General features: G+C 39.2%; 1 protein-coding gene and 1 long non-coding RNA gene across 2 annotated transcripts; both read right to left on the minus strand.

Annotated features, from left to right (window-relative positions):
• Window positions 1–16481: 16481 nt before the first annotated feature.
• Window positions 16482–59922, minus strand: TES (testin LIM domain protein). The gene is made up of 7 exons (XM_019743229.2): window positions 59720–59922; window positions 37665–37750; window positions 25845–26097; window positions 24647–24979; window positions 23542–23757; window positions 22978–23136; window positions 16482–17744 (listed from the first exon to the last, which is right to left on the minus strand). The coding sequence occupies exons 1-7, from the start codon at window positions 59744–59746 to the stop codon at window positions 17556–17558; spliced, it is 1263 nt and encodes a 420-aa protein (XP_019598788.2). The 5' UTR covers window positions 59747–59922; the 3' UTR covers window positions 16482–17555.
• On the minus strand, window positions 49753–59713 carry LOC141567630 (uncharacterized). Its single transcript, XR_012490470.1, has 2 exons — window positions 59233–59713; window positions 49753–50129 (listed from the first exon to the last, which is right to left on the minus strand). It is a non-coding gene; the product is annotated as an uncharacterized LOC141567630 (long non-coding RNA).
• Window positions 59923–65000: the final 5078 nt, after the last annotated feature.

Consider the following 65000-nt stretch of genomic DNA (forward strand, 5'->3'; position numbering starts at 1 on the left):
GAAATGGACACTTTTTGCTGACAAATATATAAAGCCCTTGATTTGTTGTTGTCGTTTTACTTGAGAGCGTTGGTATGGCAGTCTATGGCAAGATGTAACATTTCCAACAAAATCAGAAGGAAACAACAGAAGACACGTAGGAGAGGCATTTATTTTATAATTTATTCTTCTGTTGATAGAATAAAAGTCACACATAAAAGAATGTACGTGTCATTAGTGTGGAGTTCAATGAATTTTCACAAACTGACCATACCTGTCCTGGGGCTGGCCACACAAAAGATTGCTACTGGCATTTAACTCATTCTTTAATTGTGATGTGGTTTCCTCTCACTCTCATTACTCATAATGTATGGTGGAAAGACCAATTATTTTCTATAAAAAATATCCATAGTTTTGGTAGGAAAAGTGTAGTTTCCTGGTGAGTCAGTACTAGGAAAATGACCCATCAGAAAATATTTCCAACTTTCGTTTTGATTTTCATTAAAGCATTCTGTAAGCATAATACAAAAGACCCTGGAGAGGTGGTAAATGGTAGTAGAAACTGCTTTACTGCCTTCTGTAGTTGAGTTTAGAATTATCCTAAATTCATGTGCTAGTCTGTTCGAGCTTCATTTTTATTAACTCTCTGACACATTCGTTTTTGAGAGGTAACAAAAGTTTTGAGTAATTTTCTTCAACCCCCATCAAGTCACAGTTTGCTTTTCTCATTTCCTTTTCACCAACTTTTGTCTGCTCACTATATGCTTTTCCTCATTTAAAACTCCCCCTGCCTCTTCTAACCGCCTTTGTCCCAACTTTCCCCAACATTGTATTGGGATGAAGATATTTTCCCCAAGATGGTCTATGGGTACAGTTTACAGAATAATTTTACAAAGAAAATACCAAAATAGACTACTTGATAATTTAAAATGCGTGACTGGTTAGCTTTTGGTGTTGTTGAACTGCACTGACCGGCTTATAGGTTCCAGAATTCTTAAAGCAGAGGAATAAAGTGGAAAGGTGGATTGCTTTCTTCTCGGCCAGGGCATGGTAATGCCAAACAAACACAGGCAGAGCATGAAGAACGGTCGCAGTCACTTCTAGAAGCTTCCTAGGGTGATAGTAGTGACAGTGGTCACAGCAAGCACAGAAGGCATCCGTTTCTGAAATTGCCGGGTTATGAACAGCGCTGGGGGGATCCTCTCATCCCAAGAAATACTATCTGCATTGTAGTTAGAAGTAATAGAACGCACCCTTAGGATAAAAGTAAGCACCCCAGCAGCTTCCTGATGATGATGAGGATGGGCCCCCAGAGGAAGCTGGACCCTCTATGCATCTAGGCAGGTGGGATTCTTTTTACTAATTGGCTAACCGATATAGCACGCTCTGTGTCATTGCTCCATTGTATAAATGGGAAAAGAAGGCGCAAAGAGATTCAACACCTCGTGCAAGGTCACCGATAATAAGGGCAGTCAGAACCACACACAGGCAGTGTAGCTAGACACTCTGATATGATTTGATTAGCATTTAAATCCAGTAAAGAGAGTGGAAGGATGACTCTGTTGCTATTCAAATAATTGGGCCAAGAAATGGAAACGGAAAGAAATTGTGCATGAATATTTACACATTAGTGTGAGTTGATGGGAGGGTATCTCTGGCATTTAACATGAGACAAAAGTCCTGCAAGAATATCTTGCATTTGTGTTGGAAAACTTGAAACTGCCTTGCGGACACAGACTGAGATATTTATTTCAGCAAAATATTTTGAGTCTGTTCATTTTTATACTCCAAGGTTTGGAAAACCTGACATTTTCTTAGCCTCGCTAGTATAATCTATTTTAGCATTAGTGTTCTCCATTTTCCAATGAAATTCGAGTTTTAGGTTAAAGGGAAGTATGTATTCAACCAAATGTTGTTTTTACTGTAGTGTTGTTTAATTTAACCAAACCGGTTAATCCAAGTTGCCCCTGGAATGCAAGCTCTACAGATCGTGAAGTTAGGAAGCTTAAAACATACAACTGAGTGTGTTCTCGAGGAATCTTAAAATCTCAACTAATGTGTTATCATTTTCAATCACCTTTTGCGAACATATGCAAAATCCATTTCACTGCCGTTAAAGTCCAGGAAGCCAGGTCATAGCTCCTGACCCCCAATATCCACTGACTCAGTTATTTAATATGAGACCCAAACTTCTCTTCTAAACTTACTTGTACGGCATTTATGTCGGTGATCTTTTGGGGAGTATCTAGCTCATCAAAAAAGTGGTAACATTTCATGTACTATATTTAGAGATTAAAGATAAAGCCAAGACTAAAGTTACACGTTCGGTCTGGCTCAACTGAAGTTGTCTGGCTAGAGAGAGAAGCTCTCATTTAATTAAAAACACCAGCAGGTGGAGACTCTCACATACAGATGCCTTCAAATCACAGACTCCAGGGTCCCCTATTTCCAGAACTGCAGGCCCATCTTATCAGGCATGTGCCCCTGGATATGGTATTAACATTTTACAGAAACATGCCCCCAACAGGCCTCACCATTTCTTTCTGTCAAGCCCGCTCCTCCTCAGCCTGTGGCTGGATCCATCCCTGAAGCTACAACTGCAGAAATAGCGCTGACTTCTGTTTTGCACCTGTTGGATTTGCAAGTGGAATTGCTGTTATTTTTTTAATGTGTTATTTTGAAATAATTTCAAATGTACAGAAAAATAGTAAAACAGTACTAAGAATTTCCCTTTGTCTCTACCTAGATTGGTCATCAATGGTCATCAATTTTAAATTTTACCATTGTCTCATATTTGCTTTATTGTTCATTTTTTCCCTCTCTCCATATATATATATGTATATGTATATGTATATGTATATATATATATATATATATATATATATATATGTATATGTATATGTATATACATATACACATGTATATATACATATATTTATGTAATTTCTTTCCATTCTGTTTGAGAGAAAGTTATGGACCTCATGTTCCTTCCCCCTTAACTATTTCAATGTTATTTTCTAAGAATAAGAGCATTCTCCTACATATAAACAGCAAAATTTTTGAATCATAAAAATTAACATTGACACAATGCATTATCTAATCCATAAGACCTACTCAAATTATTCCAATTATCTCTTTAATATCTTTTAGAGCATATTTTTTGCTGGTCCAGGATGGAATTCAGAATCACACTTGCACTTAGTTTTCATATCTCTTGATCTGGAATACTTACTTCTTCAGCCTTTATATGTCTTTTAGTGACATTGATATTTTTGGGGAGTACAGTCCATTGATTTTCTGTCTATCGATTTGGGTTTATCTGATGTTTTTCAAGATTAGTTTCAGTTTATGCATTGTTGTCAGGAACCTAATGTAACTGATACTGTGTGCTTCTCGGTACATCACATCAGGAGGCCCAGGGCATCCATCTATCTCTATATTGAAAATCTTACGCTTTTTTTACTTTACTTGGTTAAGTCATTATTTACTTTTTCCTTCTCAATCACTTCTTCACTCATATCCAGCTAGCCCTGTGAGGCTGGCAACTCTGAAAATCTCCCCAGTTAAGACTTTCTCCTCCATTCCAATAGCCTTTTCTTGGACTGTTGTATTAGCTTCCCAACTCATCTCCTAACTCTGTCTCTCTTCCAATCCCTCTTCCTTCCCTGATCTTGTCAAAGTTGCATTTCTGAAATACAAATTTGGACATGAACCTTCAACAATTAAGACCTTAATTCCACTCTACTGCTTATAGTAGCATTTCTAGTCCAACAGTGTTTCTTCAAAGTAACCTGTTCAAAACAGGGTTCTACGGTCAGTAAGTGTGGGAAATCCTATCTTAGTTACCTGGTCTTGTCTAACCATATAGAATAACATATTGAAGACTCTGAGAAGTTCTGCAGAAATAGGTCCAACATTTCTCAAACTTACTTGAACAAGAAACCATTCGTTTGCCCCAGTTCACTCCATATAACCCAAGAAACAAGTGGTCTATGGAGTTAATATTATATAAATGCCTTTGGGAAGATATTGTTGTATAGTCTATGCTCCTTAGCAAGCCTTACAATGAAACTTACACCTTGGCTGTCTTCACCAGCCCAAAGTTTATCACTTTCCCCATCAATAGTCCTTCCGTTTCATCAGTCGAAACTACTACTATGACCTCATTACACCCCATACTCACATGCCTTGCAACTACACAAACAATGCCTTCTATCTAGAATGCCTTTTACTGCTCCATCTGTCTTATGGAAAAACCACACTCCTTCTGTGTGTCTCTTACTACTCATAGAACCCATCTGTGGTAGCAGCAGATGTTTCCTTACTCGCGCACTGCATTACTTCTCTTCTGGCATTTCTGATCACCAAATGTGTGATAGTTATTCCCAGACCAAACAACTCTGTATCCTACAATTTTTCTCAATTCCAACACTATCTTCTATGTGAAGATAGATTTAGATGCCACAGGTTAAGGGCTCAGTCTTACAAGACTACCTTCTCACCACTTCAGAAGCCAGTCACAAGTCTGGGCTGTTACCTGCGCTTCTGACAGACTGTCTATAAATCTGAGGTACCCACAACTCTTGTATTGAATTAATTTGCTAATGCTGCTCATGGAACTCAGAAAAACAGTTTATTTACTAGATGACCAGTTTATTATAATAGGATATAACTCAGGAACAGCTGGATGAAAGAGATGCGTAGGGCAAGGTGTGGAGAAGGAGTGAGGAGTTTCCATTCCCTCTCCAAGCACCCCATCTTCATGTGCTCACCACCCCGTACATTCCCTCTGACCCTGTCCTTTTGGGGTTTTATGGAGGCATTATTACCTCGGCGTGATTGATGAAACCATTGGCCATTGATGACTGACCGCAGTCTCAGCCCCTCACCCCTCTCCAGGTCAGGGAGGGGTGTTGAGAGTTCCAACCCTCTAATCACATGGGGGTTCCTCTGGCAAACCCAAGTATGGATGAAAGGCGCTTGTGATGAATAACCAAAGACACCTTTGTCTCTCTCATCACTGAGGCAATTCCAAGAGTTTTGCAGCTCTGTGCTGTGAACACTCACTGGAGCGTGTCACACTCCGGTCAATGGCCCAGTTCAAACGCTGCCCCCTCCTGGATGTGTTCTGCTCTCATCTCCACCCCCTCTACTGAGGCTCCACACGTCCGCAGGTCAGTAGTTGTCTGCGTGTCTGCCTCTCTCCCCACATGGACAGCTTCATGAGCTCATGGCTTCTTGTACACTTTGTAAACATCAGTGTTGGGTAAACTCTGAGTGATTGATTATTAAATAAATGAATGAACACAGCTTGATGTTTTCTACATGCTGATGAGGCTATTATCTGGTGAATTTGCCAACATCAGCTGTACTTAGTGACCGTATCAGATTATTGATACTGAAGTGACTTGTATCAAGCCAAAATTTTAAGTATCCAAAATAAATTACTTAATTTTCGTTCCCCTTTTCTCACTTCACTCACCTATATTTGGAAATATATGTTATAAAGTATGTGAAGTAATTAACTTGACTTGTTTGTTTGAATATTAATCAAAATCAGCAAGTGTCAATTCATTTTGCCAGATAAGTGCATATTACTGGTCTGAAAACCCATTTTCTTCAACTTAGTGAAAAACCGTGGTGGGAAACAGTGTTCGCACATCTGTTCTGACCTATCTTGTAATATTTTTTAGCCTTCTTCTTGTCATTAAAGGTGTGATTCATCAGATTTTACATTTACTCAACAAAATTGATAAGAGCCTTTGTCTGCGGCAACCGTGTGTTCTCAACCATTCCTGTTTCCACCCCGACTCACCAAGGAAGGGCTACTTTTATTACCCCGACAGGAAAGCTAGGTCATCTGCAAGGGTCATGAAACTGACTCTTTTCTGATCCGAGACCTCGGAGCCCGAATGTGTGCAACTTGGTCCGTATCCCTTTGAAGACAATCGTATGTTTCTCAATTTTTCCATAGCAGGAGAGACACCGCGGTTTTCCATGCTGCGCTCCGATTTCCTGAGAATGTGCTTGAAGTCAGATGTTGAACTAAACTTCAGATTTTTGTCTTCTCTTTAAAATGCATTCCATACAGATTATGGCACAAGTGCAGGGTACACCACTTAGCCTTCCCACGCACCGTGATTCATAAGGAAACCCCTTTTACTGGCTGCCAACCAATCAGGAGCTCAGGACTGCACGGTTCCAGAGCACGTCCTCAGAGTGGGCTCGGGCTGTGCAGGAATGCGGCGTGCATTCCAGGTTGGCAAAGTGCACGGTTTGCAATTGCCAGGCAAGGCAGACCTGCCCATGCTGAAAAAAAGTCAAGGAGGCTGTAAATACTTAGGAATTGAGGCCAAGAAGTAAATGAGATCGTAATTCTGATTTCTCTCTCTCTCTCTCTCTCTCTCTCTCATTTCTCTAATGTAGTTTCAGAGCTGAGACGTTAAATGTAAATTTTCCACAGGCCCTTATTCATCGTGTCACTGGCACCACCGTATTGACGTTGCTGTTTGTGAAGCTACACACTGATCCATTTCTGAACTCAGCACTAAACTAACGCTGGAGGAAGCGTGTGCTTGTCTGAAGCGGCATTACCATACAAGGCAGCTTTGAATTCCTCATGCTAACCTTTTATTACTCTTTTCCAGCTTCCCTAGCACTGCCAAAAGTCTTGAACTTTCTGGAGCGATTATAAACTTTATAAACATAAACCTCTGATTCCACTTGGTGACCTGTGAGAGAGTGCCAAAGCTACATTAACAGTGCCCATTTCAGAATCAAAGACCTGGTGTATCGTTTTGATTACTTTGACCTGAGAAAACATTTGTTGGTATCTCTGGACGATTGATAAACGGGCATTGCAACAGCTGTGCTGGTTTTCAAGAAGATTATACAACCCAGAAACAGTGCTTGGGCTGCAAAGCTGGCCTGTGTGTCTGGGTTGTTTGCAAATGCCTCAGATATTTAGAAATCTGTCCCTTTAAAATCTCCAAAACATTTGTTAGAAACACTTCATAATATAAGTATGTTTCCTTTGGCACCTCAGTAGGGCAGTTCTATGTTCTTCTCAAAATATGAGCGATCTGGTTGAGAAACAGAATGGGTTTTGTCTCTCGCGGCTGACACGGTGGCTGCTGGCTGCATGGCCCCGAGTCACTGCCACGTGGACCAACTCCTGCGAGGCAGGACCTTAGTTCCAGGACAGGCTAACGGTGTGGAAGATGCAAAGGTGTGTGCAAGAAATCTCTGTGGAGGGCAAACAAGCAAATGAGAACTATTTTACGTGGTCCTGACATAGTTTATCTGAAAGGGAAGAGATGTGCTCAGTGAGACAGTGTGTGAGGTAGATAAGAATTCAGACTTTGGGGCCAACTGCCTGGGTTTGAATTCCAGTCCTTACGGCTCCTAGCTTAGTGGCTTTGATCACATTACATAATCCCACTGTCCTTAGTTTGCTTACCTAGGAAATGATATAATAAAACTGCCTACCTCCAATGGTGATCTTAAGGATTAAGTGAGTGTATATGTATGAAGCATTTAAAGCAATGATTAGCTCCACTGTTCAAAAGAATGTTAAGGCAATTCCAAAATGGAGAGTGACTAAAAATGAACGTTGTTTAAAAAAATGTTTCAGCCAAAATTTGCTCTCATATGATAACTCTTGACCCAAGACATACACACATAAGAAAGGTGATTCTGAAGCTATTAACTCTTGCTTTGGTAAAATCCATATTAAGTACTCCCCAAAAGGCTCTACGGCTATCTCCCAAAGACCTTTTGGTTGGAGATAAGTAATGTAAATTCCCATGTTTGTTTTATAAGTAAAGGAGCCAGAAGGATTCTCAGCTTTCGATGGGAATACCGAGCCCTCCCTCTGGGGTGCAGCTGCTTGGGGCCCCCTGTTGCTCTGTCTTATGCTGCCATGGAAGTGGGCAGGGGAATCCTTAATAAACACTCAGTGCTGATGATGCTTTCACAGTAGTGCCTAAGTCACCTCACAGATTTTGCAAAGCCGTAAGGCGTATTTATCCTGATATTGGAAAATACTAGGTGCGGTGCCATGTGGTGGAAAATCAACTCAGAGTGAAAGGACTGCTTGTTGCTGTGGTCCTGTGTGTCCTCCAGCTTCTCTCTTCCCTGCTTTCCTAGCCCCCATTTCACCACCATTAGCAAACTTCACTGGGGACAAGGAGAGAGAAAATGTGTGGAGAAAAAATAGTGCACTGTATGCCTTTGTCGGGTAGGACGGCCAGAACTCTCACGTGCCCCCTTGTTAGTCACTCTTTCATATGGGTAAATGCTTTCACAGTGTGATCCCTAAATTTTATAAATTACAATTCAAAGGAAATAATTCATTTCTAAATTACAGAAAAAAAATTGTAAGAAATCAGGTAAGTAACTGATTATGAAAGTATCTCACGCCATTATTCTTTGGTAAACTACAAGTATTGACACACTTCTGGGCCAATCTCCAGATTTTCTCTCTTCTATTTGGTTTATCACAGTGGATTGTTACTGTGTTTAAACACCTGTCTCCTTTATGAGACATATAGTTTTATACGTACATTACTGGGGAGCTTGTGGGTAATGAATTAATCCCCTCTTAGTTTTCCTTCAATAAACGTTTACTTCATAGAAGTTGGAGAATAAATAAGGCCCTGTGTTCTAAATTCTTTCCCACTAAATCTTTAGCGGCACCAAAGGTGTTTTTCAACTTGGCAGCTGGTGTGCTGAGGATTCCATTTGTCCAGCAAACAGATTAAAAACCTGAAGACTCTCCAGGGCATAGAAGTCCTCTGCCTGCCCCCAGACCAGGCTCCGAATCTGTGGAATGTACTGAGTCTAGATGATTATAAATGTTCCTGATGTTTATAAATTCTACAGGTAGAGTTTATGGACTTAGGTTTACTAAGACTGCACAACCTTATAACTCCTGAAGCAAAGGGAGAGGAAAGATGGATAGAAGGATAAAGGTTAATATCCTAAGTAGTGCATTTGTATAAATAACACTTTGTAGCATGCTGGGTATTCACATGTTTTCCAGGCATTCCCCTTTACATATCAAATAATTCTGCTCAATAGGTGCGACAGATACCATTGCTACGTAATAAATTACCCCCAAACTTTGTGGCATAAAACACCATTCATTTAAATTCATGGGATCTCTGGTTTGGGAATTTGGACAGGACACAGTAAGTTCAGTGCGTCTCTGCAGATGTCAGGGTCTCCAGCTGGAAGACTCAAGGCTGGGATGGGGCAGGGGTGAACTCATTTGGAGAATCACTCATTTGGAGAAGCATTCACTCATGTGTCTGGCAGCTGAGGCTTGAGCCTCAGTTCGTCTTCACACTGACCTTCTAAGTGGGCTTTTGGGCTTCCTCGCAGTGTAGTAACTGGGTAGTAATTCACAGTGTTACTACCCTGAGACAGAGCTTGGAGAGGTCATGTCCCTTGTTATGACCTAGCTGAGGAAGGCATACGTGCCACAGTCTGCTCATCCAGGTAGTCACTAAGTCCCCCTCAGGTCCAGGGCAGGGAAGAGCCTCGCAATGGTGAGTGGCAAGTTTCCGGAAGAGCATGTGGGAGCAGAGCTATTACTTACGGCTATGTTTGAAAATGTAATCTGCCACATGGGGATTGGCATTCCCATTTTATAGATGACAAATTGAGACACAGAGAGGTTAAGTGATTGTTCAGAACTTTCAATGTCTATTGTGGAAATGTTAAAACTGCTAGAATAATTTTTATTTCTTCAGAAAAGAGAAAATACACTGAACTTGTCTTAATTTTATGCTGGAGAAAAACAGAGTAACAAAAATCATCTCAAAAGTATCATTGATATAACGTCACATTTCATAAGGAGAATACGTTTTATGTATGTTAATATGAAATGCTAACATAACTTTTATCCATTGACTTCTTTATCTACATCTCTAATCAGAGGGTTTTTCTTTCTTTTCTTTTTTTTTTTTTTGAGATTTAGATTTCAGGTCCCAAACTTTACCCCTCCACCTGCCTCAAGCTCCACATATTCCAAAGCAAACTTTCATTTTCTTTCCACCTTGTGGATTTCCTGTTTCTGTTGATATCACCTCCATGTTTCCAGTTGGCAGGGCTGGAGCTTTGGGATTGTCCTTACTCCTCCCTGTCCATCAATCCCACTGTGACTAGGCATTTTAAGCTCTGTTTTTGCCTGATTTCTATTTATCCATCCACTCAGCTAGGAAAACCATGAAAATAATAATCTCTGTTATTAGAGAAGACATTTCAATATTACAATCACTTTCGGATCATTTCCATTGTCTCCTTTCAGGGAGAAGTCTTCATTACTTTAATTTCCTGTTTACCCATGTGTCTCCTTCATGAGACCATGAGTAACTGACAGCAGAAGTCTTAACCTCACTCACCTCCAGTTTCCCAGCATCCTAATGCAACACTTGACCTCATCAAGGGATGTCTGTAGAATGAATAAATGGTCTGCTTTATTTATCTGTACTAGTTGGGAAAGGCTAATTCCTATGACAAACAACCCTAATCTCAGTGACTTAACACAATAAATGCTTCCTTCTTCCTCACAACATGTTCCAGTGCGCAACAGTGTGGAGAGGAGTGCCTCCTTCATCTCTTGGCTCTACCATCTTCTAGGGAATCCTGACTTTTACTGTTCAAGTCTAGAGGGGGATTACATTACATCTGCTCATGTTCTGTTGTACAAAACTCAATTACAAAGCCCCACACAACTGCAGTGAATGCTGGGAAATATAATCCCACTGGAAAAGAGTTTGGTGATCATCTAGCCAATCTCTGTTACATTATCCTTCTATCTGTCCACTTATTTGCAATTACAATAGTCATCTTGTAGATGGCCCTCTAAATTGCTGACCCTAAATTTCTTTACTCCCATTCTGTTCCCCCTAAAGCCTCATTTGGGGAGAGTTTTAACTGTTTGCTTAGGTTGCATGACTCTGCCTCCTGGGCATAAACTGGTTTGAACAATGGGAAACAATTGTTATCAATCAGATTTTCTTTTGGGGAAATTGGAATCAGAACCTGGAGGCAGTCCACTAGTCTCTCAGTGTGACTGAATTTGTAACATGAGCCCAAAATGCTAGGGCATCCATCTTTCATGTGGACTGAGGGTCAGAGAGAATGTGTCCAGCGAAAAAGAAAAACAGAGCAGATATGCTGGGAGTGACTGGGATGAGAGCAAGATGGGGAAAACATTTGATGATTGCGTATTCCAGTTCCTATTCTCTCAGGCTGACAAGTTCCTGCTGGTACCCTTATAATGAATAATGCTTTTGGTTATTTGGAAAAGACAAAAAGTAATGCTAACCAAAAAGACACCCATCTAACTCCACAAATAATTTGAAGTAGGTCAAAAGGAGAACTTATACAAAAACTTGTCTGAAAAACTAACAGATACTTAAGTCATAGTAGCTGTGAGAATGGCAGGTCAGATTCTGTTTCAAGCTTCCTGGAAGTCAAAATAAAAGGGAGATATAGTTACCTGTGTCACTCTCAATTTCGGAAATGAGGAAATCACACCTTCTTTTGTAGAGTGAAACTCTGTTAGCACTAAGATCTAATAGTAATTTCTTAGGCAGTGGGGTATAAATGATTCATGTGGGAGAGTTTACAGCCTTCCCTCCACCCTCTCACACTGTCAGAAAGGACCCCAATTCTCACATGTAAAGACAAAGAGCAATGCTTGGAATCTTAGAACAATTTGAACCTCATTATAGCAACTATGCAGGCCCTTATTATCTAATACTTGCAATAGCTTTGACCTCCTCTTATTATTTATACTATATTCTCTGATCTTGAATCTTACTCTCCCCATTCGACCACATTTCATTGATTGTATATGTTAGAATTCCTTTTTTTTTTTTAAATTGGGGATAATTGAGGAACAGTGTGTTTTTCCAAGATGTCGTCATTGCTGTTTTGTGTGTTGTTGTTTTTCCAATCTAGTTGTGGAGGGCGCAGCTCAACTCCAAGTCAAGTCATTGTTTTCAATCGAGTTGTGGAGGGCGCAGCTCACTGGCCCATGTGGGACTCGAACTGGCAACCTTGGTGTTATGAGCACTGCGACCTTGGTGTTATGAGCACTGCGTTCTAACCACTGAGCCAACCAGCTGCCCTGTGTTAGAATTCTTTACTGCTATTCTCTCTAGAACATAAAGCACTGTGAGAGCAGGGATCTTGTTTGTCTTGTTCACTGCTTTGTTCCAGTGCCTGTGACCAGTCCAGGCATACAGAACGTGCTCAACAAATATTGACTGACTGAATGAGTGAATGAGTGAAGCAATGGGGAGAAGTGGAGATGAGAGTACAAGAGAAGCTAGGCAAGATTGAGGTTTGGGGAACTTGTGGAGATAGTAGCTGGAGTGTGAGGAAAGCAGGTAGAAGAGGAAATTTTAATAAGATTGCTGAGGGCAATGCACTTTGATCCTTGTATCAGCATTTAAAAAATTAAACATTCAGTTTTTTTTTAAACTCAAAGTGACTGAGCTATGTTTCTTCTATTGCTCCATTCTTTAGACCAAATGAATTCCATCTTGACTTATAAAACCCTTACCTGGTTTTTATGGCTTATTCAGATGTCACTTACTGTGTATAATGCAGTGTTTGCCCAAATTTGTGAGGGAAAAATGATGTACATTATACATGGGTAATATCTATATAAATGTTTTTCCTTATTTTATTTATGCTTATGAGTTAAAAGCGTAACTCTAGAAATCAATAATGATATCCATATACAAAATAATACCCTGGAGTATGATAATTGGTTTTGTTGAACTTACGACGAACTTGCAACGACAAAGAGTTCTTGGCCTTCTATGATGCGTATATATTGTAAATTTGTTATGCCACATAAAATTTCTTGTACCTTGTATTTGTTCTTGTGCTTTGTAGTTATTTGCTATATAAAATTTCTTGTAATATGTTAAAAATAAATGCTAAAATTCCTTTATAATACAAAAAACAAGTACTTAAATGTAAACAAATAACAATATGAATTAAAAAATTAAAATGAAACATTTCCCCCCCTGAAAGTTTGGGCCAAAAACGTGGTGCACATTATACATGGGAGCGCATTATGCACAGCAAAATACAGTAATTAATTTCATTATTCACCACTTTTGAGGCACATATCATGTGTTAAGCACTCTATTGGGTTCCAGGGAAAAAATATAAATAACATCGTATTCCTGCACTCAAGCAGGATGACCTCGTCATCTCCTTGCTTCTGCTGATACGAGTTACCTCTCAGGGTCTCTGTTTGCTCTGTATGTTGAACTTTGAAGTAGAAGCCAGTTATTATTTCTCCCATGTGGGCATTTCACAGGGCTGTGAGGTCGCTGTCTTACTCATTCTGCACTCGTTCCTTTGTATTTCCTAACAATCAAAGCTCTTTGAAGTATAATGCATGGCCTCGGACTTCACCGCTCATTTCTATCCTTAGTTGCCATCTTCTATCAAACTCCAGAACACTCCTTCACATTTTTTTGATAACTTTAGCCTCTGGCTCACTCTTCTCTTCACCACTTTCCCTGTTATTATTCTTGGTGACATAATACATTCATAGATGTCCATCCCACACTTGGGCCTGTTATTTCCTAGACTCCTCAAATCCAACCATCCTGTCCCCATCCTACTCAGTTGTAACTCTGAGGAGAGGGAGAATCAGGGGACTTAGCCAGAAGGTCCCTAGACTCCTAAACCCAGCCCTCTCCCTTTCAACTATACTACAATGCCTTCCCAATCAGTATTTCTGGTGATATCAATTCTAATGTTTCTGCATTCAGTAATGGCTGACTCTAGTAATGATAACTGGGTACAAGTTGTTTTTGTTGCTGTCTGAAGGTCAGGATATTTTGGGGAGAAGTATCATTGAAAAAAATCAGTACCAACCTTCGTTAATATCAGCATGAAATGCCATTCAAAAAAAAAGTATAAAATAATGATACCTTGTTTTGAGTGTTTTCAAATACATTATTAGATTAAATAGAAACTACAATGACCTGTTATTTCCCAGGAAGAGATAAAGCTATTTAAGCATCTAGTAAATATATGAAAAGAAGATTCTATTAGTCAGGCAAGAATGTGTTTCAGGTTGTATATTCAAAACACACCCATGTACCCTGCACAATGAGTCCTTTTCATACATGTGAGTATTCAGTATAATTGTCAAAGTTGTCACTGAACACTTAAATCAGGAGGGGCCAGGGAGGGGCAGAGAGAATCCAGTAAGAATTGTGGTACAGTGCTATTTCATGGAGACATTACTAGAGTCATAAGTTTTCTGAGGAAGTAAGTGAACAAGTTCAGATATGCCAGTGCGTCTTGAAACAAAGGCGTAATACTGATCTTGGGTGGTGGTGTCTCGTTGGTAACCATGGTGAAGCTGGATGAGCTTAAACACTGTGTTGGAAATTCCTTAAGAATGAGTCAATAATGAATCTTTCGCCTTTGGTGAAACTAGGCTGAAATACTTCAAAGTCAGATTTGGAGATTTATACTTAAAGACTTCAGAGTCATAGAAGATTCAGCTAAAGTTGATTAAAGGAAAAACAGCCCTCAGCCCCTCATTTCTTAAAAAAAAATGAAAGAAAAAAAAAGAAAACCAAAAAGATACCATACAACACAACGAAGGCCAGTGAGTCTTTTGAGCAACTGTTATTTCTTAATGGGATTAAATAACCAAATCCACTGATTTCTCAAAATTAAAACTGTATCCAAGGGTTCTGAGCAAAATTCTGCTTAGAGTGGGATATGTGCACATTCTGGAATGAGCTCATGATTAATCACTCTACTATGGTCTGCTCCAGTAGGACGATAAATGTGTTACTTCAATATACTTCAGCAACTGATAATGTGTCAAAATCTTTTTTGAACTTCCTGGGTGTCAGGAAAGAAATATCTCCCCTCTTTTTTCGTTCCAACCCCTCCTGTTCTCAAGACCCCACTGCTGATTGGGGGATGACAAAATCAGAAGTCATCATTATCCCTTCTAATATCTGAGATGGTGGCTTCTGCAAAAGGGTCAAATACATCTCTCTTCCTGCTCACTGGTGCCTTCATCATGTTTCCTATTCTGGTATTCTCTCCCTCCCAATTCAGTCCCATTTGGGGTGAGGGTCTGTTAAATGCATTTAATGATGTGACTGTCAAATGCCTGCTGTGTTGAATACAAAAGAAGCTGTATTTCTGAAAAACAGAACTTAAATGGGATTTGGAATGGCAGAGATTTCCATTTACTGACCAACAGGAACTAAGTAGAACAAAAGGTTATTCTTCATTATCTACTTTTGAAGAAAAAGAAATGCATGAATCTAGATAAAAACTTTTATTACTTCTCTCTTTTCCCCATTGCAAGGGAAGGATTTAACCAATCTAATAACCATCTTATTCTCTTAAGTGTTTGTAGGACAAAGTATTTGAAATTTTTTTGTTTTGCTTTAAACATGACTAAGAATTAAAAATGGCAGGGGACTTTGAAATCTCTCCTATAGAAAATTCATCTCTTGTATTACAAAGCCAATCTAAAAATAAATCAGGATAGAGTCAAACCTGATGGTTCTGTTTATCTCCCAGGCAAAGTAGTTTATTTTTTTAGTACATGCCTAATATACATGCAATTATTAGGTTGGTGCAAAAGTAACTGCTGTTTAAAAGGTTAAAAATAATTGCAAAAACCGCAAGTACTTTTGCACCAACCTAATAGAATCTTTGGTAGTAAATTATGGATTCGGTCAAATATCCTTGGCCTATACTCCCCAAACCAGTCTGATTTTACCTCAGCCCCAGAAGAATGGAGGCCAGGCAGGCAGACATATGAAGAGTGGCAATGTTAGCAGGCAGGGGAATTGTTTCAATTTATTCCCACTTAGCCATGTCTGGCAGTGGTAGTGGTGGTGGAATTTAAGGAGAAGCGCTATCAGCCAACAAACACGAACTGGAAAAAAAATCAAAATCGAATTATTCTGGGTATGTGTTGTAGAAAACTGCTATTCCCATTATGACAGAAATATTTCACACTGAGGGAAAAAATAAGTCTCATGATTTGCTAATATTAGAAAGAATGAGTCTACTATGATTCCATATTTGCTTCCTTTTCACAATAGGTTGCTATGAAAAAATTCTTAGAAAACCAAATAGAGTTGCAATTTGAGTATAAGAGTGATACTTGTTCGATTCACCTCAAGAGAATATAAATTTTCCCAAACTTCAACTAAAATGACACATTCCCTTTCTCCTGAAAGAAAAAACTCCCACATGACTTGAAAATGAACAACTTAAATGCCTTTATTTAAAGTTTCATAAAACTCATCCTTTTATCAAAACGAAAAGCCTCGTTTCTGTTCTGTCTTGTCAGAAGCAGCCCTTATTTCAGTTTGGGTAATTTTTAATCCTTGGAACCAGCGCCCCCTGCTGTAACAAGTGCTTAATTGCAGAAGGATATTTTTTTTGCTCTCAAAAAAGATGAAGAACAAAGGTACAATTATTAAAGTGAGATTTTATTTTGAATAATATACATATCAGTCATTACATTTAATTTTCATAGTGCATAGTGTATGGAAGTATATAGGGGAAAGTAAACATTAGGAATACCTAAGGATGGAAGTATACAGGTGAAGAAGGCATTTGATAAACCCATGAACAGGCTTAGAAGCATCATGGGACAGTATCCATTAGAAAAGAATAAAAACCATGCAAAAATAAAATCTACCCACACCACGTCAGGCAAGTGCAATCAGTACAAGTTATAGTTTCTTGGGTATAAAAAGTATATATGTTCTTTGGATTGAAAACATTGTATCAATGAATGGCTTGGCTTTTATATCCAAGCCAAAAGTCATCTATAGAAGTAAAAAGTGTGGATACCACATGTGACAATAAAATGTCCAAGGCCACAGATGGAGGTCACCAGCTTACAAAGAGAATACGTTTATGAGAGGAAGGGTAAATGAAGACAAAAAGAGAAATGCAATAAAGCCACCTCTGCCTAAATTAGGAAAGAGCGAGGGCCTAGGAATTAAAATGATAGCAGCTGTCCATACGATGCTGAGTCTAGTTCCCTGTCAGAAGAATTCACTGCATGTCACTACAGAGTTCAGCGCCTAAGATGAGGCAGTAAGTGTCCAGCCTTGGCGTAAGGGTATGTTTCATTTCCTTTGCGTTTCACACTAGAGGGAAGCGAGGATATACAGAACCAGAAATGCTCATCTTCTCATTCAGCACACTACACTGTAAATGTTGATATGTACTATTTGGCAGAAGGGGGATGAGGACATAAAGATTAATTAAACCCAAGCTTCCAAGTCAAAGATTTTACATCTGGAAAGCTAAGGAGAGATAAAATTGTTTACCGCTTTTAAAATCAAATGCTTAAAGCAGGTTTTAAGTGTGGAGATGAAAAAAAATGGGTAAGGAAAAACAGGAAAGAAAGATACTTAACAAAATCTTCTGGTTCCCATATAGTTTCTTCTATTTATTTTTCCAAATTGCATGTTACAGTAGCGAATCAGAGTGCGGGGCCTGGCCTGGCTCCGCTCGGCCGGGGCTTCCCCCTAGGACATCATCTTCTTACACTCCACGGAGCAGAAGACCATCCCCTCCACCGGCATGAACTTCTGCCCCAGGAGGCACTTGCTGCAGCAGGAGCACAGGAAGCACTCGGCGGCCGCGTGCCAGCTGAAACCGTTATAGGTCACCCGCTGCACTTCAGGGTCGATGGCATTGTGGCACCCTTGACACACCTGGGAAGGGCACAGGTAAGAAGAGAATGAGTGACCTTCTAGTCAATCTCCTCAGCCCACAACCATTAATGGGGGTCTGTGCTGAGCACCAAGGGAATCATCAGGTGACTGATATCCCGAGGTATTGTAGTCAAGGCAGAGTCTCGATGGTGAGTTCCAAAGCCGTGCATCTGGTTCCAGCGTATTCGGTTAGATTACACACTAGGAATTATAAAAAAAAAAAAAGGTCATGATTTTCCTACAACTCCAAATGCTGGGGAGGACGTGGAGCCCCAGGAACTCTCGCCCATGGCCGGTGGGGACGCAGATGGTGCACCCAGTTTGGAGGGCAGTTGGGTGGTTTCTTATAAAAGAAAACAGACTCGTATCACACAATCCAAGAATCATGTTCTTTGGTATTGAAGATAGGAGTTGACAACTTCAGTCTACTCAAAATCCTGCACCTGGATGGTTACAGCAGCTTTATTCATAACTGCTAAATTGGAAGCACAGATGTCCCTCCTTGGTGAATGGATAAACAAGCTGTGGTCCATCCAGACGATGGAATATTATTATTCACCGCTAAAAAGAAATGAGCCATCAAGGCATGAAAAGTCATGGAGGAACCTTAAATGCAAATTACTAAGTGAAAGAAGCCCAAATGAAAAGGCTGCATACTGTACAATTCCAACTATGACATTCTGGAAAAGGCAAAACTATGGAGATGATACAAAGATCAGTGGTTGCCAGGGGTGGGGCGGGTGGCAGAAGGTGGGAGAGAGGAATAGGCAGAGCACAGAGAACTTCTAGGGCAGTGAAACTTCTCCGTACGATAGTATAATGGTGTGTGTGTGTGTGTGTGTGTGTGTGTGTGTGTGTGTAAAATTTTCCATTCTATCAAATATATGGTGATGGAAGGAGAACTGACTCTGGGTGGTGAACACACAATGGGATTTATAGATGATGTAATACAGGATTGTACACCTGAAATCTATGTAATTTCACTAACAATTGTCACCCCAATAAATTAAAAAAAAAAAAAAATTTCCGTTCTATACACTGTCCAAAACCATGGAATGCACAAGACCAAGAGTGAACCCTTAGGTGAACTATGGACTTTGGGAGATTGATGTGTCAATGTCACTTCATCCTTGGTAATAAATGCCCCACTCCGATGAGTGACAATGATAAAGGGGGAGGCTACGCCGTGTGGGGGAGGGGGCGAATGGGAAATCTCTATCTTCTTTTCAATTTCTCTGTAAACCTAAAACTGCTCTAAAAAAATAGTATAAAAAATAGACTTTTCCTCACTCATTAAAGCTTTGCAGTAATTTTATCAGTTACCTATGACACATGAGATTATTAACACCACTAATTCGTAGACAGTAGTAAATGAAAGTGATGTTCAAAGTAATTAAAGATTCAATTAAAAACACTGACAAAGAGAATAATTAGTTCGCACTGAAAATATAATTTGTAAAATACAATTTGTAGTTAATTGGCTTCTGTTCTGTCATTAGTTAAAAAATACATATCATCTAATATTGGGACAATAATAATAATTACATTCCCTACACCATTCAGTGTATATGCATGTTATATATAAACATATATGACATAGACACATCCACACCCACAAACACACATCATTTTCTTCTTTAGCTGTATATGTCTGTGAAGAAAATAACTGAATAACCCTCATAGCAGAAAGCGAAATTACCCAATTGAGACCTGCAAAACACTACAGTCCATATGCCTTCTTGTTTATACGTGTTCTGAGTGAATGTGACTATCTCAAGTTTTTGTTTTCAGTATTTTATAGCAAGTGAAGAAACCAACCAGATTGTCCTGCATGAAAGTGACTAAACTTAGCACTCTTGGTCTCTTCATGTGATTGTCAGGACTTACTGAAAGATGATGGGTGGGTGGGTTGAGGAGAGTTAGTTAGCCTAAGCCCCCGTATTTGAAAAGACCTCAATATGCAGCTGCTACTCAGTGGGTAGACTGGTTTTGGCGTGAAGTGAGGCCTTGTTACAAATATCCATTTCAGGCCTGCAATTTAGTTTCCTAATTTTTAAGAGATGCATGGCTTCTAATTAGAGATATTGTAGCTGCTTAACTCACACATTATATCAATGCAGTCTTCCCTGAGAAACAAGGGAGATATTCTCTTTGTACGTATAGCAATACACTATTCCTGAATCTGGCAAAAGTGAGTGTTCTAATAACAGGCATGCTCCTAATGGGTAGCTGTACCATGCAAACACTTGCTTTTGTATATTCATTTTTTTATAGCTTCCTAATTCATTTAGAATGTTCTCCTTTGTAGTTTTCTATATATTAATTTTTCAATATTTTTAAACTTGCTTGTGTAAACTGAAGCACTTCACACTCCATTTTTTATTCCTTTGCTTTTAGACCATGATTTACCTTTTTTATCTCAGCCCTGTAATAAGATTTGTGGTTCTTTTTATAATCTTTTAAAACACACATTTTCATTTGCAATTTATAAAAGAGATAACTATTATTCAACTATACATAAAATTAATGAAAAAATAACTAATGGGCAGACTGCATAGTATCGGAATTTAGGCTTTGCAGTTTCATAAAATTTAGTTTTATTACTATTTGATTACCATTCATCCCAAGTTCTGACATATAATCCTGGGTAAAGCCTTATGATCCCTAATTCTTATAAATCTGCAGCTCCCCAGGCCTCCCTGAGGGCCTGAGGACTACAAAACCCTTTAGGGGATGATGAGCTACCTCCCACGTTCTTAAACCTCAGATACCTCAGAGTTCTTATTTCCTTCAAGCCCTCCTACTTCTTTTACTTGGATAAGTAATGTGAAATAGCTAATGCCACTTGCTATAATGAGCTCTCTGGCAGCAGATCCTGTGAAATCCTGAAGATGCGAATTCCGGGGGTGGCCACTTCAGACTGGAATTCAGAGGCAGTGCAGAGAAACACTCAGTGCATTTCCCATTATCCTCCTCCTTCCAGGTTACTTTATTCCTCAGAAAAGCTCTGTTTTGAGCAGAGTTCTTGGTTTCAGGTTAAAAATAATTTGTATGTCCCTCCTTTAAAAAAATTTAAAAGATCTAAGGAGATCAGTGCCCTCAACTAGATAATCTTCAAAATTTTAGCATATTGCATGGGTAGCTTTCTTTGCCATCGGCTGGAGTTTGTTTAGGGGATAGATATGTTTATTTTGATATGAAGCAAAGGGCAATACTATGTCTTAAACAAAAGTAAACCTTTAAAACAAAGCATGCCATATTATAAAGCTAAATAATTCAGAGATTCTCTTTTCGTAAAAATCACACCTGTGGTTATAATCCTCTTTGTTAATTAGATACAATCAATATAGAAACAATGTAAAGGTTTTTTAAAAAGCTTCATCTATTTAAAGCCTTATAAAATAAAGTATTTTATAAATAAGTACTTATCGAGTACCTATTCTTTTGTTGTAGTGTTGGAAATAGAACAGAAAGCAAGGCAGACAAAAATCCCTGCCCTAGTGGAGTTTACACTCTAGCCCTTGAGACCAAGGTCACACACCCTACAGTAAATACACATCATGACAACCCTCTTCTGCAGAGAAACTGTTGCAACAAATTCAGAGAAGTATTTTTTTGGCTAAATTATGTGTCAGGCAACATAGTGATTCAGCATCTTTTCCCAAATATAAGGAGAGCTCATGTGGACCACAAACAAATGAGAACTATCAGAACACAAGACATTCCTTAGGTGCAGACATTGAGGAGATGGAAATAAAAGGCAAGCTCTATCTTCAGCTGCTTACACTCTCGTGGAGAAGACAGATGAGTGCTATTAACAATTACACACTTGGGCCCCAAGGACACAGACAAGCCTCCAGCCTAGCCAGAGAGAAAAGTGTGGAGCTTAGGGTAGGGAATCAGGAAGGGTGTTCTGAAAAATGTTAAGCCTGAACTGAGTCTGGAGGAATGTGGCAGCATCGTCAGGTCAAACGGGAATAGGAGGGTGTATCAGACAAAGGAGTAAGTGCAAGCAGAAGACAAAGAACAGTGTAGAAACTAGAAAACACTGGTAACTTGCTGTGCAGATATGTGATTTGGGTTGGATAACTAGTAGAAGCGTCTAGACAGGCAAGAAGGGTCAGGATCTATTCAGCAAAAGCTGAAGGATCAGATTTGCATTTTAGAAAGAGTATCTTCCAGCATTATAGAAGGTGGCTTTGAACAAGATCAAGAATGGAAGTGGAAAGACCAAATGTGAGGCCACTGCAATAATCCAAATAATGAAACATAAAGGCCTGAAGTAGAGTAGCTGTAACTATGAGGATTTGAGATCTACTGATGAGGCAGAGTTGACAGAAAATGACTGATTATATGTGGAGACAATGAGTAAGGGTCAAAGGGTCGAATATTGGCATTGACACCAAAAACTGTTACCTTATTTTCATAGCATCGTACTCCTAAAGCTATATAAATATTATTCCTTAGCCAGGAGTCTCCTCTACTTCATAGCTAAGGGGGATCTTTAACTAATATGTATTTTCCTGCATATAAATACTTAGTATATATGGTTAGTTTTTAAAATTTACCTTTATTTAAATTATCTCTCTTGGCCATCACGCAATAGCAGCTCTGTGTAAACGGTAGAGCCAAGAAAAAATATATACTCTCACATTAAATATTTAAGTGTTTGGTCCATGCAAATAAATCATTTAGATTTATTCAGTTCAACTCAATGGTAAATAGTAAATCGTTAAGATTTAGCAAATCCAAACCAAAATTTGCAGGTCAAGTTTTGTTATGCTAGATCAATTCAGTATGTGTTTTTGAAAATAGGCACAGTCTCTAAGCAGCACAAACAAAGCCTTACTGGGTGGTTGAGTAACACGAGCAGAAACCATAAACACTAACATAGAGCTAAAGAATGTCAACAGCCCCTGGGAACCTTATTTAAATGGAATCTGATCTGTATGATGAGAATCAATCAATCTCATTCTCATTAAGGCACTTTTTTAGTGGGGATCTGATTATCATGCAGCATTTGTACTCTAGACTGCAAACTGCACAGGTAAGAAATCTGGAGGGGGCCCAGTCAGTGCATGTACTGCTTTTGAAGTATCTGGACTTTATAATAACACCCTATGGTTTCCTACTTGAGAGCAGTGCTTGCTGTTTCTCACTTGTAAGAACTTAAATGGAGGTACAAAGTCCGTCATAATGCAGACGGAGGCAACCGCATCAGAACGCATCTCACCACAGCGTGATTCTTCACATAGCAGGGCTTGCACACGGGCTTGTCGTCCACCATCACGTATATTTCCCCAGCTAGGATGTTGTCACAGTCAAAGCAGCAGAAGTGTTTCAGGTGCCAGTTTTGGTTTTCTGCCTGGGTATACTCATTGCTGAATATCAGCTGGGAAGAGGATAAAAATAAAAGGAAGCATGGATTTTGCTTTTTGCTACAATTAACAAAGCTAGGTTCTTTAGACAATAAGGGATTTAGATCTACAAGTGTATCAACTTACTTTCTTGGGTTGAAGTTTGAAAATAACCTAAAGTTTGAACTTAGGTTACTATTTGGTTTTGTCAAAATCTGTCTTTTATGTTTCTGCACAATCTTTCATTAGTCAACACAATTAACACAACACTCAGAAAGACTGAAATTAAGTTTTTTCATTTAACTCCTTTGGATGTAAATACAGCAATTGCTGCTTGGTTAATTCATGCTGCCATCTCGCTAAGATCTCCTGAGAATGGTAAGGGGGCCGCATGTGGGTACAGAGCTGAGCCTGCGTGCAGGTGGCCCCAGAGAACAGACCTCATCACAGCCAGCACATCGGGGTTTCTCGCTGTCACAGTAGTGTCTGCCACAGTACAGCTTCCCATTCTTCCAGAAATAAATCATGTCGACCAGGAGTTCCTGGCAGGTACTGCAGACGAAACAAGCCGGGTGCCACAGTTTATCGTAGCCGGCCCTTTCAGCATAGATGGCCGGGTCACCTTCCTTCATACTCAGTTTGCAGCAGTAGCAGGACTGAAAGGGAAACCATGCAAACAATCTGGTCATCATAAGACTGGCGTTTCTCATCATCAGCTTTAGGAGAAATATGGAAAATTTATCAACAAAAATCATTTCTACTAAAATTAGTAGTTTGTCCATGTAGACAATTAAGGTGTTGGTACTTCCTGTGAAACAGAATCTTCCAGGTGGTTCAAACCTAATTCTTGCACCCTATGTGTAACAGAGTCTTGTTTCCTGAATTAAAACCATTTACAGAAAAAAGCTAAATTTTAAGTGGGTGGCTAAAAACTGATTACTGTAGAGTTTATTAATACTCTAAAAAAAATTCTTTTTATAAAGACTAAGCCTTATTGGTTGATGTGCTAATTGGATCTTTGAGAAAGATATTAAGTTTAATTCTTGTTTTTTTGTTCATCTATTTTCTTCAAGGTATAAAAAAAGACTCGAATTTCCCTCTCCAGGAGATTTAAAAAATATGATTGAACATATATGCACATAAATTTGAGTTTGAATTTTAGGCACAGTCTCACAAGCAAAACTGAATTCATCTAAGCATACATTATTCTTATTTATGGGAAGAGACAAACAATTGACACCAAAATTATGTTTAGAAACAGATTCTAGATTAGTATGTTGTATTCCAGAATGATACACTGATGCTAACTATTAATGTATATGTAAAACTCACAATTATACTTGGCAAAAAGCTATCAGAAAACTTGGCCTTAAGCAGAGGTTTTAAACATGATGATTCTCTAAAATCTGCCTAAACTGACCGTTTATTTCCCTCACCTACTCCCTTTTGGAAACAGAGGAACAGCCCCCAAAAAAGGTTCAAAGAAAGGGAAAAGGAACCTATAGAATCCACCAGTTGGGCCAACGGTGCGGCTGCTCTACTCACATACTGAGTTCTGTGCTCGGCCGACTTGCCATCCATGGCCCCCACCGCGGCCGCCGTGCTGCGGTCCCCTCCAGGGCTGTCCATCCTGGTGGGGCCTTGAGCGTCCATTTCACGGGGAAGTTTGACGTCTCCTACTCCCAGAGCCTCGCTCTTATATTTCTTCACAAACTGCTCCATCTCCTTCACCTCTTTGTGAGACAGCTCATGGCACTTGGACGGGTCCTGGTCGTGTGCGGGAAGCTGCTTTGCCAGCTGCTTCTTCCGGTACTGCGCCCCCTCCGAGCCGGCCACCGGCTGCTTCTCCTTGGGCAGCATCTGCATGTAGTGCCGGGCCTGAACCACAAGGGGACCAGCGTTAACCCGAGGCGCGGCATCAGCCGGCACAGGCCCGAAGCAAGTGACCTATCAAAGCCCTCGGTTTTATCTATTACTAACAAAGGGTCTTCCTCATCTAAATATCTAAATGTTAACAAATGGTACACTTGCTCAAAAATGGTACACTAAATAGATTAAGTTCAGTAAAAATGGACACTTTTATTCATGAAACTAGTTTTTTTCTTTCCAATTTGTAAAAGATTTTGGTTACTAATGTTTATTTGTGCTAAATATATGTAAGTGTACAATTGGAAAAGAACATATTTTTAGGCAGCATGTTTAGAATGATTTATGGATCAACAGCATTTTCATTATAAAAATATCATCACAAGATTCATTTTAATAATTTAACTAACCTTAAAAGACTTCCACGTCTCATCTAGTTGTTAAAATAGGAGCTTGACACAAAAATGCCTTACATAGTAAATGTAAAGACATAGTAAAAGAAATAGTGTTGGACATTTTTTGAGTTCTAAACAATGACAGAAATTTTACTCCTTTGGTATTATTTACCATCTTAAGAGAAATTTTCTCAAGAGTAAGCTAGAAGAGTCACTAGATTTGTATAAAACATCTGTTTTTAATCTAATTATTAAGAATTTCAGACCATTCCCTCAAAAAGGTTAACATATTTGGTAGTCTGAAAAATTCTAGGAGATATGTAATCTTACTTTGAAAAGACTGTAATAGGAGTTGAAAGTCAAAATAATAAGAACCCCAGGAAAACAACAGACTTAAGGTGGATACGGTCAATGAAGGAAGTGCCCCAAATAAGCAGCCCAGGAACTTTCCGAAGGAGACTTCCGTCCCCCTTATTACTTACCAATGCCTGATTCTGGACAGGAGGAGCCCACTCATAGGTAACCGTATTGATCGAGACATTCTTCTTGGCAGCAACCGGATTGGTCAATATCATAACATTGCGTTTATACATGGGAATTCCATCTGATTTTAGCTTTGCAATCAGAGTCGTATACTTGGTGTCTTCAAAAAGTTTCCCCACTTTTCGATCCTCTTCATTGCTCAATAAGACATCATGTTCTTCTTGGCCACACTTGCAGTTACGACATATTTTTCTGTAATTTTGGAGAAAAGCAGGCAACGATTAATTATACCTAATCAAAAATAATTATGTACATACACTTATAATTCATAAAATACTTTTACACACATTCCATTTAATGGTATGCAAAGGCAAATCTTTTTTGGGGGGAATACTAAGTAGCTATCTATAAATTTGAGCAAAGAAACATAAAAATGTACCTTTATAAGACTTTGAAAAAGATTTTGATTAAAAAATGCATGCTCAAGGGGGCATTCTGAGGGTAATCCCAACTGGTGTTCCTCATTCTTTCAAATAAATAAATACATAAACAAATAAATAAAACAAAATTATCCAAAAAAATCAAAGTAAGAGGTTTCATATTTTATTCCATGATCATATGTCATAGCCATTACTCAAGTTTTTTTGTTTGTTTCAGTTTGTTTTTTGTAATGAGAGGGAGATTGATACAACTTTTCTCATCAAGGACTGTAATTCTAGATTTAGGTTTACTTTTTCTGTCCCCTTTCCAATATCTTTTCTGCTCCTTCCTCATTTGCCATTTCCTTTCTCCTTTCTCTTTCCCTTCCCTTCCCCCTTCTCTCATTTCTTCAAACTTCCTGATCACCTACCATGTGCTCTATTATGTATAAAAGGACAGATAAATGAAAGTCTCTGATGGACACCGTCCCCTCTCCCAATCTGATCTGGCACATAATCACTCATTCATTCATGCAACATATGAGTGTCCATGTGCCAAGCAATGTATTTGATATTAAGACATAATGGTGAAAAAAATAGGTCCAGTCTCTGACATACTAGAACTTACCATCTGATGGGGAGATGGAGACAGACAGTAAACAAGCACACGCGTGCGCATGTGCACACATGCACACAAACATACACAGACACATACACACACACACCCTATAATTGCATTTGTGACAAGAAAGAAAAGTACAGGATACCTCCAGAGGGTATAATTTTGACCTTGGAACTGATGAGGAAAGGGCTCCTTAAGACTATTACTCCAAAAGAAAGTGACATTTAGGATGAGATCTGAAGGATGTGGAAAATATAGGTGTGGATGGGGTATGTGTGTGTGTACATTTGTGAAGGGGAAAGAAAGGAGAAGGAAAGCCTCCAAATGTTCTGGGTAGAAAGAGTACCTGTGGTGGTCCTGAATTAGGAAAGAGATTGTTCCTTTAGGTTCCATGATCAGAGAAGGCTGGTATGACTTACTGAAGTAAGAAATGGGGCAGTGACAAGATGGGAGGCAGCCAGGAGGTTTATGCAGGGCCTTGTAGAACACATAAGGAATTTCGCCTTCATTCTAAGAGCAATAAGGAGGCACAATAAGCTATGTCATTTTCAAAACCCGTAATACCTGCCACGTGGAGAGAGGATGAGGGATAGACACAATTGGAAGGAGGGAGACGGGTCAACATGTCAATGGTGCATCTAGTTTGCAATGGAATGACTCTAAGTCCCAGAGATTCCACTGCTACTTCACAAGTGTAATGAGTTTCCATCCTGGATGGTTATTGCTGTGGCCCACATTAAGGTGTGTCAGAGCTTGCACTAGAGTGGTTTGACAGTGGAGATGAAAAGAAGAGCTTTAAGATCTCCTTGAATGTAAAACTGAGTAAATTTTGTGGTTGATTTGGATTAGTGATAGTAAACGGGAGGCCCAGTTTGTCAAAAAATAATACCATAAAACGGACCCACCTTTCTGGGATGAGTAAGTTGGTAGGAGTGTAATTTATTAAGATAGTAAATACAAAAGAACAGATCTGAAGTAAGTGGGGAAAAGGTTGATGAAAGGTCTCCAAAACTGAACTATTGATAAGTCTGAAATGCCTATGAGACAAGGTAACGATCTCAAGTAGAATGTAGAATATATAGATGTAGTGTCAAAAATTGTAGCCTGGTAGGAAATATAAGCTCGAGTGTGAGGGAATGATACAGAGGCATATGGAGTTGAACAGATCACCTTCACTTCTGGGAGAAGAGTAGAAGGAAAAGGTGAGGACTCAGGCAGGAGTCTGGCAGAGGAGCAGAAGGTGGAAAAGGTGACAGAGGAAACCGGAAGTAGAGAGATTGGTATTAAAAACAAACCAAAAATCCAAGGCAATGACAGCATATAAATCAGAGGGGAGAATCTGGAAGTTTAAAAATAAAAACATTCTAATATCCTTACATTGTCTAATATCCTTACATTTTTAACACACACGTTAAAAAATATGATATTAAAGATATAGATTGACCGTAGATGTTAAGTATGCATGTTAAAAATATCTGCATAACTAAAGGGAGAAACAGTGTATGTAATTTCTAAACTAATAGAGAGAAAACGGAATAAATATATAAAATGCAATTAGTCAAACAGAATGCAATAAGAGGAGAAAAAAGAAACAGGAAATTAGGAAAGGTAGAACACACAATTAAGATGGTTGATATAATCCAAATACTCGTATATCTATAATCACAATAAATGGACTCAGTTCTCCAGTTAAAAGCCAAAGGCTTTCACTGAATAATACAACAAAATCCAACTATATGTTATTTATAAAAGACGTTCAAAATTTAACACACAGAAAGGATGAATGCATAAAGATGCAAAAAGTTAATACAGGCAAATACCAGCAAAAGTAAGCTAAACACCTATATTAATATCATACAGATTGGACTTTAATGCTTTTTCCTTTACTAAATATTAAATAAAGTCACTACATAGTGACAAAAGTTTAAAAAACACCTCTATGATGTAACCATTCTAAATGGAATAATATAGCCTAATAACCTAATTTCAAAATATATAAGCAAAAATAACAGAACTATGAGAAACAGACAAACCCATTATTATAGTGACACTAAAAAATTTAGAAATAAAGCTTTTAATAACATAAGTAATAAGTTTGCTCTAACACACACATTAAAAAATACCACAGCCAGTGTCTGCAGAACACACATTCTTTTTATGAGAATCTGAAACACTTGTAAAAACTGAACACATATGATTCTACAGAGTAAGTCTCAAGAAATGCCCAAAGACTGAGCATCAACAACATTATCTAAACAGAAGGCAATTATGTTAACAATCAACAACAAAAAAGCAACTAGAAAGTACTTCTTAAAAGAAAAAGAAAAAATTCAATGTTGAAAAAAACATTCACAATAGAACTTCAAACAAAAAATATTTTAAGAAAAAAGAAAAGAAACTTCTGAAACTTGCAGAACACATCTAAAGGGATGCTTAGGAGGAAATTCATAGCTTAAATGCTCAAATTAGAAGAAAAAAGATTAATAAACTAAGTATTCAAGAAGTTTGGAAAAATGCAAAATAAACAAAATACAAGGAAGGAGATTAAAAATAATAGCAGAAACTAATAAAGTAAATGTCTGCTTCTCATGAGATGCAGAAAAAGCATTCAACGCATTTCAACATCTTTTCTGATTATATTTTACTTATTAATTTTCGCTATCGTGTTTCCCCGAAAATAACACCTAGCCGGACAATCAGCTCTAATGCGTCATTTGGAGCAAAAATTAATATAAAACCCGGTCTTACATTATATAAGACCCGGTATTATATTATTATATATTATATTATATTATATTATATTATATTATATTATATTATATTATATTATATTATATTATACCTGATCTTATATTATAGTAAAATAAGACCAGGTCTTATATTAATTTTTGCTCCAAAAGACGCATTAGAGCTGATTGTCCGGTTAGGTCTTATTTTCGGGGAAACACAGTATAGAAGGGAACTAGAAAGAATTTTACAAAGGGTTTCTGTGAAAAACCCCACAAACACTCAGCATATATTATACTCAGCACGTTCATTTTATGATGTGAAGCAAGAAAGCAGCCTTGCTCCCACCATTTGATTCATATTGTCCTGTGGGTACTAATCAGAACATTAGAGAAAAATCAAAGAAACAGAAGTTATGAGGCGACATCAGGAAGAAAGAAACTAAGCTGTTGTTATTCACAGATGCTATGACTAATCATATAAAAATGCAATGTGTTAGCATCAATAAGAGTTTAATAAGTTTTCTGGATTTAAAATTAATATAAAATAATTGATTTCTCTATGATAGAAAGTTAGAAGAAACAAACACCTGAAAACTCTTAAATAAATATCTTTGCCAAATAATTATTAAATAATTATAGATTTTTGTGTTCTTAGTTTGCTTAACGTCAGTTTTGCAAACTGAAAATATTAGATGACTTGTACAGTTCTAGAAAGAGAGAGACAGGGAGTCAGAGAGGCACCAACATGAGGGGTGGGGGGGCAAACCACTTTCCTTGTACACACACTGGTCAGAAATCTTTATTTGGTAATAATTTGCTAAAGAGTTTGCATATTCTGGTTTCGCTATAAAAGACTCCTATCTGGTTATCTCACACTCCCATCTAGTGGAAAGGAGCATATTATTCTACTACAGTATGTTCTCTCCATTCTTGGTCTTTGGTTAATGAAAACAATATAATTAGTCATAAAACTATCACACTGCTTTCGGATCAAGTTTGAAATCATACCTTCCTGAGGGGAAACAGGTGGGGTGGAGGTTTAGTTCTTAATATAAAGAGATGTTTCTATGGCTCTGCTCCCCAATAATTAACAAAGCGATTGACTACAGAAGGAAGTAATAATGTTACAAGGCTATGTGATGGATGCTAGACTTCCTTGGAAAGGGTCATTATATAGTGCTGCCAGTACAACATGTACACCACAAAATAATGGGAGTCAGATTTTTAGAATTTGAAAGATAAATAGTAAAAGAGTAAGTGAAATAAAGACTGCTGGCTTCTAAAGCACGAGCTATGATGACAACCTATAGTGTAGTTAAATAAGATATTTATTATGAAAGTGTTATACAGAGGGTGCCAAAAAAATATATACACATTTTAAGAAAGGAAAAAAACTGTATTAGTTGTAATACTCAATATATACCGATAAGAAAAGATGAATACAAGTCACGCATTTTTTTGGCACTCCAGTATATAGGAAGGTTTATTAACCAATGATATAAGAGCTATCTCTATACTTGTTCTTATTATTTGTCTTGGCTATTCTTGGAAGATTCACATTCTGAGGAAATCTGTTTTCTCTACCCACCCCCCTTCACCCACCCAACACATCCTTATTAAGCAAGTAAAAAAAAACAGGTTAAAACAACACACCAATAGAAGTAGCCAAAGAAGTCATACTGCGCTCGACTGTCAGTTTTCTGAGTGTTGAAACCTATGATTGATTCATTACAGCTTTCAAATCACAAACATATTATAAGCCTTGTCTGCATCCTCACTCCAACACGGTGACCTGCTATCAAAGAGCACTTGGCAGGAATGTGACTCAAGAAAGGGAGAATGGTTCTTTCAGCTAGAGTTGTCATCACTGACAGCTGCAATGACGACATACCTTCCAGACCCCTTGCATTGGAGCTCCATTTGTACAACAAAAAGAGAAAACTACAAACCACTACTAAAGAAAGAAACCTATAAAGTCTGGGCCAGGCGCCAAGAGCTATCTATTGTGGAAATCTGTGGTGTTCACTTCTAATCTAGTTCAAAAATTGTTTTAGATCCTTTTCAACACTGTTTTATATTTGAATCTCTCATATTTAAATTGGTAAATTTTACTTTTAGAAATAATCTCTTAAGAGCTTTTAAAGTCATTTGGAATTGACCTGATAAACTTATTAAAAAGAAAACCTATTGAGAAATTGGGGAAGAAAAGGATACTGTTATCTTGGTATCCAAAAGAACTCATGAGAATGAATGGGACTTTTATCACGTTTCAGTCTATAACCCAGATTCCATCCTTCTTAAGAAAATTAAGGACTTTATAAAAGTGGTTTTATGTGAAATGAAAACAAAAACAGGGCATATGCTAGGGGCTATGTTTGTAAGGTTGGTGTAGTGTCCTTCCTCCGATGATTCATAAATAATTTTTGATGATATATGTAGATCTAAATAGTCTATGTTTATTAAATTCATTTGAATTATAGCAACTTGATAGCAGTTTTTCAGGAGTACATAAATCAATTCTCACACTTAAGCACACTTGGGAAATCTAAATCCTCCTCGCCATGGAATGTTAGTAAAAATCATGTGGGAAAAAGAAGAAGGAGGGGGATTAAGAATTTAGTTTAAAACAGCTTTTTTCTTATGACTTTAAAAGAGGGGAAGGTAGACTAGTAGACTGGGAAGCTCTCAGATTTAGACTAAAAACGTGCATCGTACAAAAAAGTTTCCATGTTAATACATACACATACAAAGGCTAACGTGCATCACGAATTAATTAAAACTATATACTCACAATTTTACATTACAACTTCAGAATTCTTGTGTTAATCCCAAGACAGTACTAAAACGTACCAGAAGCATTGCCTCAGAAAAATACAGATTTAGTTTCAAGCTGAAGGCAGTCAAGAAACTATCCCTCATCCTCCCAAAAGAGAAATGACTTTTTGTATCCCTATTTGTAAAAATTATTATTTTTACAAGGCAAGTAGTAGCAGCTGGAGTGCTCTGACCCGCTGCCAGCATTCACAGTGATTTAAGGCATGGTCATGGCACGGCTACAGACCATAATTTTAAGAGGGTTGGAAGCTGCCCTTTTATAACAAGGATACACATATATGGACTGAAGTGTGGGCCTCTGTTATAGAATTCAACACAGGCATTAATCCATTTATGGTGTGGAATTTTTACTTTCAGTCAGCTCTAAACCAATCAGAAATTCTCTGCACAGATGTATGCTATATTCACGTAACACTTTTCTTGTAAAATGCAACTATTTTATTGGAAGGCTTTATCAAACTAAGACAGAAGAATAATTCTTTTATGTATATGATAAATGACCTGTGGTTCCCATGCTACTACTATGCTTTCAACATGAAATAACTGGCTATAAACTTCTTAAAATTTTGGGTTTATGTCTTGTGTTTCATAAATATTTGTTATCTCTAAATATTACTTGAAAGTGTCCCTAAAAAGTAGTAGGTCTTATTTAGTATGTGTCGGGCATCCCCATCTTTTATTCTCTCTAGTCTTATAATCACTGGTGCACTGAGAAAGGGAGCTCATAGTTACAGGACCCCACTGTCCACAAGGATGCCCATGTCACAAAAGTACCACTTAGGGAGACAGCCTGCTACCGTCTGCAGTTCACTGTTCATGAAAGTGTAAGCATGGGTTCTGCTCTGCCGGGTAGGAGGGTGATGGTGGTGAGGAAGGTTCTGGCAACCTCTGGGTCTAAATTCCAGGTATGCCATCCTTCACCCATGCCTTCGGTAAGTTATCTAACTTTCCCAAGTCCCTAATTTCTCATATATAAAATGGTTAAACTTCCACTTAACCATTCATTATGAATTTGTACCAATTGGACAGTTAACCAAGTTTATTATTTGAAAGTGCTAAAAAGGCTGTGTGAAAGTTAGAACACCTGACCCTTTCGCCAACAATTCATGGCTCTTGCATCACAACAATGCACCAGCTCACACGGCACTGTCTGTGAGGGGGGTTTTAGCCAGTAAACAAATAACTGTACTGGAAAACCCTCCCTACTCACCTAATCTGGCCCCCCAGTGACTTCATTCTTTACCCGAAGAGAAAGGAAATATCGAAAGAAAGACATTTTGATGACATTCAGGACATCAAGGGTAATACAACAACAGCTCTGATGGCCATTCCAGTAAAAGAGTTCCAAAACTGCTTTGAAAGGTGGATTAGGTGCTGGCATCAGTACATAGCTTCCCAAAGGGAGTACTTCGAAAGTGACCATAGTGATATTCAGCAATGACATATGTAGCACTTTTTCTAGGATGAGTTCGTGAACCTAATTGTCAGAACTTGTAAGCTGCTAAATTTGTAGTAATTCGTTATGCAGCAATAAAAAACTATTACAAGTGCTTATGGTGTGCAACACATAGGAATGCTCATAAATGGTATTTCTTATTAATAACTCATAAGCTCAAACAAGTCATTTTAACTTCCTTGGGTTTTACAGATCTTTGATCTGCAAAATGAAGTGTGGCTAGCTAAGTTCCAAGTTCCCCTCTAAACTTCCATAAACTAAGACATCATTTTTAGCTTTCACCACTGTTGTGACACACCTTGAACAGGCGGTGATGCCTGCTGGATCTCGTCCATTCACTCTCTAGATCCAAGCAACACCCTTCATTTCCCTGTGCTGTGCCCTAGGAGGCTGTGGCCTATGCCTGCAGCAGTGGGCTACCTTGTCCCAGCAATGGAAGGGCTGAGTGATGAATAGTCAGGTCTGAGTATTTACTTCCTGGCTTCCTACAAGTGTACAAAGTGCCAAGGGGGGGAAAAAATCAGCCCTTATTTTACTTTGGGGGTGTGTGAAAGCAGGGGAAGAGGGTATTGTGGACCACACTGTATCCCCCACCCCAACATTTTTATGCTGAAACCCTAACCCCCAATGTGGCTGTATCTGGAGACAGAACCTTTAGGAAGCAATTCAAGTTATGAGGTCATAAGGGTGGGGTCTTAATCTAACAGGACTGGTGTCTTGATAACAAGAGGGAGAGGGATGTCCTTCCGAGTGCCTACTGAGGAAATGCCATGTGAGGACATAGCAAGAAGGTCTACAAACCAGGAAGAGGCTCCTCCCAGAACCCAACCCTGCTGGCACCCTGGTCTTGGACTTCTAGCCTCCAGAAGGAAGACAATCAATTCTGTGTTGTAAGCCACACGGTCTGTTGTATTTTGTCAGAGAAGCCTGAGTAGACTAAGGCCAGGGAGAAGCAGGACTTGTCAGAGGCAGTGTTGGAGCTGAGTCGTGAAGGATGGAAGGACTGATTCCTGGGGGTGAGACGGAGGGCCTTTCCAGGCAAAGGAAACACGCAACAAGGTGCAGAAATTACAGGGAGCAGCCAGTGGCCGGCAGCTAGAGCACAAGGGGCTTGGAAGGAAAGTGGGACAGGAGACTGGAAAAGCAAGCTGAGGCCAGACGAGGCCACGGCTGTGCCTCCATGATCACGTCTCCTGGGATAGCACTGAACGGTTACGCCGCTGGGAAGTACAAAGGACCGTTTCTGGGGCTGTGTACAAGGACAGATCAGTAAGAAGTGGAAAATAATTTAGCTCTTTCACATTGTGCCTCATGAAGTTGTAAGGGTCCCAGAAGTCGGAGGCACCGAGAAGATGGAGGAAGAGGTCACTGGGCAGGTCCCGGGTAGGCTAACCTGGAATCTTTGTTACACTTTGGGACCACCAGCCTAGAATGTTTGACTGCAAAGACTACTGAAAAATGGCTCATCCAGAGGTCCCAGGCACCTGCCCTCCAAGCCTTCCATTGTTGGTGGAAAAGTCAGGGAATTATCAAGAATTCTGAGAAAAATGTGTCTGGAGTCCTGTTGGCAGAAGACAGAACTACTAAGTAATGCCATGTGGATGGACCCAAGCTAGATTGGAGGTCATTCCAAAGCCCTTTCATTGATTTCATAGGCTCTCACGGCTCTTAACAGATTCTCAGACCACACTCAGGCAAGTAAATGACTCTGTGGAAAAAAAATTTTTTAAGTGATTTTCATGCCACAGAGATCTACTCTTATCTGACCTATTTTTATCTCAAAATGTCAGATTATAGTGACCTGCAATAGAAATAGAGCAACCAAAAATTACTATTAACTAACCTTCTGCTTTAGAGAACAGAGGCTATCACTTAGGCATGAGCTTTAAAAATCTCATAGCAGTTTTGGCATTTGTATAGCCGAACTAAAAAGACTATTTTAGGATTGTAAAGTAAGAACTGGGCCCAGCAGAGGGCAGTGCAGCTCTCCACATAGCCCATGAGACCAGTAGAGAGGAGTGTGCATCTTAGGAGCTAAAACATTCTAATCTACGAAAACTATTTAGAGTGTCTAGTGCCTTTACTTTTTTAAAACATGGCAGACACTTCGCCTAACTGCTATGTCCCTTGAAAAGGCAGCACAAGAAAGAGCTATAAAAGTCATGTAATTAAAAAACTCCTGGAAACATTAGGTCCCTACAAATAAAGAACTCTATCATCATTTCTGAGAGGGCTGAGGATTACACTGCCTTCACTATTTAGAACAACTATCTTTGTTTCCTAAATCTTACTAAATAAGCTAACTTTTATAAGAGGCTCACATCACAAATTTTATTTTTTTACATTCTCCTTTAGCATGCTGTACGCAGCCCCAATAGTTGATGAGACTTTATTCTAGAGAGTACCCTATGGAAATGGGCAGTACAGAAGTGGTTCTCAAGTGAGCTCATTCTAACAGGCAGCTGCCAGCATAATAATGTAGAACTGCTTACCTTTATTTTTTCTGTCTAACACTAACTTGCTGATTCTCGCTTTGAACAGACTTATGAACGAACTGCCATTATGGTCTTGACAACCACTGATGAGCAACATTTATAAGAACATGTTTTTCATAAGAACATGCTTTAATACCTATTGTAGGCTTATATGATATACAATATTACTTTAAAAAAATCATGATGGGCCGGCCCGGTGGCTTGTGGTTTGAGCGCCTGCTCCTAACTCTGAGGTCGCTCGTTTGATTCCCACATGGGCCCTCTACAGCTAAGATTGTGAACAACGGCTCTCCCTGGAGCTGGGCTGCCGGGAACAGCCAGAGGTCAGCGTGAGCTGCGGTGTGTTGCAGTGGGCTGTGGTGTGTTGCCTTGGGCTGCCGTGTGCTGCCGTGACTGGTCGGCAGCCAGCATGAGTGGCCGGCAACCAGCAAGAGCTGCTGTGAGCTGCTGTGAGCGGCCGACCGATGACTGGCGACCGACTGCCCCAGCCGGAGGGAGCGCAAGGCTCATAATACCAACATGGGCCAGGGAGCTGTGTCCTACACAACTAGACTGAGAAACAACGGCTTGAACCAGAGTACAGCGAGGGTAGGGAAGGAGGGGGGCGGGGAAGACATTAAAAAAAAATCATGCAAGTAAGATCTATACAAAGTTCACATCTTCGATCCACAAACATTTGTCCTCCACATACACAGACACTTGATTCAAATCAAGACACTGGCGATGAATAGTTATTTCATCATTATTATTCAAAATTCAAGTGCTTCTAAGTTTTTCAGCGGAAAATTTACTGCTGAAAATTTTGAAGAGACCCTGATTCAAGTCCATTTCCTGGCACTCTGGACCCAAATGCTCAATTCACCATCCACATTTGTTATTTATTGCAAATGTGCAGACAAGATGTGCAAAGTTAACAATTTTTAAGAAAATACTAGTAATTAAATTAATAAACAGTCCAGGGAAATTACCACAAACTTATCTGTTACTCAGAAAAGAGACATATTCAGTATTCTAGACTCCTAGGAAATCGAAAGGACAATGGATAAATCAAACAACTCTAAATACAGTAACTACGGCCCAATTAGGTAAAACTTAATGACAGGAAGAAAGAAAAACTTTATTTTTTATTTATTTCTTAGAAGAGAATATAACAGAGCTGCCGCTTAGCACCCAGGCGCGAGAACTTGTAAGTGATCCCCACTGTCTGGGGCGCATTGCCAAAGAGCAGAAATCCCTAACGTGCTGCAGTTTTCCAGATGTTACCTCCAAAAGTGAAGCTCAAATCCTTCGCATTTTTCTTTGCATTTTAAACAGGGGGCTCCAAATCCTTGCTCATGACCTAGGCCCATCTGTTAAAAAACAAACAAACAAACAAACAAAAAAACAATGTGGATTTATTATTACATTTTTTAAAAATCTGAAAAATTCAATAAATTGCACTTTTAATTCCACTTCCCACTCCTGTTGATAAAACTTTCAAACAAATCTTTTATGAGTCTCACATTGTTTAGTCAATGGTGACACCCAGCTATGTATATGGTGGCTCCAAGTACATACATAACATACTTTGTATTCTTACTGCTTTTTTCACGAAAAGAAAAGCATCAGAATACAACTACATAGAAGACCACAATATCAGAATTTGCAAAAAGTCTAGAATTGATTACCTTTGGCCACTACATGCCCTGTACAGAACAGGTACAGGGAGCTCAGAAAGCAAGCCTGGCCCCAAATGACGTATTTTGCAGCAAACCAGGAATGTATGAAAGATTTTAGGTATTAGAATAAAATATTATTTTATATTATAATATAATGACAGCAACAACAAAAGAATTGGGGTAAGCACTTATCTCACGGAAATCTTACAGAATCTCATAAAATGCTTATAAAGTAGAATATTATTTTCCATTTTAGAGATGACAACTGAAATTCAGAGAGGTTATGGAACTTGCTTAAGATCAAGATGTTAACAAATGAAAGAGAAGAGATTTGAGTGCAGGTCTGTCTGACTCCAAGGCCTGTGCTCTTATGCCTGGGGTGGGGGTGGGGGCTTACCAGTGCCCTCATTATAGCACTTTTTTTTTCTTTACCATATTAAATAATTCTCAGGAACTAGCTGATAAGCGTGGGGGCAGGCGGGGAGGTGTGAACACGAGGGCAGGACACAGGGAGGCAATGTAAGCTTGTTTGCTCAACTACTGATAACATCAGCGGGCTTTGCATCAGCACCTCGGCAAGCCCCCAGCAACCAGCTTATGTTGTTTTTTAACATCACATCAGTGACGACTGACAATTTGTTATCTGCTAGTGCCTGGAGTATTAGTTCAAGCCAGACAAGTAACAGATTTCTCCAACGGCACCTACAGGAACCTTACTAGGCTGTACATGTCAGTAGGCACTCACAACCACACTGCAGCCTGTTCCTTGCCAGATCAGCCCGACCGTGCCCTGAAGTGTAAATGAAGCCCTTCCTTTTTTCTGAAGAAAATTACCACATCCTCTTCCATAACTAAGGGCATATTCAAAAGCAGCTGGCCACTCAGCTGCTTAGGAGAGCCCATGTGACTTTAAGTGGAACTATCTCAAGCATGCTTTCTAACGGTGATAAAATCTATCCAGCCTTAACGGAATTTCATCAACTTTGCCATGTCTACATTACCAATTTTCAAAAGAATTACAACTCTCTAAATTGTATACTTAACTTTAACAGTAGACCACACTTTTTTTTTTATCTCTTGAATTAAATCGTTTCCTTGTCACTGATGATCACAGCTCACAGTCCAGAAATAAAGTGGGCTAAGTAAGCAAAAGACAGAGAAAGATGGCGATTTCTGCTTTTTGGTCTTTTCTAAGGGGCGTAATTAAAGCTCCTCAAAGTTTTCTCTATTACGATATCCACAGTAAAATGAACAGCAAATCTAAAAAGGTACACGTATTCTTTTTCATGCCCTTTCTAGTTTTCCATTAAGGACAAGTAACAATCCTGAATCAGCCTGGTGTACAGATGGCTTCATACTGTGTTCTGTGCATCTGCTAAACTCTGATCCCAAACAAAACTTCAGATTTTGTTATTAAAGCTTAATCACATACCTCATCTTAAATCAAGTGCTTTTAAACTCTCTTGTATGTAATTCACAGTAAGAAATACGTTTTATCTCGTGATAGAACATGCATACACACACAGAAACTTCTGCTTGCGTATGTGTAAATCCTGAAGCAATGACCTACTGGCTGAGATAATAACCAGAAGTAAGTGTGCTCCTGCCTCTAAATTAAGTGGCCATCTAAACAAATTCTTGCCTGCCTTCAAATCTGAATCTCCTGGTCTGAGCAACGCTGGGCATAATAAAATACTACAAACAATCCCATCTTGTTCTCTGTTTCTGAATGAAATTAGGAATCTCAGCTAATGTAACTGGGACCTCAATTAGTCAGCAGACATTTTACACTAAGGCCTCAGTGTAGGTTACTGTTGATTTTCAAAGTCAGCCTTGGAAAGGGTCAAGTAGTTTCTTTCCTACCTGGTTTTTATCTTCTTAAAATAGTCATCAGGTTATTTATTAGAATGATTACAACTGGTAGTAGTCCATGAACATCTACTCTTAAAGTGCCCACATCTCCTCAGTGCTGGACAAGCCTCGGTGCCCCTGGTGTAACAGACCAGGAAACAAATGCAGAACAGATGACCTGCTCCCTCCAGGGCGCACAGCGAATCAGCAGCAAGCCAACTCGCATCTGATCAGGCTGCTCTGAGCCCTAGGGGCAGACCTCAGTCTTTCAGAGAGATTCCCTGGCTGGCTTCTGCTTCAAGGAAAAGGACTACAAGCCCCCAAAGCCTCCGGCAACACCTCTAAATGTGGATGCGGTTGGAAGAGCTCTATAGGGAAGATCTGAATCTGTCAGGAGGTTGGGGAAGCTCTCCTGAATAAGTGATGCTGGAACTGTGGTCAAAGGAGGCGCAGAGTCCAACTCACAGACAGGAGGAGAAGTCCATTCAACGCAGCGGGGCACCTACACGAAGCCTGTGGCAGAAGAAGGCACATCGGAGCTGAGGACACCTAAGAACACTTGGAAGGTGACAGGGCCAGCAAGCACAGTGGGTTTTTCCCCACCTTTTCTTTTCCTTTTCCCAATGAAGAAATAATCTCCTCAAGCATTTGGCACCGTCTTGGGACACCAAGTTGAAGGCATTCGCAGAGACAGGATGAGACTGGTAAGAAGGCAGTGCTAGACAAAAGCCAGGCAGGCCATGGGGGTGGGGAGACAAGAGCTCCTGTGATCTGTGCTACCCAAATCTCAGAGGGGGGACTCTCAGGGAGAGTAGGAGACCTGACTCTGAAAAAAGCAGTAATTTGAGAAAATAGCTCTGCAGCCTGCCCTGGAAAACTCTGGAAAGCACTGCTCCAGTGTTCTTCCACCCCCGCCTTGCCAGGAAGGTCAACTTAATCTACATACAGCCTCCTTCCAGTACAGTTGTGACCACCTAAAAGAAAGTGTACCTCCCCACCTTGCGAAACACACACACTTTCATCTCCAAATGCTCGGACATGACAAGTGAGGGACTTGGAAAATATCCCAAAGAGAGAACAAGTAAATGAGAAAGTGGAATGAGGTCATAACAATATGATACTCTCTTCTGCTATAACCCAACGAAAGCAGTTCTAATTAAAAATAAACACCCAAACAAAACAGGCACCTAGTTTTACAACCATTGTTAGCAGCTAAAGCGTTGAGAGTTTCAGAATGACAATGAACTTACTTTCCTTGGGGAATTAAATTTACAGAAATATTTTATAGCTACAAATATAGAGCTATAAAACTTAAACCTAACTGACATTCAGCATTGAGATCTGTAACATGCCACATTACTGGATGGGGATTTCTTCCAGATTCTTACCTTCTTTATCAACCTGTTAAGATAAAAAAGCACAATGTCACTTAGACGACAAAGACAAGTGTTTACAGGCTAGTTGAGATTGCCTTGTTCCAGACTGAATTATAATCTAGACTTCTATTGTGTTCTCTAGTCCTGCTAAATCCAATGTATTTGATACAACTGCCGTAGAGCAGACATCCTCTCCAGTATGAGGTAAATTTCTTCTGCGTCTGTTCCCACTCCAATTTAGGCATCTAGGCATCTGCTATTCTCCCCTTAACAAGTCAAACATATGTCAGGTGAGGGAAAACACACTAATTCTACTCTGATAAAACCTGTTTCGGAGCCAGAACAGCCCCGGGAGTTTCTCAGGGCCTCTTCCCAGACCCCTGGGGGCAGAGGTCCCAGGAGCTGGGATTCCTGCATTCTTCCTGGTCTTAGTTCAAGTACTGGAACCCCATCTGCCCCAAGAGCTCAGCCAATTTCTCTCCCTCCTTCACTTTGTGTTCCGGATTTCCTGCGGGCCAGGACCCAGAATTCTTCTCACTACACCTCCTCCCCTGTCTGTACCCTCAACACAGACCATACCCCGTGGTCAGCAGCTTCTGCTTTCCTCAAGAGCCACGACTGTTCCTCTTGCACATCTGTATCTTGTAGGGTAGTTTCTGCCCAGGGGTCTGAGCTGGGAGTATTCTTGGTGAGGAAAAAGAAAAGGGAAGGTGTTATTTAAAGAGACCCGGTTTGCTGGGGAACGTGGGCAGGGGTGCTGGAGAGGATAGGGAGCCTCTCTCTTTTTCACTGCTTTAACTGCTAACAATGGTTTTAAAAGTAGGTGTCTGTTTTGTTCGGGTGTTTATTTTTAATTAGAACTGCTTCCATTGGGATATAGCAGGAGAGAGTATCAAACTGTCAGCTAAGGCAACCTGGCTGCTTAGAAAGCGAAATGATCAAGCACTGCACAGAAATATATCAATTATACCTCAATTTAAAAAAATAACATGGTTATAGATACTAGAGAACTAACAAAACAGAGAACTGTGAAAATGTAAAAGGATCACTGAAGGAGAGTCAGGAGAACTGTGGTTTTCTCCCAAGGTGTCACTGTCAGGGTCAGTGATTTTAGAAGTCACTTGTTTCTTCTCTGGGCTTCATCTAGATAATGAAGGAATTGAACTAGCTCAACTCCAAGATACCTCTTAATTCTGTAATTATGGCTGCAAATCATGTTTCAGATTAACTTCACCTCAGTTTGTTATTCAACATGGTCATCTGTTCAATGTTTTAAACACTAAATAGAAAATAATTATTCGAGAAAGCTAGTATATTATTGGCTCTTATAAGTCAGAATCATCTGAATTCAGTTTGGAAGAGTAGTTTATAAAGTACACATAGGAAAGAAACAAATTAAAATTTAAGGGCTAAGACTCAGTTCTGTTGCAAGTAATTATTTCAACAGCAAATGTGATATGGTATTCCCGGCAGAGTCAACCTGGTGCCTAAAAGCACATAGTTTTCATAAGCACACAAGTCCCAAAGCTGTCTACTTCATATAATTTTAGTAACACATTCTGGCCAGCATCAATACAAGGATATGACAGATTAATTTTTCTTCTTCAATAATCCAAGAAAACAGGTCCTTTGGGTTGACTATATTCGGAAAAACTATAGTCAGGCTTTGGGAGTACCTTTCAAGATCCTTTTAAAAAATAAAAATGACAATAATATTTTTTTGTGCAACACTAGACATAGAAAAATAAACTTTTAAAATATCCTTAAGTATAGGCTCCAGATACTGAACTTATATCCCCATGACCCGTGCCTCCAAACACCCTTATCGTCTGCTTATTTTAGAGTAAGAAATGGGAATGGAATCAATTTCTCCATATTCATAATTTCAGGCAACTAGATAGGTTGGCAAAACTTCAGGTGACCCTTCTGACCCAGAAAAGGGTACTGCATGTCAGATATTGTAAAGAAAAAGGAAGGAAGGGTAGGGAACATATGGTATTTCAAACATGGTCTGAGTTGATTTGGGTCTGGAAGATATTATGCAGTATTCACGGTGAGATCATCTGATCATGCTGTTTTCATAACCAATTTCCCTCTGGGCCAAGGAATCATATGTGGTTACTAAACAAGCAAGTGTTACTAAGACTTCTTTAATCATCTTGGAATGAAGCTGACCAAGGTAGATTACATGAAATATGCACATATGTTCCCTCTCTCCCCCATGTATGTACATATACAGGTCTATTATCTACCTATCATCCATGTATACATACACACATAAACATGTATATACACATATATTCCTATTATACTCTTATAGAGCATTTTAGATCTTGTTCACGCAAATGAATATTCTAGACAACGGAACTACATTTCTAAATAAATAATTCTTTTCAGCAAATGGCTGTCTTAGAAACCTAGTGTAATCTACGACATCCCCTCTCAAGAATCAGTATATTTTGATTAATCTGACTCAAGATTTTAAATTGTTTTAATTTTTTGTTCATTGCCTGTTTTCCAATCTCTACCAAGACTTGTAATACCAACACAAAGAGGGAGGTTACACAGAAAATCAGACTTAAATATGAAAACAGCGGCACCCTTCAACTTTTATATAGTTTGCAAACTTTCTTGGGTGAAAATATAATTTATTGTGATTAAGAGCACCTATTAATCATTTCTAATAAAATTGCTAATAAGTACTTCTTCGCTTATAAGAACAAAATTCCCCATCTCTCACTTTCTCAAGCCTGAAATGCTGAGAGGAAGAATGAAGAAAACGCCTGGGGCCCAGAGGCCTCCTTATCCTTGTGAAGTCATGGTTATGCTGCTTTCAGAGTTGTAGGTCTCTCTCTAAAACGGCAGTTTGTTCCCTAATTTCCAGTCCATTGCTCATGTTCAATCTTCTGTCATGTCACCGGGGGACCATTCTCTCCTAACTGATCGCTCCCTTTGTATGATGTCATATTGCTGCTCCCAATAATAAAACCTAACATGATCACAACAATCCGCTTGTTAGGCTCTTCAACCAGTTCAGGGACTGGCACAAGTCTTACCAGACAGTGAAGGGCCTTTTCATCCCACCACCCCCTCCTCACACACCTCCCCCCTCTACCCTTCCTCACACATCTCCCCTTCACCCCTCCTCACACACCTCCCCTCCACCCCTCCTCACACACCTCCCCCCTCTACCCTTCCTCACACACCTCCCCTTAACCCCTCCTCACACACCTCCCCTCCACCCCTCCTCACACACCTCCCCTCCACCCCTCCTCACACACCTCCCCCCTCTACCCTTCCTCACACACCTCCCCTTAACCCCTCCTCACACACCTCCCCTCCACCCCTCCTCACACACCTCCCCCACCACCCACCTTCTGCAGGAGCTTCCCCTTGCTTGGATCTTATTCCCCTCTCCTCAGTCTGACAAAGTCCTACTCTCTGTGGACCCAATTTGAATTACTCTGTGATACCTTTCTTCAACTACTCTGTGCAATGTTCTCCTGAACTCCCATCAGTCTTGGCACAAATTTGATTATTTAATCCTTTTTTACCATGACTGTTTACATATCAGTTTACAGGATTAGACTATGAGTTTCTTGTTTATATTTGAATTCCTAATGTCTGAGACTTATAAAAATGACAGTTTTATTTATTACATGTTTTAATTATCAAATGATCTTTAACACAGTATCTTACCCTTAAGGAAGTCCCATTACTTTTCTCACAAATACACACGCACGCGCATATATATGCACAAGCTCTGGCAGGGGTGATGATAGTAGCAGCAGCAAATATTCATTTTTCTTTTTTTTGCTGAGATATAATTAACATATAACATTATATTAAGGTATACAACATGATTTGACATTTGTATACATTGTGAAATAATCACAGTAAGTTTGGTTAACATCCATCGCCTTAAATACATTTTTTTTTTTTTTTTTTTGTGAAGAGAATTTTTAAGATCAACTCTTTTAGCAACTTTCAAATATGCAATACAGTATTATTTATCAGGCACTCATATTGCCAGGCATGGTTCTAAGTTTTTTACATGGATCATCAAATTTTATCCTCATAACAATCCTATGAGAATGTGAGGTACGTTAATTATTATCTACATTTTCATCTAGATGAAGAAATTGCAGCAGAGGCCTTTGAGCTTGCCCAAGGAGACTGCATGGCAGAATGCCTGTTCTTAACCACCAGTGCCTGACCACAGGAAAAGACCTGGCTTAGACAGATGCTCAGTAAATCTGCTTGAGTTTTTAAATGGAAAGAAATAGAATTTTTAACTTAAGACCAACGGATTATAGCCCATGAGTAGAATACTCAACTAAGGGTCTTTAGTTATCAATACCGCTTATCCAGAAAGCAAACTGGAATAAAACTTCATTGCAGAGTCTAAGATTCATTTCATATTCCTTCAGCTTTTCAGTGAATGAAGTACAAAGCCAGAGCCCTACATGAATCTATATCACAAAATGAACTGAGTCAAATGGACTGACATCTTTTTGTTCACACACAGTAGTAAAAAACTCACATTGACTATCCTACTAGGAAAGGAAAGGAAACAAGTGATCTTTCAGCCTAAATGTTTATAATACATTGTATTCTGGGGGAACTGGGTCAGTTTCCTGGAAGTAATTAAATAGATGCCTCCCACCCACCCCAATCTGCCCCTCCATTTCTTAAGGCCGTACAGTGACACAGGGACCATCACAAAGGCAATTTGTCTATACCGTGGTCTGAGATGTAACCAGGTTGTAGCAAACTACCTAAGACATCTATACAACTTCAATAACTATGTTAACATATTTTACAAAGATCAAAAGTAGTTGCTAGTGTTTTTTGTTCTAGGAAACATCATTAATTTTAGTTTGGGTAGGGCACCTTGAAGCATTTCTAATTATACTGCTGGTGATGATGGTGGAGGTGGTAGTAAAAATACCTCCACCACCATATGCTAAGATGCTAGTACCTGCCAGGCACAATTCACGCATCATCTCATTTATTTCTCAAAACAACCTATAGAAAAATGCTATCATCCCTATTTCACAAGTAAGGAAACAGACTTGGAGAGATTAATTTGTGTCAGATTGCCCAGCTAGCAAGTGGCAGCACTGAGATTTGAATCTTGGCATTTCTAACTCCAAATTCTGAACTCTTTTTAACTACAAAGCCACCAAGTTTTTTCCCCAAAAAGAGACTCTGAAGGTAAGTAATAATTTAAATGAGCAATATTCCTCATTAGTAACTTCTCTAGAACAATAATAGGCTTTGATCTGAAAGACTGCCTATTTGTCACTGGCCAGGAGCTCCTCCTCGCTGGACAAATCTGAGACTCAGTATACAGAACCTGAATGTCTGCACACCAGCTGCACTAACATTGGAAGCCCTGAGGTGATTAATTCACACACAAAGAGGGCCCTCAGGAGAAGGGGTGTGAGTCAAAGAAAAACTCCAGGGTCCTGATGCAAAATAGGTCTCTTCCAATGTTATTGTAAGAGAAAAATGTTAAAAAGAAAACAACCAAATACAAATGAACAAATTAAATCTCAGAGCTGAAAAATCTTTATTCAAAATAGGTAGGCTTATCACTAGTACTGACAATAATTTGCTGTACTATATATAAGATTCCACACATTATTGCAGTGGCCAGGGGTAACATAAGGAGGCAAAACCTGAAATACCGTTCTTTTCATTCTTCTGCACATTGCTAAATTTCTAGATTTATAATGCAAAATCTGTTAGTTACAAATTACCCCAAAACTTGGTAGCTGAAAATAACAAACATTTGTTATATCAGTTTCTGAGGGTCAGGCAGCTGGGAGTGGCTTAACTTGGTGGGCTGCTGGCTCAGAGCCTCTCCAGAGATTGTAACCAGGGGTCAGCTGCGGTGCAACCCTCTCAAGGCTCAACTGGCAGGAGACCTCCTTTTAAGCTCTCACAGGTCACAAGGTGACAAGGCAGCAGGTCCCCCCAAGGCAAGAGAGCCAGAGAGTGAGAGCACCCAAGATGGAACCACGGTCTTTAATCTTGGAAGTGACATACCATCGCTTCTTCCATGTTATACGTTTTGGCAGCCATTGCACAGATCCAACCCACACTCAAGGGCAGGGGTACACATGGGACATGCATTCTAGCGGGTGGGAAACCAGTGGGGCCATCTTAGAGCTGCCTACCACTTCTTTTCCTCTTTTGGCTTTAAATCCAAAGACTAAGTGATTTGTGATGAGACAGTCATACCATGTTTCCCCGAAAATAAGACTTACTTTCGGGGAAATAGGGTATTACAAAAGGAAAAGTACAAGGGGGTGCTTATCTACCTACCAACCCTTGACTTTATTTTTTCCATTTCAAACATTTAAATGTCACCATCTGAACGGGGATAGTAAAATAGAACTTTGCTCCTATTTTACTAGGGTAGAACTAGTTTTTAGTCTCTAAGACTTATTCTCTACCCGTCTCAACATATATACACACTTGTGTATACAAATATATACACACATCCCATATATGTATGTATAGAACTTATTATAGAACTCAGTGACAAACCAGAATATAAAATATCAGGTTTAGTTAACAAGAAATTTCCTGAAATACATTTAAGAGAAAAATTTCACAATTTGTATAACATGCCATAGTCCTCCTGAATGAACATAAAAAAATGGAAAAAGATTTATATAAACTTTATGCTATTACATAAATCTACCTGGTGATGAATTCAGTAAAAGAAAACAAATATAGCACTACTTTATGTTATCAGGATGCAAATGACTTTATTCAAATTAGATAGTATTATAGTTAGCAGTTTGTAACTACTTTTCCAGTACTGCTTACTTATTCAAAACCTAAAGTATCCTCACAGTATTGTTAGGAGCAAAACAATTTAGATTTTTTAACAATCCATGTTCTTTCGGTAAGCAAATGATAAAAAGAAATGTGTTCTGTCTGTTCAGTTTATACTAGTTCCTTATAAACATGTTCCAAACTGACTACCATCAAATTTTTTTATACTATTGCAGAAAAGAAGTTGCTTAGAATGTCTTTAGGAAGACCTTGTTCTGTCTCGGAAAAGGCCTCCTCCTGAATCTGTGACTTTGAGAAAGACAATGCAGGCTATAAAAATGTCACAACAGCTATGACTGCTGCTGAAATGGCTTCTTAATGAGAATGGGCTGAGAGCTGGCTCCACAGCAGGACTCTGCAAGGGCACGTGCTTTATATTTTATACACAGCCCTCAACTCTCACTGTTATTAGTTCTAAAAGGGATTTTAAAAACCTGATTCCAAAGGCATCTGTAGGGGTCTTTTAAAAGAATTTAGATCATGACAAACAATCCTAATTTGGTCTTATGTTACTACTTCCAACTGGTTCTAAAGAGGACATCTCACAGCTAAATATGGAGAGGCCTGTATTAAGATTGTGTGTACCCCAAACATGACTACTGCCATCATTTGTGAGGGCTAAGGGCAAAGGTATTGTTTCTTTAGGAGTAATCTATTATAACAGATAGGCGAGAGTCACTGTACAATAAATAACTTATTGCCACTAATTTCCTAACTATCTAATCAGAGCACCTGCAAGAAAAGAGGACAGTACAGGTGTATTTTTCACAGAGCAGAGAATGAAGGGAAACGTTTGTGGCACTGGCTGAGAGAGCCATTCGAGGAGGGTAACCAGGAGAGAAGGAGGATCCAGGGTCCCTGGAGAGTCAAACCCAATGGAGAGAAGGCACAGAAAATCGGGATGCGGGGGAGAGGGGTTCAGAAAGACAATTGGCATTAGAGGCATTTAGAAGAAAGTTTTACAACACAGATAGGGGTCTTGTAAATGGAGAGAGGAGGGGAAAGATGCAGGAAACTTCTTGCCAGATGTCTTATGCTCATTCACTTATTGCCTAGACTTTTCACTCCATCCCTTGCTCTGGAAAAAATGAAGTATGTTTACACGGTGTGGTGTGTACACATAAGAACCCTAAACAATTTTTGACCCATGTTTTGATATCTGTTAGGGAAGTGGTCTGATTTCACAAGCTTTTGTTCTATATTTAGACTATAGCCCAAGGACTTCTCCACTACAAAAGACATCATTTTAGATTTGTCCAGTGGTTCAGGGGAAATAGATAACTTTGAAAACATGCATACACCACTTTTTCACAGCTAAAATCCAATTTCACTTGCATATTATTTTAATTTTCCTTTATCTTGATGGAACAACAAAGAAATCACTATTAGATTGGACTGATTAGAAGGAGGGCCCACTCTCAAGCGACCAGCGGTGTCAAGGCAGCTGCAGTGTCCTGATTCTGTTCTTTTGCATGTACAGAGGGCTACAAGGGTGATTCCGAGGGGGAAAGCCTGCTCTAAGCCATTTCCAAAGCTTTCACTGACGGAGAAGACTTGCATCCAAGTAACAGAGGGGTATACAGTATGATATGTTGCCTGAGAAACCAAAACACAGTGGCTTAAAACAACCGTTTATTCTAGTTTCTGTTCATGATGTTCTACGCATGCTTCTGCAGTCTGGCCCCTTGGGCTGGGTTCCGCTGGATGGTGCTTGAGGTCTGAGCTGGGCTCACTGCATATGCCATCACTTTGGAACAGTTGGTCTAGAGGAGCCTCGGCTGAGATGTTTCATCTGTTCTGCATGGTCCGTCATCCTCCCACAGGCTGAGCCAGGCTAGTTCACATGGTAGCAGCAGGGGTCCAGGAAAGCAGAAGCAAAAAGGTCTCTGGAGGTCCAAGCTTGGAGTACACATACATTATTTCCACTATAGTCTACTGGCAGCCCAGATTCAAAGGATGGGAAAACAGACTCCATTTCTCAATAGGAGGAGCTGTAAAGAATTATGGTCATTTTTGCAATTACCACAATAACTCTGAGGAAAACATACCTGTTCACTATACTAGACCAGAATATCTGGTAATGTTAAATCAAATGCCTCTTCTAGAAAACCCAATTAATATACTCAAACAAATACTGGAAACAATTACTTATGTTTACTTTCATCATAAAAAGTTAAAATCAATACAATTTGCAAATCATAAAAAGAAAAAATTAAATCCCATAATTTAATACACCCAAACTATTGAATTTTAAATGAACATTTCTTTGTGCCCAACAAAGTACCAAGTGTCAATAATTTCCTGAAAACAAGTTGTCATAAAATTCTTAATGATATATTCAGGTGCTCATTAAATGGTTTGAAGACCTATGTAGGATTTTCCTCCCACTATACTGGATTTCTTGATAATGATCACGATACATCTGTTTATTGTCCATGTTCAGCTCCGTTATCCTCACACCCCTGTGAGAGAGATGGCTGTAACCCATTTTCAGAGAAGGATCCTGAGGTTTGAAGGTTAAGTAACTGCCAAGTTCACAGAGCTAGTAGGTGCCAGGGCTAAGAACTGAGCCCAGGATTCCAAAGTAGATCATCAACCTCCATACAACGCCCTCTAGTGCTCCGGCCTTTGGTGTAAGGTACCCAATGATGTAAGAAGGATGAAAAATACAAGGGGTCATCATGGTGCCAACCCACAGCCTGGAGCCAAGCCGAGCGCACATCCGCTGGCCCCAGGGTGGCATTTTCTCCTCCACCTTGAGATGACACAGTGTATAAATAGGAATCAAGATTCAGATAGATGTATAGATCTATAGCTGTAAGCTAGGCTCCTGTACCAGCTCAGAGACACACTTCCTTAATTCAAACCGGTGACCTTGGAGAAGGACAAATTACGGCTGAGTCTATACCTTGGCTTCATTAGAGAAGAGTCAAACTGAAAATGGAAGGGTGTGAATACCAAGAGTTTACTGATTTTCCGCAGCCTCGTTCTTTGGATTCATGCTATTAATTCTTCCTGCAATGCCTTCTTTGCCTAATGAAATCAAATTTATCCTCTAGGAGTTAGTTTGAATGTTGTTTTCCCCATAAAAAACTCCCAAATCGACCCAATTAACGTTAATTACTTCTGCATGTGAGACCTCACATGAGTGATGTGTGTTCCTATCACTGCAGCGCTACTCAAACTGTGTGCTGAGACAAACTGAGAGCAAACAATGAGGAATTACTACACCATCTGACAGTAATTTTATGCCTGATACACTTAATAATTTTTTAAAAAATTAGCCCTGTATTTGTCTTTTTTTTTAGCAACTCCTATTGTGTTTTTAAAAATATCAGCCTATGATAGATTGAGTTTTTAAAAAACCAGTTCCACTCCACAGGTATTTTGAGAAACACTGTATTATAGCATTTATTTAATTCTATCTAGCACTGTGGTTAATTTACATATCCACCTTGCCCACTAGCTATCTTTCCTGCCTGCCTTTTTTATGTGCCAAAGCTGACATCACAGTGTTTTGGGGGATACACACATAACTGGTGATATTGAGAGAAATGGGGTTGAGATTCTGTAGTCTTACATTTAAATGGCCCTTTTAATATTCTCTATGAAAAACAAAGGGTAACTTTACTTTGTTTCCCTCAGTTATTTTTACTGTAGGCCAGTACCCACACCATAAAGGAAAAAACAGATTCCTTACCTTTACTTTGTGACTCATTCTATCAAGGCTTTCATGACTCATAGAAAGAAAAACTCCAGCTAACATCTGTACGATCATTTTGCAATGAAACATGATATCACTTTATCTTCAAACAAAGCAAGGGCAAGGTCACTGTGGTTACAGACTTATTAATGGACTCAGTACCAAAGCATCTGTGCTAGGCTTTCAGCCTCTTTTTTTTCTACGCTCACTGTTCAGATAAAAAGTTCTGCAACAACCACATGGAAACTTACCTTTTTACCGTTTTGCATGGTGGTCAGAATGTCACTATAATGAACAGGCTGACTCATTCATGATTTGAGGATGATTCACCAATTCAGAGAATAAATATATGTGTGTGTGTGTGTGTGTGTATATATATATATATATATATATATATATATATATATATATATATATATATATATATATGTTGTCTTTTAGCAAATGAGAGCTCAGCAGTCCTCACTGCCTAGTTTCTCAGACAGCTCCCCACTCTAAGCTTTGCTCAAACCCGAGCAGTCCCCCATTCTTAGCAGACTACCTGAGGATCAGAGAAATTGGTAATGTAAACTGCAGTCTTCTCCTTTTTTGAATATGAGCAAAATAAAGGCAGTGACACCTGGACTCAACCAAGTTCTACGGCTCTGTACTCAGTGTGACAGAAACAGGAAGCATTTTTACAGGACTGTTCCTCATTCTACCCAGTGAGTGTGCTGTGGACCTTTCCTCTACTACATTCTGTTCTTCCCAAATATTCCGGGCAAGGAATAGTGCTTATATGGTTAGTTGAGAAGGAAAAAAGAGAAAAGCAATTGAGAGTCATTTTAGGGTGACAGGATGAACTTGCATTAGAAAATTATAGTCCTGTATCCCCTCATCTCTCTGATCTCCCATTATTTAAGTAGGGATTATAGATCGGGTACTTAGAAAACACAAATAAGTGGAACTACTCTCAATTTGATTGGAGCTGGATAGCTGAAAAGCAGAACATCTAAATTTAATTATCTAATAACAGTACCTAAGGCAAATTTTAAGACCTTAATCTTCATTTAAAAAACAGATGAACTTATCAATTACCAAATTACTTTTCCTAAAATTTTGAAAATCTATGAGGTTTTGAAACGTGTTTTCCATCTGGTTAGTCTTTTTTTCTATTTTCCTCTCCTCGAAAAAGTCAATTTCATAGTTCATAATTTATATATTGTTCTCTTTTTACTTTGTAAAAAGCAAAGTGATTTCCTGTATGTACTGTATATTAATGATCTAATAAACAGATTTTTAAAAATTAAAGTTTCAGTTACCATGGCAATAGTTACCAAACAAAAATTAGTAATGACTGCAAACAGGAAACACAACCCAAGATTGACTCTTTTATAAGGCATTTGTAATCAGGAAGACATTTTCTGTACTTACAGGTATAAGATTATAATTATTATATCCTTATCCATTTATGAGATTTTTCACATTCTAGTACATAAAAGCTGTTTTCTCATTTCTTTTTCATTTGCCATTATTTAATATACATGAAATAAGAATTCCTAATTACAAAGTTTGCAAAACCAGGAACTAAGAATCACCACTAAAATTGCCCATTCTTTGTGTCAGAAGTTTAGTGAACTGCTGACACGTAAAGAGTCACCGATGGGTGTAACCCCAATTGTGCTTACTTTCTATTATTTACTTTGTCATTTACTGTTTTGCTCTGTCATTCCTCTTAAAAGTATAAGTTGTGTTACAAGGCACCTTGTGATTTTTGTTCAGACCATACCCTGAATCTAGAACAATGCTTGACACATAAAGTACTCACACAGTTTTTAAACGAATCATTGCATTTTGGGAGAGAGAACTTTTAAAGATTTTTTAAAAGCTCCATTACTTTTCATTTTCGTATAACTGAATACCAAGGAAAGTAATACATCACTCCTAGGCTGATTTGACCTAGGTTAATAGAGCATTTGAATCTCCATACTACAGATTTAAATTATGAACTTAATGTCTATGATATTAAAAAGGTGAAACAAGTTGAAAAATAGCTAAGATTTATGAAAACAATTATTCAGTTAGTATACTATGACATTTCATTGAAATCACACATATGTTTATAGATTCTTGACTTGTGTAATTTTTAAGCGCTGTGGAACATTAATATTTGTGAACTATTTATAATATTTTCCACAAAGAGTCACCGAGTTTGGAGAAATCTTAGAAATCACTTGATTCCCCTACTGATTTTTACAGATATGGAAACAGATCCAAAGTAGCCAACATTACAAAAACTAGAGTGGATCAGATCAGCTAACTCTCAGCGCAGTGATTTTAACCATATCATATTGATAAACAGAAGTGGGATAGCTGATGTACTACAGGAGATCTTTCCATCCACTATAGCTCTTTACATACTGCATACGTACTGACCTTTTCTGATTGCTGATCACATTGTGGTGATCTGGTTTGTAAAAACTTGTATTAAAAATATCAAGCCAAACTGTATTCTTACTTCTAGTTCTCAGAAAAAGAACATAGGAAGTAGTCCTCTTTTAGTCTCAATAATAATTTATTGAGAATGATCACCAATATATCAATCTTTTTCTACTAAGTAGGCCCCTCAGAATAATGCTTGCTCCCTGCCGTCCATCGTTAATTCCACGCTCACAGTGCAGATACAATCCCGGAGCTTAGTGAGAGCCTCAGGAAATAGTTGATCACTTTGGTGTTTTCCAGTGCTTCTTAACAAACCTTTTTGTATGAAGAAAGGGAAAGTTAAAACAATGACAACAAAAGTCAGTTCTCCCAGCATTGAGTTTGTTTGTTTTTGTTGTTTTTTTAACTACTCTGTTCTTAGTCGTCTGGTCTGCCAATTCAGAGCACTTGAAGCACTTTTCTGCTGGGGCAGAGAGGTTTAGTGTACCATGTTATGTGCAAGGCTTTCTATCTACTCTGGAGTTCAACAGGTAGAAAAGACTCTTCCACAGCGCAACCATGAGTGTCCCTATACACTTTCAGATGTCACAGGTAGAAATCCCAAAGCAGAGAGCCAACTGCAGGGTCATTATTGTTCAGGACCAAGGAAGTAGTAGGAGGCGGCATTACCAGGGCTCCCAACAAATGCTGGGAAGTTGGAAGACTCCTATGATATATGGTCCAGAATATTATAGGAGCTTATGGAATTTCTTTGCCTGTGATAGTCTTCCAAAAGTTCCTTTGCACGATATTTTACTTTACTTAGACTTAGTCTCTGTCCAAACAAGGTCAATGATAACTTACACTAAAGGGCATACAGACAACATGGATAAAGTATAAGTAAAATATAAAACACCAGTAGGGAGGCAATTTTATTGGAATAGAAACCATTTCCTCCAATATAATTTCTTTAAACAAATAAAAATGTTGAAATGTACCTTATGTTAGTTCTCTTTTAATATTGAGATAATTCACTCACCATACATTTAGTGAGCAAGGCAGGGAAATAACAGGCCTCAGAGGCTAGGCGGTGTGATGGAAGAAGCAGGAATTATGAAGACTATGGTTTAAGATCATAGTTAGGTTCTGCCAGTTTCAGATTAACCTATCTAAGCCTCAGTTTCTTTAACCTTAAAATGAGGCTAAAGTCTACTTCATAAGATTGCTTTGAACAGCAAACAAAACAACTATGCACGCATAAATAGGATATAAATCCATTTCTCTAGGGGGACAAAAAGATGAGTGTCCTAAGAGGGTCCTAAGAGTTACAGATCCCATGTTTGGTAATTCAGAAGAAAGATTTGGCATCTAGCTTAGGACAAGAAGAGTTCATGGAGGATGGTGCATGGTGGGGGTATCTTGAAGAATGAGTAAAATTCTGTATTGTAGATGGTCAAGCAAAGTCAAAGGGTAAGGTGATGGTACACAGCTAATAACCAGTTGAGATATAAATCCCCAATTCTACTTCACAACATAGCATAATGGAACCAAATCAATAGAAAACCTACTCAAATTCTATTCAAACCAATATTTAGGGCAAGTTAGGGAAAGTGACTTTTCATAAGCAATTAATGTAATGAATCGCACCATGGATTAGAAGAGATCAAAGCCCAGTTGAAGACTACTTTACTTTCTTCTGTACTTCTTTTGAAAGACTAAGTAACTGCCCCTAAGACAAAGCCCTGGAAATACCTTGCCCTGTTCTCCCATTTCCCTCCACCTTGCCAATGATTCTCACAGCAAGAATGGCGTCAAGCAGAAACCCAACTATAGATTTGCCCATCTAAGTCACTGTTTACTTGCTTTTTCCACTTCAATCAGGGGCTACCTAAAAGAAAAGGCTCATTCTAATTTCTAACAGTAATAATTTCTGTGGTTCAGTATTCTTTCCAACTGTAGTCACTTGTTTCACTATGGGTTTTTAGTTTGTTTGTTTTTGTTTTGGCTAATGACAGAAGCTTTTAAAACAAGTTTGGATGCTAAGAAAGAGGACTTTTAGTGACCTGTACTCTTTAAAATGCACATCTTTTAAAAATAAAATTAAAGAAACAAAGAAAAGAGTACTAGAAAAAAAATGCAATATGTTAGGAAGGATCAAAAGACAGAAGTCAGAATGAAGGCAAAAATGAATAAGGTATAAAATTAAAAGCCTTCCAGCAATTCCAGGCAGCATACGGATTATTACTGGAATTTTCTTTCTCTCTGGTATGTTTTTAAAGGGAAAAAAACATGATTCTCAGGGGAGAGTAACACAGAAAGCAAAGAGGAAAACAGCTGGCCGTGGGCCATGATTTACCATTCACCACAAAATGAGATTCTGTTTCTGTTTCTCAAAGGCCATTGTTTTTTTCCAAGTAGACATAGGCTTCTACTTACACAAAGTCAATTATAATGAAGAGACTGAAGACATGAGGACGCGATCTAGACACATAACTTAGAAGACAAGGCAAAGACATAAAAGTCAAATTCTAGCCTAAAATATTATTAAAACAAAAACTCTGTATAACCAAACTAGCTACCACATCTTAGCAACAGCTCTCTTACTTCAAACAAAACAAAATATAGCAAAATCTAATTATATAATCCCTTGTCTTTGTGATGGTGGGTTTTAACTGGTAATTAACCCAAATGTGTGCAAATGATGTGGACACCAACTTCTCCTTTTATAAAATAAGAATCCCACTATAGGATCATCCACCTAGGATGCTGTGGAATAAAGATAATCCACTTTAATTCTCCTTACACAAAATGTTAATGGAAAAAAATAAATGACATTTTTCATCCGCTTGGGGAAAATTCCTTAGGAAATAAACAGTATAAGGGTTTTAGAAGGAAACAATGCCATATATTTTAAGACAGAAGTCAAATTTAGTTTTATTTAGCTTTTTTAGCTTATTTTCCTTTAAAAAAAGTTACATTCAAATGGTTACTTTTCTTGTATAACCAAGTCAAAAAGAAGAGACACCTGAAAACTATCTAGGTACCAAAATAGGGTGAGAAGGCTCTGCCAGTAGGTCAGAGATAATCTTGCAATGTTTTCTTCTTCTGGTATGTTAAAGTTCTAAAGAGAAGACAAGGTGGGTTTTTGGGGGTGTGTATTTCTTTTTGTTTTTTTTAGATTATGGCTAAGACTATGAAATGTATTCCTGGGACCTCTAAACTCTGTGCTGGGAAACTTTGTATGGAATCCACAGAAATTCAGGTCTGTCTAGGGTCCTACGAAGGCACAGAGAGGGCATGGTTGGCAGTCAAACGGGACATCTTTGGGGATTTCCAGTAGTTTTCAATTTACTGGTTGACTGCCCTGACTACCAGCTATGACAAGATAGTGAAAGAGGGTTTATTATTGTCATGGAGTTATCTGCAAAAGCTTTAAATTTATGGGGGTGGGGAGGGAAAGGAGGAGGATTACAGAGAAGGATAAGATTCTCAGTTGAAAAGATAACCTTTTAAAGGAAAGGGAAGATGGAGGAGAAAACTTTACACTACATATTAAGGGCATTGTTTATCATAATCTACATTTTGAAACTAAGGAAATTGTTTATAAATGTCTGGATTTTTCCCTTGCAAGCACATGTCATTCTTAACTGTACTTTCTTCCATTGAATTACTTTTTCCTTGTCTCAAATGCTTTCAAAATCACTTTTGGATGTTGACTTATTTATTTATATATTTTTTAAGTACCCTTTATTTTTCAGAGCACTGTTAAGTTCACAGCAAAACTAAGCAGAGGGCAGAATTCCCATATATCTGCAACCCACTTAGCTTTCGCCAGTGTCTATATACCACACCACAGTGGTCTATTTGTTACAACTGATAAACCTACACTGATACATCATTATCCTCCAAAGTCCATAGTTCTTACTAGGGTTCACTCTTGGTGTTATTTATTCTATGGATTTTGACAAACATAATATAGTGACGTGTGTCCACGATTATAGTATCATAGAGAATAGTTTCTTTGTCCCAAAAATAATTCCCTGCTTCACCTATTCAGCCCTCCCTCCAAAGGATGTTAACTTTTAAAAGTTTTGAATCAATATTTGTAAGCACGACAAGACTTCCACCGCCCAAATTTTAGACAAGTACTAAATTAAGTAGCTGTTACAAAATAAACAGTGTTCATCAACAGAAGGCTGAGCAACAACCAAAATACTTTTAGTGGCAAGCAAGATTAACAAAAAATATTAGTGTCGTTTAAAAGCAAATGAAACAAGAAACCAAATGGGAAGAGAATAGAATGCAATCACGTTATCTTAAAATTTGCATTATCTTTCCTGTCCTTGGGTTCCCTTTTGAAAGCTGGTTCTAGTCTTAAGCGACAAACTGTTTTCCCACTGTAAGTTTTTATTTTTCAACACCTTCCTAACCTAATATTTTGCATTTTTGTACATTTTCAAAACTCCAGTTCTGAGCATGAACAGAATGCTCAAATCAGGAGCTTTGTCTTTAGAAGATGAAATAATAGAAATATTGGCAACTATGATGGGCAAGAGAAGAAAATTAGGTTCTATTCTCTCTGCAAAACTTCCTTCCCTATTTGATAAGAGACAGCTAGCTTAAATTTACCGAAAAGTAAATATGAGCAATTCATTGGAATGAGACATTTCCCACAGAACGTTACACTGGAATGTGATACTAGCATTCCGTTTGACTCACAGTCTGGTCCCCACCCTTTCCTCGCCGGGGACCTGAGGCTCCCATAACGCGGGGCGGGGGTGGGGGGGTCTCAGGTAGAGCGGTGGGTCCCGACGTCGGGGACAGCCACGCGGGAAACGTCACCGGGCACTAAAAGCACTGGTGACAATCACCGTTTCGGGCGAGCTGCCAGCGAGGGAGAACGTTTTCTTTGAGAGGTAACTTCCTACGAGGGAGGCAGTGCTTTGGAAATCAAGAAATGAATGACCAAAAAAGAAAAAAAAAATCATCACCTCCCACGTTCTCCCAGGCGCGGGGCGCGGAGTGCATTAAATCAGCACTGTCCCTTAGGGGCGTCGGGCAGCGAGCTGGGCGGGGAGGAGGGCTGAGCTGTCAAAGTCACAGCACCGCTCCCGGATCGCAGAGGCTGAAAGCGAACTTCCTGAGACAGGAAGGAGTGGTGCACGGTCTCGCCCGCACTCGCCGTAACCTCACGGACTTCTCTTCGGGAGGCACAGGCACAGGCGAGACGTTCTACGGGAAGTGGCAGGCACTTCCAACCGTCGGACGCGGTTAGACCGGAGAAAAAGTCCTGCGCCCGCCCCGGCTCGCGCGCTCGCCTTTCAGGAGTTAACCGGGCCGCCAGGCACCCCTTCTAACCCGGGGGCGGGTACAGGCCCGGGACCCGGAGCCCCGGGGCCGGCTCGCGCCCCACCCACCGCCGGCGGCCAGGGGGCGGTGCCCCGCGCAGGTGAGGCGGCCGCCAGCCGCGCCCCCTACCTTCTTCACTTTGACCGCCAGGTCCATGTTGGTGGGTCAGAGGTTCCTTCCCCGGTCCGGGATCTCACGTCCGGGTTGGTCCGGCCTCCGGCTCCGCCACGGGTACTTTGGGGACCTACCGCTGTCCGGCGCCGCTACCGCAGCCACTCGTCCCGCGCACTGAAACTTCCGCTGCCCAGTCCGCGGCAGCCGGCCTGCAGCGGGGACCGGGAACAAAGAGGCCCACACAGCCAATGGCAGCCTGGCAGCGCCGGGCAGCCACCAATCACCGAGCGCCTCACGCACCTTGAGGCCCGAGCGCGGCGCTGGCAAGGTGAGGGGCGGGGCCGCGTTAGGGGCGGGGCCCCAACGAGAGCTCCCGGGTACCGGCCCTGGGCCCCGCGGAGGCGCTGGGCGTCAGTCCTCAGCCTGTAAAGCGCTGGGGCCCGGCTTGGCTGCCCCTGAAGATGAGGAAGAGCCCTTTCCATTCTGGTATCTTTTACCTGTGTTTCCCTTGGACCTTAGATATGTGTCCTGGGGAGTACTTATCCCGCTATTAGCTTCTTAGTTTATTTTCAGGACAAGGAGAAAGAGAAGCTACCACAAACATTCTTAGGGATCACTGTGATGGCCAATGCACCCTAATTTCACTGTTGAGCTGTGGGTATGGCCTTTTCTCAAAGGCTTTCTCCATAATCCCAAGCACTGGCAGAGGACCTCCTCATCTCAATGAAGATTCTTACATATGTTTTCTGAGCCTTTGATTATTCGAAAATGAGGATGCTGTGAATCACTTCGGAGACAGGTTGGGCCATTCCTTTGGAAGTAGAGGCTTGTTCTTTGTCCCTGCTATGTGAGATGGTGTGAGGCTGCTCATGTGTCTCATGCTGGGATGAAGCAGTTTCATAGGACTAATGAGCGGCACTGGAGCAACTAACTGCACGGGATCCATTCCATGGCCTAATTCAGGAGCGACTGCAATGAATACTCTCAGTGGGTAGATCCGGACAGCATTTAGGGATTATTGAGTCTAGCTTTCTCATTTTGCACTAAACTGAGGACACCAGAGGGGCAAGAACCTGCCCACTTTCTTAGTCTCTTGGGGCAGAGGTAGTGCTCATGAGTCTTTAAGCAAAGTCTCCAGCATATTTGGGACTGTCAAAACAGCTTTTTGATTTAAGTAAAAGAGAAGAGTACTTTATTTTTTCCAGTTTGTTGTTATGACAAAAGATTATAATGAGTGGACGGCAGGTGATTTCCTAATCTGGCATCTACTTTCAAAATGAAAAAAGTCCCAAATAAAGTGGGTATTTGGGTCCAAATGTCTCTCCTCTGTGCCTCTGGAAATTTCGTAACAGAAACACCCAAAATTTATTTGAGCCAACACTTTCAACCCTTTGCTTACTTGGCTATTTGTTAACATTATTCAACAGAACATTGATTTATAATGTGAATGTTTTCCTCATCCTATTAATAAACTAAAAATGGAATGACAAAAATGGATCATGAATTTTTCTTGTCACTCAATTGAAGTAAAACTTTCCCATCCCATTTTCCCAAACCGTCCTAAAACTTTGGGCCTCTACAAAGTTTACCCAGTGTAAGCTCCAATGAACATGAGGTTTGTGACAAGGCAATTTGGTCTCTTTCATGGAGATTAACAGATGGAAAATGTCCAGTAAAACAGTTTAAATAAGGCATCAAACAAATGTTGTAACATAAATTCTGGGCTTATTTGGTGGGATTTCAGAGATGACAGTAAGAAAAAGATCTGGAAACTTTTTTCTTAAACATCAAATTCTGCCCTTCCTTTTTTCCTGCCAACCCTCCCAGCATCACTGTTTATGTGTATCATTGCCAAGGATGGAAGTTGAAATTCAGTGATTTCTATCTGGACTCATTACAGTGCCAATTAAATAGAAAATAAAATTGAGGTAGATAAATACTAAGTTAGGAGGCTTGGATTGTGAGTCCTTATTTAGCTGATGAAGTGTTTAGCTATACATTAAGGAGTTAGAAGTGATAATACTTGGTAGTTGATGACACAGGAGTGAGTAGAAGATGTCGCACATGTTTCTGACTTGATCATCTATCTAGATGCTTCAGGAAAAGAGAAAATAAAGGATGAGGGACAGGATTTTGTTTAGTTTTTCTTTCTTTAGGGGGTAGTGGGGATGAAGAATATCATGGGTTTTGAATATCATGGGTTTGAGGCTGGGATATTGAAGTATCTATATATAAATCTTAGAGATGAAACCTGAACCGGAATAGTGATTTAGGAGTCAACACCCTACATAGTTAAATGATTGAAAGCCATGAGTGGAATACTATCAGCATGGGAGACTGCAAACTAAGACAGTATTGGTTAGTACAACTGAGCAAAGCTGAGCAAGAAAAGCACAGAAAGGAGATGAGGCTAGTTAGAGGGTAAGGAAAAAAAAAAAAAAAAAAAAAAAAAAAACTGGAGTAGAGTCCCAGCAACCAAGAGAGGAAATTCAAGAAGTAATTATCAACAATGTCAAATTGTAGAGGAAGGTCAAATGCCCATTGGATTTAACAAAAATGAAATCATTGGTAAACTGGAGGCATGCTAGCTATATCCCACATGAAATTTGATAGCCAAAGTAAGGTAGAGCAATGGGTATGGGGAGTTAGAAGGAATAATCAGTGTTATTAGAGAGAAAGAAAATATTGGAATTAATACATTGGTTTGGAGGGAGGGAGTCTTGAATGACTCTTGGGAACCTATTCTGGGTGACTGGCATGGTAGATGATCCTCACTCCTTAAGGTTAGAAACAGAAGAGAAGGAAGATTGAGAAAGATAATGGGTTTCGTTTTGCATGTATTGATTTTTCAAGGGCAATTGGGTCTGAGTCTGGTGGTCAAAAGAAAGATCTGGGTTAGAGATACAGATGACTGATTATAAATGCACAGGCACACACGCATACATATACAGAAATACATGTGCATACAAACACACACACGGTAAACATAAGCACTAGGGAAAGGAAACACCAATGGAAAGTTTTCTACACCAGATGAAGTAAATTTTCAAGCTAGAGATGAATACATCTGTTTCCTTGATTATTAATGTCGTCCCAGGAGCCTTCTTTAGAGATGTTAATCATTTATTAACATCTCTTAGAGGAACTCCTGTGCTACTGATATAGCCATTATTGTTCATTAGCAGCTTGTATAGGATTATACATTGTTTTACATCTCAGAGCAAACTATTACCTATAAAAAAGTTTTTATTGACAAAACACCAGGGATTAGCTAAGTAAATAATGGATGATCCATATGATAGATTTATGATAGGTTCTGAACAATAATACTTGAGAATTTTTATAATAGCAAACACAGTAACAAAACAGAATATAGAATTGTATATACACTGTGCTCACGACTCTGCAAAATACCATGTAAAAAGAACATGAAAATATGCTAAAATGTCAGCAGTGGTTTGCCTTTGACTAGTGGGTCCATGGGGATTCCTTCCTTCCTTTAAAAAAGAAATCCCATGATGAGCATGACATTTTTCTTAATGGTAAAACCCCATTTTAAAATATATTTAGGAATATGGGGTCAGGGCTGCATAATTTTCAATCTCTCTCAAACTCACATTAAAAAACAACAAAAAACAGACCAACTAATTAGCAAAATCAAAACCCTTGGAAAACCTTTACAACAAAACTAGGTGACAAGGTATCGCCATAAACCCCAAAACATAGCAGTGAGGACAAACCACCAAAAGCCACAAGATATGTACATACAAACAATTTGTGGGGATAGGAAGGGAAACAATACAGTGGTGTCTGATGGACAGAACTCAAGATGTTTTTCTCCAGTAATTCATTTTAAAACACTGCAGGCCAATTTTCTAACAGCAACTGAAACAGTAAGAATGACTGCAGGGGTTAAAGCAATCTCATCAGTGGGAGATCTCAAAACTGACCCTCCTGGATTCACTTCTAGGAGAGGGTCCCACAATAAGAAACTGCATGCAGGGAAATCAAAATGGAGTAGGATGGCGCAGAAGAGGTGGTGGAAAGTGAAAGGCTAGAGAAGCATTCTCTGATATGGTTTCCAGTAACCACATGTGGTTATTTAAATTTTAATTAATTAAATTAAATTAAGTACTGGACATTAATTAATATTTAAAATTCAGCTTTTCAGTCCCACTAGTCATACTTCAAGTGCTCAATAACCAGAGAAGGGAGCAGAGTTAGGAATTTCCAAAATCATGCTGTATTTTTTTTAAAAAGATTTTTATTAAATTATAGCTAACATACAATATTATATTAATTTCAGGTATACATCATAGTTACTCAACATTTATATGCCTAAAGAAGTGATGACCATGATAAGTCCAGCAACCATCTGACACCGTACCACGCTATCACAATATTATTGACTATATTCCCCATGCTGTACACTACTTCCCCATGACTTATTTGTTTTATACCTGGAAATGTGAATCTATCATTGCCCTTCACCTTTTCCCCTTTTTTAATTTTTCAATTCCAGTTGACATTCAATATTATTTTCTATTAATTTCAGGTGTACAGCATAGTGATTAGACATTTATGTAATTTAAGGAGCGATTCCCTGACTAGTACCCACCTGACACTATGTATAATTATTACCATATTATTGATCATATTCCTGGTGCTTTCCTTTATATCCCCATAACTGTTTTGTAACTACCAGTTTGTAATTTCTAATCCCTTTCCCTTTTTCACCCATTACCAACCCTCTTCCCATCTGGAAACCATCAAAATGTTCTCTGTATCTATGCGTTTGTTTCTATTTTGTTCTTTAGATTTCACATATAAGCAAAATCACATTCCATCTGTCTTTCACTGTCTGACATACTTCACTCAGCATAATACCCTCCAGGCCCACCCATGCCACCACAGATGGCAAGAACCCATTCACTTCCCTAGCTGAGCAAAATTGCATTGTATGTATGCACCACCTCTTCTTTATCCATTTATCCATCGATGGACACCCCAGCTGCCTCCACATTTTGGTTATTATAAATAATGCTGCAATAAACATATGAATACACACATCCCCTCAAAGTAGCATTTTGGGTTTCTTCAGATAATTACCCAGAAGTGGATTATAGGATCCTTCTTTGTCATTTGTTACACCTTTTGGTTTCAAGTCTATTTTGTCTGGTATAAGTGTTGTTACTTCAGCTTTTTTGGGGGAGGGTTTGTTTGTTTATTTGTTTGTTAACATTTTAATAAAATATCTTTTTCCATCCCTTTACTTTCCATGGGTGTGTGTCTTTCA

Source organism: Rhinolophus sinicus, linkage group LG11 (genome assembly GCF_036562045.2).
Source record: "Rhinolophus sinicus isolate RSC01 linkage group LG11, ASM3656204v1, whole genome shotgun sequence".
In the NCBI taxonomy this organism is placed as follows: Eukaryota; Metazoa; Chordata; class Mammalia; order Chiroptera; family Rhinolophidae; genus Rhinolophus; species Rhinolophus sinicus.

Coding starts and splice junctions, on each gene's coding strand:
- TES (XM_019743229.2), bottom strand. CDS start 59,746: ATGGACCTGGCGGTCAAAGTGAAGAAG. Junction 26,098..37,664: donor TTTGAGCTTCACTTTTGGAG/GTAACATCTGGA, acceptor CCAAAATTACAG/AAAAATATGTCGTAACTGCA. Junction 23,137..23,541: donor GATGTGCTGGCTGTGATGAG/GTCTGTTCTCTG, acceptor TCCTCTTCCCAG/CTGATATTCAGCAATGAGTA.